The sequence below is a fragment of the Lepisosteus platostomus genome, chromosome 5 (assembly GCF_059453375.1).
Source record: "Lepisosteus platostomus isolate fLepPlt1 chromosome 5, fLepPlt1.hap1, whole genome shotgun sequence".
NCBI classification, from domain to species: domain Eukaryota; kingdom Metazoa; phylum Chordata; class Actinopteri; order Semionotiformes; family Lepisosteidae; genus Lepisosteus; species Lepisosteus platostomus.
The window spans coordinates 65,539,488-65,610,475 of NC_142615.1; the positions used below are offsets into that span (position 1 = coordinate 65,539,488).

At 46.4% G+C, this 70,988-nt stretch overlaps 10 non-coding genes and 5 pseudogenes across 10 annotated transcripts; 2 read left to right on the plus strand and 13 right to left on the minus strand.

Annotated features, from left to right (window-relative positions):
* Positions 1–12,166: 12,166 nt before the first annotated feature.
* Positions 12,167–12,238, minus strand: trnad-guc (transfer RNA aspartic acid (anticodon GUC)). Its single transcript has one exon. It is a non-coding gene; the product is annotated as a tRNA-Asp (tRNA).
* Positions 12,239–29,981: 17,743 nt separating this feature from the next.
* On the minus strand, positions 29,982–30,100 carry LOC148671438 (5S ribosomal RNA). Its single transcript, XR_015938551.1, has one exon. It is a non-coding gene; the product is annotated as a 5S ribosomal RNA (ribosomal RNA).
* A 537-nt stretch (positions 30,101–30,637) lies between these two features.
* LOC148671439 (5S ribosomal RNA) lies at positions 30,638–30,756 on the minus strand. The gene has a single exon (XR_015938327.1). It is a non-coding gene; the product is annotated as a 5S ribosomal RNA (ribosomal RNA).
* A 537-nt stretch (positions 30,757–31,293) lies between these two features.
* LOC148671440 (5S ribosomal RNA) lies at positions 31,294–31,412 on the minus strand (annotated as a pseudogene).
* A 537-nt stretch (positions 31,413–31,949) lies between these two features.
* Positions 31,950–32,068, minus strand: LOC148671441 (5S ribosomal RNA; annotated as a pseudogene).
* Positions 32,069–32,605: 537 nt separating this feature from the next.
* On the minus strand, positions 32,606–32,725 carry LOC148671442 (5S ribosomal RNA; annotated as a pseudogene).
* A 537-nt stretch (positions 32,726–33,262) lies between these two features.
* On the minus strand, positions 33,263–33,381 carry LOC148671443 (5S ribosomal RNA). Its single transcript, XR_015938346.1, has one exon. It is a non-coding gene; the product is annotated as a 5S ribosomal RNA (ribosomal RNA).
* A 536-nt stretch (positions 33,382–33,917) lies between these two features.
* LOC148671444 (5S ribosomal RNA) lies at positions 33,918–34,036 on the minus strand. The gene has a single exon (XR_015937951.1). It is a non-coding gene; the product is annotated as a 5S ribosomal RNA (ribosomal RNA).
* A 537-nt stretch (positions 34,037–34,573) lies between these two features.
* LOC148671445 (5S ribosomal RNA) lies at positions 34,574–34,692 on the minus strand (annotated as a pseudogene).
* A 537-nt stretch (positions 34,693–35,229) lies between these two features.
* Positions 35,230–35,348, minus strand: LOC148671446 (5S ribosomal RNA; annotated as a pseudogene).
* A 537-nt stretch (positions 35,349–35,885) lies between these two features.
* LOC148671447 (5S ribosomal RNA) lies at positions 35,886–36,004 on the minus strand. Its single transcript, XR_015937952.1, has one exon. It is a non-coding gene; the product is annotated as a 5S ribosomal RNA (ribosomal RNA).
* A 1,505-nt stretch (positions 36,005–37,509) lies between these two features.
* On the plus strand, positions 37,510–37,674 carry LOC148671448 (U1 spliceosomal RNA). The gene has a single exon (XR_015937466.1). It is a non-coding gene; the product is annotated as a U1 spliceosomal RNA (small nuclear RNA).
* A 623-nt stretch (positions 37,675–38,297) lies between these two features.
* Positions 38,298–38,416, minus strand: LOC148671449 (5S ribosomal RNA). The gene has a single exon (XR_015938852.1). It is a non-coding gene; the product is annotated as a 5S ribosomal RNA (ribosomal RNA).
* A 2,335-nt stretch (positions 38,417–40,751) lies between these two features.
* LOC148671450 (U1 spliceosomal RNA) lies at positions 40,752–40,922 on the minus strand. The gene has a single exon (XR_015937432.1). It is a non-coding gene; the product is annotated as a U1 spliceosomal RNA (small nuclear RNA).
* Positions 40,923–50,472: 9,550 nt separating this feature from the next.
* Positions 50,473–50,544, plus strand: trnat-cgu (transfer RNA threonine (anticodon CGU)). The gene has a single exon. It is a non-coding gene; the product is annotated as a tRNA-Thr (tRNA).
* Positions 50,545–70,988: the final 20,444 nt, after the last annotated feature.

Here is a 70,988-nt window from a genome sequence, read left to right on the forward strand (position 1 = left end):
GGACAGACTCTGCCCCACTTGCCTCGTCAGACATCTCAGCCTCTCTGCTTGCCCTCCGCACTGGGGAGCCCCAGGCAGGCCTGGCGGGGCCGGGCGGGCGATGGGGGGCAGGACGGGCGGGGGCAGGGGTAGGGGCACCGCCCCGGGCAGCAGGGGGGGCTCGCGGGGCATGGTGGGGATGAAGGGGGGGCGTCGGGGCGGGGCGGGCAGGGGCCTGAGGGGGCCGGAGGGGGGGGCCGGGGGCGGGGAGCGGAGGGGGCTCTTGGGCGAGGGGGGGGGGGCACCGAGCCGAACGAGCTGGGCGAGCCCGAGCGGGACGAGCCGGGCGACCCCGGGAGCTCCAGCTGCAGCTCGGCCGCCCTCTCCAGCTTCTGGACGAGCTCGGGGAAACACGAAGACACCACGGGATTCTGTCCAGCGGGGAGAGAGGGAGACACAACGCAGGGGGGATGAGGAGCAGAGACTACGCCTGGACAGGTGAGTGTGTACAGTGTGTCCAGTAAGAGTCTGGACAGGTGAGTGTGTACAGTGTGTCCAGTAAGAGTCTGGACAGGTGAGTGTGTCCAGTGTGTCCAGTGAGAGTGTGGACAGGTGAGTGTGTACAGTGTGTCCAGTGAGAGTCTGGACAGGTGAGTGTGGACAGTGTGTCCAATAAGAGCCCAGACAGGTGAGTGTGGACAGTGTGTCCAGTGAGAGTCTGGACAGGTGGGTGTGTACAGTGTGTCCAATAAGAGCCCAGACAGGTGAGTGTGGACAGTGTGTCCAGTGAGAGTCTGGACAGGTGGTTGTGTACAGTGTGTCCAGTAAGAGTCTGGACAGGTGGGTGTGTACAGTGTGTCCAGTAAGAGTCCGGACAGGCGAGTGTGTCCAGTGTGTCCAGTAAGAGTCCGGACAGGCGAGTGTGTCCAGTGTGTCCAGAAAGAGTGTGGACAGGTGTGTCCAACAGTAAGAAGCTGTCTTACCCTGTAACCTAGCTCAGGGGTGTTAGGGGGTGCTCTGTCTCCTCCCCAGATCTCACCTTCAGCTCTGGTGAAATGACGGACCACAAGGAGATGCTGGAAACGAGGACACAAGACAGAGGTTAGGTCCACAGAGCTCACTCAATCACTACAGCAAGCAGAGACCTCTCGGCCATCACGACTGTGGGGGTCAGAGTGGGGAGCTGTAGGGTATCGGGAGTTTAGGGGCCAGAGTGGGGAGCTGTAGGGTATCGGGAGTTTAGGGGTCAGAGTGGGGAGCTGTAGGGTATCGGGAGTTTAGGGGTCAGAGTGGGGAGCTGTAGGGTATCGGGAGTTTAGGGGTCAGAGTGGGGAGCTGTAGGGTATCGGGAGTTTAGGGGTCAGAGTGGGGAGCTGTAGGGTATCGGGGGTTTAGGGGTCAGTGTGGGGAGCTGTAGGGTATCGGGAGTTTAGGGGTCAGTGGGGGGAGCTGTAGGGTATCGGGAGTTTAGGGGTCAGTGTGGGGAGCTGTAGGGTATCGGGAGTTTAGGGGTCAGTGGGGGGAGCTGTAGGGTATCGGGAGTTTAGGGGTCAGTGTGGGGAGCTGTAGGGTATCGGGAGTTAAGGGGTCAGTGGGGGGAGGTGTAGGGTATCGGGAGTTTAGGGGTCAGTGGGGGGAGCTGTAGGGTAGATGTGGGGCACCGGGCCCACCACAGGGCGGCCGGTCCAGTCTCGCGGAAGGCGACCGGGTCAGACTTACGGAAAAACACCGGGACTTGGGCCGGGACCTCTCCCGCTGCCAGTCCGGGTTCGGCCTGACCGGTGTGACCTGTGAAGACGCCAAACAGCCCATCTCCGAGACAGCTCTGACCAAATAGCCCAGCCCAGTCGTGTCGAGACTAGGGGCCTTGGGCAGTCTGTACAGTGTGTCCAGTGAGAGTGTGGACAGGTGAGTCTCTACAGTGTGTCCAGTGAGAGTGTGGACAGGTGAGTCTTACCAGTGTGTCCAGTAAGAGTCTGGACAGGTGAGTCTCTACAATGTGTCCAGTGAGAGTCTGGACAGGTGAGTCTGACCAGTGTGTCCAGTAAGAGTCTGGACAGGTGAGTGTGTACAGTGTGTCCAGTGAGAGTCTGGACAGGTGAGTCTCTACAGTGTGTCCAGTGAGAGTCCGGACAGGTGAGTCTCTACAGTGTGTCCAGTGAGAGTGTGGACAGGTGAGTGTGTACAGTGTGTCCAGAGAGAGTCTGGACAGGTGAGTCTCTACAGTGTGTCCAGGAAGAGTCTGGACAGGTGAGTGTGTACAGTGTGTCCAGTAAGAGTCTGGACAGGTGAGTCTCTACAGTGTGTCCAGTGAGAGTCTGGACAGGTGAGTGTGTACAGTGTGTCCAGTAAGAGTCTGGACAGGTGAGTCTCTACAGTGTGTCCAGTGAGAGTCCGGACAGGTGAGTCTCTACAGTGTGTCCAGGAAGAGTGTAGGACGTCCAGAGGCAATCTGTGCTCTCAGAAGGCCATAATGGACCTGCAGCTTGGTTTTCCTCGGACCCGCGACCCTGTCTCTTGAGCCGAGGTGTGTCCTCAGTCAAGATCACCACTGGAAGTGTCTCTCCTCGTCTGGAGGTGTTACCTTGAGACCTGGTCTGTCAAGCGCTTTGCGCTGCTATGTGTGTGAAAGGTGCTCTATCAGTGAAGTTTATTATTATTATTATAATACAGCGAGCGCTGCTGGGGGCGGAGAGGCCAGTCGGAGGAGGGCTGGACGCTGGACGCTGGACGGCGGGCGGGAGGGGTGGACTTACGACGCCTCGCCGGGCCCGGGTCCTGCTGCGACCGCGCACGGCCGTGCAGCATCTCTGTCGGTCCATCGCCCTGCCGAGACAAGCAGAGTCACAGAGGGGAGGGGAGGGGGCGGAGCCACACAGCTGGGCGGCTTGTTCCCCACCCCCGCCCCCCTCTGTGTATAGTAGAGCCTCCTGTCCTGACTGGAGGAGCTCACCCAGCTGTGTCTGGAGAGAAGCCAGGGTATCGGCTTCAACCACAGGGCTGGGCAGCTTGTTCCCCACCCCCACCACTCTCTGTGTAGAGGTGCACCTCCTCTCAATATCTTTTTACAGCACGATCACACCCATAAGAGTGGAGTAACGGGAAAAAAAAACAACTTATTTCTCAACTTATTTTGTTATTTCTCGACAGCGGCATTTTTAACTGACTTACCGATTTCACGGGGATACTTCAGAGTGAATCTGAAGCTGAAACTATTATTTGATTGAAGTCGAAGTAACCCACGAATCTTTTTTGGAAGAAACACGTGTTTAGAAAGCGCTATATAGTCCTTTCCTCCTCCTCTCTCTTCACTCCTCTGAGCTCCCGGGGCTCCGGCGCCGCCCCCCGCTAGAATCCGCCGCTCTGTGACGTCAGGCGGCTCATTGTGACGCCCCCGTGACGTCGCCCCCGACGCGCTCACGGCTCAGCCGCGAAAAAAAAATGGCCGACATTTTTCGCGGTTGTTTTTTTTTTAGGTGGACATTTTATTTTTCCAACTCTCGGCGGCCAGCCGGGTGTCCCTGTACGACCCCGGTAGTTGCCACCTCGGACAGGCAGGGGAAACGGGTCCAGCTGTTTCCGGCCCAAAGGTTACAAAAGCTGCACTTGAATTTAAAGACAAAATCACGTCGAGGGCGCATTCAGCACCCCCACGTCCAACACGGGTTTCCGTGGGGTGGGGTTCAGTGAAATTAGTACCCCCCCTACCCCCAAGTCAAAGAAAGACCAACCTCCACACCCCTCTAGCGGCCAAGGGCGGAAATTTCGGGCCACGCCACGTCCAAAAAACACGGGTTCCCCCCCGTCCTGCGGGGAAAAGAGACGGCATTTTCTTTTCCGAGCGCTGCGTGGGACCTCACGACCCCCCCCAAAAAAAACGGGCTTCGGAGACGAGGAAAACCAGGCACGTCGACCTCTCTACAACACCACCCGGCCGTTTCTGTTTCAGACCGTGGGAAAAAAATAAATACAATTTCGCCCCTCACCCACTGCCGTGCAAAAAAACACAACTTCACGCTACAGAAACGGCCTGTGTGAGGGGGGGCACGGGAAAAAAATAAAACCTGCGTGTTTTCGGCAGAGTAAGCTCAGCGGGAAAACTCCCTGAATCTCGGGGTTGCTTCTTGAACCCCGAAAACGACCTTTTTTCTCTCTCTCGTTTTCTTGGTGTCTGGGACGTTCACGAACTCCGCCGCGTCGGTGCGATTCCCAGCGGGACTTGAACATAACCCCCCCGTGGAGCCACAGCGCCCCCGTGTGGCCGAGAGGACCACCACCCGCAGGGCTGAGCTTTTACTGCCATGTCCCGCTTTCACTCTGGCGATGAAGGAGGGAATCAAGGAGGAGAATTAATATTGTGATCCACCAGTCCATCACAGGACACACACACACTCACACCTCCTGGACAGGACAGCAGTCCATCACAGGACACACACACACTCACACACCCCGGACAGGACACCAGTCCATCACAGGATGTTCAGTGCCTCTCTCTAATAAATTACAAACTTAACATTAAACTCCGTTCAAAACGGGAGAAATCACCAGGACACCATACACCTTGCTCCGGACGATGGGAGAAGACCTGTACCTTCACGAGTCCGGGTTGTGAAAACTTCTTCTGGCAGTTCAAAACGTTTCGAAGAGACTACAGCGCTACCCTGTTTTCCATTTCTATCGTGCATTATTATACAGTCATAAGTATCTGTACTGATCACAGAGTCCCCCTCTCACTGCCAGGACTGAAGCCCAGTGCAGCACGAATAATAATAATAATTAATAAGTCTGGACTCTCCACTCAGAGCTCTTCCCAGGTCAGGGGGATCCAGTGGGGAGGAGAGCAGAGGGATGGAGCCAGTTCAGAGAGGGGGGTGATTAGGAGGCCATGATGGGTCAAGACCAGGGGGGGAATCAGGCCAGGATACTGGGGTAACACCCCTACTCTTCTCCAGAAACACCCCGGGATTGTTAATGAGCACAGAGAGTCAGGACCTTGGTTTGACGTCTCATCCGAAGGATGGCGCCTGTTTACAGTCCAGTGTCCCCTGTCACTACACTGGGGCATCAGGACCCACACAGACCGCAGGTTGAGAGCGCCCCCTGCTGGCCCCACTCACACCTCTCCCAGCAGCAACTTTGGGGGGGGGGGGGAGGGAAAAAACCAAAAGCTAAACAGATTTATTTTTAAATTTTTTTATTGATGCTTAACAAAAGAACAAAAATTACAAGATTCAGTCCAGACTGGGGTCTGGGGTACCTCAGCTTCAGTCCAGTCCAGTTTGGGGCCCCTCAGCTTTAGTCCAGTCTGGGGCCCCTCAGCTTCAGTCCAGTCCAGAATGGGGCCCCTCAGCTTCAATCCAGTCCAGTCTGGGGCCCCTCAGCTCCAGTCCAACCTGGTGTCCCTCAGCTCCAGTGCAGTCCAGACTGGGGTCCCTCAGCTTTGGTCTAGCACAGACTGGGGTCCCTCAGCTTCGGTCCAGCACAGTCTGGTGTCCCTCAGCTTTGGCCCAGCACAGACTGGGGTCCCTCAGCTTCGGTCCAGCACAGTCTGGGGTCCCTCAGCTCCAGTCCAGTCCAGTCTGGTGTCTCTCAGCTCCGGTCCAGTCCACTCTGGGGCCCCTCAGCTCCGGTCCAGTCCAGTCTGGTGTCCCTAGGCTCCAGTCCAGTCCAGTCTGGTGTCCCTCAGCTCCTGTCCAGTCCAGTCTGGGGCCCCTCAGCTTCAGTGCAGTCCAGTCTGGCGTCCCTCAGCTCCAGTCCAGTCCAGTCCAGTCCAGTCCAGATCTTAGCTGGCACAGAACCAGGAAAGGAACCTGGAAAGAATATTGTTATTGCAGGTGTGAGGGACACAGACACAGACATCACCATGACATCAAACAGCAAGAGGAGACTCCTCCTTGAATCACAGACACGACCGGGCGGCGCCCCCCTGTCTGCTCACCTGCACCTCCTCTTCCTCTTCTTGTCCTTCCCGGCAGCCTGCTCCTCCTCTCCCTCGCTCTTCCTCTCCTGACCCACGGTCTCCGCCGCCTCCATCGGCTCGTCCTGATCATCTCTCTCCACTGACACGCAGCTCAGGGAGTTTAAAAAGACGCACCAGCGCTTCTGAAGCAGAGACAGGAGTGTCACGTTAAGAGTCGGACTGGACACTCCAGTACATGAACACTGCACTGAGAGAGAGGGGGGTTCATACAGACACACTGACTGGACACTGACTGGACACTGGACAGGAGTAAAGAGAGGATCAGAGCATTACCCACCTTATTTTTCTTCTGTCTCACAGGAGGTGGTGATTGGACCTCCTCCAGCTGGAGTCCGAGGAGGGAGAGAGGGGGCAGGAGAGGGACAGCACAGGGAGAGAAAGAGAGAGACAGGTGAGTCAAGTGTCCCAAGAGTACAGAGACTCTGCTGAGATCACACTCGCAGTGAGTGACACCGACACTAACCAGCCTCAGGACAGCAGTGCTAGAGCACCACAACCCAGACTCAACCACATCACAGCACAGATCAAACAGCAATATCTCACACACTGGGACACACACAAACACAAAATAAACTGGAATGCTACAGAACCTTAAACAGACAATACACACTAGCTGAATATTTGACCAAAATAAAAATTAACAAACAGAAACAGACCCTGACGAAGTACAGGCTCAGTGACCACAACCTGGCCATAGAAACTGGGCGACACAGGCAGACCTGGCTGCCCAGAGAGGACAGGCTGTGCTCCCACTGCCAGCGGGGAGAAATAGAGACAGAGGTGCACTTCCTACTGCACTGTGACAGATACTCTGGGATTAGAGAAACATTCTTCCCGAAATTCAGAAATCTAATCCCAGAGTTCCCACACCTTCCAGAATCACAACGGGTCCCAATCCTACTGGAAGAGGGAGGAGGGAACTCAGTTGATCTGGCAGCCCAGTATGTGATCTCCTGTCACAGCCTGAGGAACAGTGAGTCTGTCTCCCAATAATGCTCCAGCCGCCTACAGTATATGTCAATATTTTATAATATGCCTTTGTTGTAAATGTCTGTAACATGTCTGCTTTACGCAGAGAGTGGCGAGGGTTGGATGTCAAGGCCTGACGATACCGCATTACGCAGAGAGTGGAGGGGTGGGATGTCAGGGCCTGACGACACTGCTTTATGCAGAGAATGGAGGGGTGGGTGTCAGGGCCATACGACACTTCTTTATTCAGAGAGTGGAGGGGGTGGGATGTCAGGGCTAGATGACACTGCTTTACACAGAGAGTGGAGAGGTGGGTGTCAAGGCTATACGACAGTGCTTTCCGCAGAGAGTGGTGGGGGTGTGATGTCAGGGCCATACAACAGTGCTTTACACAGAGAGTGGTGGGGGTGAGATGTCAGGGCCATATGACACTGCTTTACACAGAGAGTGGTGGGGCTAGGATGTCAGGGCCATATGACACTGCTTTACACAGAGAGTGGTGGGGGTGGGATGTCAGGGCTTGACGACACTGCTTTATGCAGAGAGTGGAGGGGTGGGATGTCAGGGCTATACGACAGTGCTTTCGGCAGAGAGTGGAGGGGTGGGATGTCAGGGCTATACGACAGTGCTTTCGGCAGAGAGTGGTGGGGGTGTGATGTCAGGGCCATATGACACTGCTTTACACAGAGAGTGGTGGGGCTAGGATGTCAGGGCCATATGACACTGCTTTACACAGAGAGTGGAGGGGTGATATGTCAGGGCCTGACGATACTACTTTACACAGTTAGTGGTGGGGGTGGGATGTCAGGGCCATATGACACTTCTTTACGCAGAGAGTGGTAGGGCTTGACGACACTGCTTTATGCAAGAAATGGAGGGGTGGGTGTCAAGGCTATACGACAGTGCTTTCCGCAGAGAGTGGTGGGGGTGTGATGTCAGGGCCATAAAACAGTGCTTTACACAGAGAGTGGTGGGGGTGAGATGTCAGGGCCATATGACACTGGTTTACACAGAGAGTGGCGGGGGTGGGATATCAGGGCCTGACAACACTGCTTAACGCAGAGTGTGGAGGGGTGGGTGTCAGGGTTATACGGCAGTGCTTTACGCAGAGAGTGGTGGGGGTGTGATGTCAGGGCCATACGACAGTGCTTTACACAGAGAGTGGCGGGGGAGGGATGTCAGGGCTTGACAACACTGCTTTATGTAGAGAGTGGAGGGGAGGGTTTCAGGGCCATAAGACACTGCTTTATGCAGAGAGTGGAGGGATTGGTGTCAGGGCCATATGACACTACTTTACACAGAGAGTGGCGGGAGTGGGATGTCAGGCCCTGACGATACTACTTTACGTAGACAGTGGCGGGGGTGGGATGTCAGGGCCTGACGACACTGCTTTATTCAAAGAGTGGAGGGGTGGGTGTCAGGGCTATACGACAGTGCTTAATGCAGAGAGTGGAGGGTTTGGTGTCAGGGCTATACAACAGTGCTTTCCGCAGAGAGTGGTGGGGGTGTGATGTCAGGGTCATACGACACTTCTTTACGCAGGGAGTGGCAGGGGTGGGATGTCAGGGCCTGACGATACTTATTTACGCAGAGAGTGGCAGGGGTGGGATGTCAGGGCCTGAAGATACTGCTTTTCGGAGAGAGCGGAGGAGGGGGGATACGACCTCTCAGTGGGGCCAGCAGGGGGCACTCACCCTGCGGTCTGTGTGGGTCTTAATGCCCCAGTGTAGTGACGGGGGACACGATCTGGCCCACCAGCGACGAGCAGGTTACCAGATCTAGACAAAGGGGGCAACTCTTAGTCGTATGAGCTTAGTCACACATCGCAGCGATTAAAAAAACAAAACAAACATATTATGTCTGTTACTAACGACTTTTTTTTCCTACATTGAAAGTCTCTTTCCCGGGTGATTTTCTAGCGCGACTGGGGCTCTTCATTTCTCCTCGGTGTCTCATCGCGGGCGGATTTGAAACAGACCACAGAAGGTGGTCACACACTATATTATTATTGAGAGACAGGCTCACTGTACCTCAGGCTGGGACAGTAGATCACACTGTATTATTATTATTAATATTATTGAGAGTCTGGCTCACTGTTCCCCAGGCTGGGACAGGAGATCCCACACTGTATTATTATTATTGAGAGACAGGCTTACTCTCTGTTCCTCAAGCTGAGACAGGACATCACATACTGTATTATTATTGATTGACAGGCTCACTGTTCCTCAGGCTGGGACAGGAGATCACACACTGTATTATTATTATTGAGAGACAAGCTCACTGTCTGTTCCTCAGGCTGGGACAGAGGATCACACACTGTATTATTATTATTTAGAGACAGGCTCACTGTCTGTTCCTCAGAGTTGGACAGGAGATCCCACACTGAATTATTATTATAGAGAGACAGGCTCACTGTATGTTCCCCAGGCTGGGTCAGGAGCTCACACAGTATTATTATAATTATTGAGAGACAGTCTCACTGTCTGTTCCTCAGTCTGGGACAGGAGATCACACACTGTATTATTATTATTGAGAGACAGGCTCACTGTCTGTTCCCCAGGCTGGGACAGGAGATAACACTGTATTATTATTGAGAGACAAACTCACTGTCTGTTCCTCAAGCTGGGACAGTAGATCACACTGTATTATTATTATTGAGAGTCTGGCTCACTGTTCCCCAGGCTGGGACAGGAGATCCCACACTGTATTATTATTATTTAGAGACAGACTCACTGTCTTTTCCTCGGTCTGGGACAGATGGTCACACACTGTATTATTATTGAGACAGGCTCACTGTTTGTTCCTCAATCTGGGACAGTAGATCACATTGTATTATTATTATTAATATTATTGAGAGTCTGGCACTCTGTTCCCCAGGCTGGGACAGGAGATCCCACACTGTATTATTATTATTTTGAGACAGGCTCACTGTTTGTTCCTCAGGCTGGGACAGGAGATCACACACTGTATTATTATTATTGAGAGAGAGGCTCACTGTCTGTTCATCAGACTGGGACAGGAGATCCCACACTGAATTATTATTATTGAGAGACAGGCTTACTCTCTGTTCCTCAGGCTGGGACAGAGGATCACAAACTGTATTATTATTGAGAGATAGGCTCACTGTCTGTTCCTCAGGCTGGGACAGGAGATCACACGCTGTATTATTATTATTGAGACACAGGCTCACTGTCTGTTTCTCAGGCTGGGACAGGAGATCACACACTGTATTATTATTATTGACAGATAGGCTCACTGTGTCTTCGCTTGGGCTTGAATAGGAGATCACACACTGGATTATTATTATTGAGAGACAGGCTCACTGTCTGTTCCTCAGGAAGATCTAAAGGTCCCTGGTTCGATCCCGGGTTTCGGCATCTTGTTTCATCGCGCCCTTTGTTCCTCTCTCCAGCGCCCCCTGCCTAAAGTGACGCGTCCCTTTCTCAGCCCGAAACGAAAGCGAGACACCAGCAGCGGTCCCTGCAGGTTTCTGTAGTGTAGCGGCTATCACGTTCGCCTAACACGTGAAAGATCCCCGGTTCGAGACCGGGTTGAAGCAGCCTTGTTTTGCACGCTCCTGTACTTCACAGAGGTCTTGACCGACCGGTCATTTGTTCCCAATGTATTTCCGGTGCCTTCGTGCACTCTTGTACCAAACGCACGTTCCTTCTGTACGCGGAGCCGATCATTTGCAATTGGGCTGTGCCCACAGACCAGGACGAGCTCTGTCGGCTCAAAAGCAGCGCAAGACCTGCAAGAACAACAGAAAGATTAGCATCCAGCGGGGGCCTCTTAGTGAGCCCAAGAGCTCATCAAGAATCGGCTCCAGCAACAGGGCTGGACGCATTGTTCCATTCTCCGACCACTCTCGGTGTAAACAAGTCCCTCCTGGTCTCTGCTTGAAATGCACTTTCCTGCGTTTGCTTTGGTGTAACTGGCTTCCCCTGCATGGGCGAATGTGAAGAAGATCCTTAGTAAGTCATTGAAGAAAACCGAGAAGAGGTCGGAGTGGCCTCTGTCGTTCATCAACGATCCAGTCAGGCAGTACTCCTCTGTAAAGCGCCGTTCGTTCACATCGATTGGCTTTTTTTTGCCTTCATTCGTGCGAGTAGTAAAAGCAGACGCCCCTATTCTGCCGTGAGCCGGATTCGAACCGAGGTTGTTGCGGCCACAACGCAAAGTACTGACCACTATACGATCACAGCGAGTTACCAAGACACACGCGGCAGGGTGGAAAGGGCTGTGCTCTCTTCGTGTGACATAATTCGGAAAAGTCCTGACGTTTCATTTCAACTGAGCCCCAGTATACATCGACCCTTCGACACTCTGAGTGACAACTCTCTTGCGTGTTTTCTCATATTTATGTAGTTTACTTGCATGATGCCGGGAACTGCATGGTTGTTCGCTGCCATATAGTCTAGCGGTTAGGGTTCCTGGTTTTCACCCAGGCGGTTCGACTCGGTTTTGCCTCCTGCTTTCCAAAAGATCAGCACCATGTACGAAAGAGCCGCATTAAAACTACTCGAACGTGCAAAACGTGCGAGAAGAGGGGGCGCTTGTTTCCAACCGAAACTTCTCGCGTGTGAGACGAGCTGATCATCGCTGTGGGAGGGTTACTCTGGTAGACAGGGCTGACCTTCGGCAATAGGATTTATACTCTCCAAGATGATATTTGCACTTTCTGGAGAGGCGATTTTCTCCACTTCAGTAGCCCGATTTCGTCGATTGCGTGGAGAGGGCTGTAGAATGTGGCGCCGCCTTTCCTGCTCCGTCCATGACAGGCGTGCTGGTCTCTGGAGAGAGAGCACGGTCCATCAGCGCACTCCAATAAAGGCACTGGAAGCAGCTGAATCGCATTGGCGAAGCTCAGCGCTGGGCCGCTGGGCACGTCTTACCACCGTTTCTGTTATGTAGTGGTTATCACGTTCGCCTCACACGCGAAAGGTCCCCGGTTCGAAAGCGGGCGGAAACAGACATCCTTTGTCGCCAGGCACAAAAGGGGATTGGGGATTCGCCTAGCGCTGTGATCGAACAGACCCACTCACCTCTTAGTGTGGCGGGATCTGCACAGTGCATGTCGCAGCGCTTCCTGCTTTCACTTCAATGTGCTTCCTGATGTCGAGTCGTGTGCCGTGCGGAGGCTCTGAAAGCGAGAGCAATGAAAAGGTGCACGACGCTGTGAAAGAAAACAGAGAAGTGAAAGGCAGTCCTTTCTCTAAGGAGGTGAAAGAAAAGCTACTCCTCGTCGGGGAATCGAACCCCGGTCTCCCGCGTGACAGGCGGGGATACTTGCCACTATACTAACGAGGAAGACATCGCTCTCTCCGACCCCCGGCATCGTGTCCCGACCCAGCGTGCTGGAAGCCGACGCGTGCTGTGATCCCTTTACGGAGCAGAAATGACAACCGAGGAGCCGAGAGATCATTTCAGCATTTCGCGTCTGAACGGAAAACACAAACGACCAACTCGGAATGACTTGCCTTTGAGGCTTTTCAAAGCGTTCTTTGTGCACGATGACTGCGCCGCTTAGCAGATACAAATGGGTTGTACAACTTTGAACTAGCAAATGGAAGAGGGCTGAAGTAAGAGACAAGATGTAAAAAGGGTTAACTTAAGTCAGTTTTGCCTGAAAATTAGACTTCTAAGCAACAGGGGTTTATGGCAGGAAAGGGGGTTAACTGATAAGGATTCCAGATGCGAGGGGGCATAATCTTAAACTGACCATTTGGCCAGGGTCTCTTAACTGGCCAAATACCATGACCCCCCCCTTACCATAACACCGAATGACGTCTGAAGCAGCAAGGAAGGACTATATAACCTAAAAGTTTGTACCGGCACATCGAACAATACTTCGGTTTTGTTGTTTCTTGCGGGAAACAAGACTTCGGCTTTATTGTTCCTTGCATGCAATACACTCATCTGTTTTACGTCATCTCGGGATCCAGAACCTTATTCTTTCTGTTACAACGAATTTGGCTTAGTCGGCGGATGCTCCAGAAGGCGCAGAACTTCCCATCGGTAGGAGAGACGGTCAGCGCTCACATTACTAAGAGGTAAGGACTCCTCTTTTTTTTAAAAAAAAGTCCCGACTCTCTCTGATCGATAGGGAAATCTCTGCTCCCTGCGAGAATCCCCCGAGATGACAGAGTAAACGTGAGTTCCTGAATTCCTCTGGCCCGGGGAAGACACCGGTGTATGTAATAGGTGGTTTGCTGTAAGCCCAGAATTTGGTCTGGCAGGCGGTCCGCGGTATTGTGTACAGGCGTTCGAAGCTGGTGTAGGCGTCCCACACTGACAGATTGAAGAAACTGAGTCTCTTTAGTCTGAAGGGAGTGTCTCACACTGACAGGCCGGAGGAACTGAGTCTCTTTAGTCTGAAGGGAGTGTCTCACACTGACAGATTGAAGAAACTGAGTCTCTTTAGTCTGAAGGGAGTGAACCCAGGTGCCCTGTGCTGAGCCAGGATCAGGGTGGAGTGGCGATTGCCATGATCTGGCGAGCACAAAACTTCATCAGCTGCCCTTTGCCACAGGAGGTAAGAGGATGTCCAGTGATTACGTGCTTCCCTGTCCGTCGTGGCAGTGAACAGGTCCTGGTTACAGGATCTCTAAAAAAGGAAATAAAGACTGAAATCAGATCTGACCCACCATGCTGCCACGGCGACGGTGCACTGCCCAGTGAAAGTGGCAGCCTGTCCCTGGACTGTGGGTGGAAACTGGAGCACCCGGAGGAAACCCCCACAGACAAGGGAGAGAACATGCAAACTCCACACAGACAGCACCCACACCCCAGGTCCAGAACTGTGAAGCATGCCCGACGATGCGGAAGGGCTTTTACAAATGAGTGTGTAACTCACACTGGTGCCCAGGATGGCCTGCTACCGGAACGCAACCTAATTTTCTTAATGCAGTTTGTTCGAAGCGGTTCGCAGGAGCTGGAGGTGAGGACTGAGCTGGGGTCCAGGGTGCGAGAGTGACTGCTGATGTCGTGTGTGTGTGTGTGTGTTTGTGTGTGTTTGTGTGTGTGTGTCTGTGTGTGTCTGGATCATTGTGAGCGCCGTCAGGTTTGTGTATTTGTTTAAACAAGAGGATGTGTCTGTGCGGGTCTGACTCTGTGTGAGGGTGCAGCTCTAACTGTGCGCGCGCTGGCCTGTCTATCTCTCTACACTGCATGAAGGGCTAAATCTGCCTCCGAGAACCCGACTTTTCAGAAGAAAAGTCTATGAAAAGGCACGGCCTGGCCCTCTTCTCTTGCTCTCGACGTACAACACACTGGGGGATGAAGCTGGTGTCTTCAGCTGTAACCCTAGCTATTTATGCAAACAGCTCTTTTATGAAAAGCAGCTCTAGGCCTAGACAAGAGGAACAGATAAAACAAATCTTGGATTTATGGCTTATTCAAAGCAGACTGAGCGCTGCTATACTGTATGTAGGAGCCAGAGATGAAGAATGAGCTATTTAAGGAAATCAGGAGTGTGAGAGAGGGACTGTGTGTTTTTCCTCCCAAAAGAGAAGGCTTGTGGTTCTTTTGCTTTTCTGCACAGGCTGCCAACGTGAGTACGTGTTGGGTTCTTGGTTTGAATGCTCGAGTTGTCAGGCTGGCGTTTTTTGTTCCTGTTGGAGCCCATAATTGTGAACAAGGCGCTTGAGGACGTCTCTGTGCGGGTGTGCGTTTGTAATGACGTGTGTGTGCCTCTCTGTTTCAGTATAAAAAATGCATTTAAGAAATTCAGCCTTTTCATGTTCCTAATATTCTTTCCTTCTCGACAATAATAACTAAGGTGGCTGCTGGAAGAGGTGTTAATGGGGCCAGCAGGGGGTGCTCACCCTGCGGTCTGTGTGGGTCCTAATGCCCCAGTATAGTGATGGGGACACTGGACTGTAAACTGGCGCCGTCCTTCGGATGAGACGTAAAACCGAGGTCCTGACTCTCTGTGGTCATTAAAAATCCCAGGGTGTTTCTCGAAAAGAGTAGGGGTTTTACCCCAGTGTCCTGGCCAAATTTCCCATTGACCCTTACCAATCATGGCCTCCTAATAACCCCCATTTATGAATTGGCTTCATTACTCTGCTCTCCTCCCCACTGATAGCTGGTGTGTGGGGAGCGTTCTGGCGCACTATGGCTGCCGTCGCATCATCCAGGTGGATGCTGCACATTGGTGGTGGTGGAGGGGAGTCCCCATGTCCTGCAAAGCGTTTTGAGTGGAGTGTCCAGAAAAGCACTATATAAGTGTAAGCAATTATTATTCATTATAATGTAATAAGTCCATTATTTCTCACCCCTCCATTGCAAGGCATACACAACACAAACACCAGGAACAATTTTCTCAGAAGCCAGTTAACCTCCCAGAAGAAATAAAAGGTGTTAAAAGTAAGTATCTCCTTTAGGTGAGGACAGACTGGATCAAACAAAAACAACATTTGAAGTGAATTGCAAATGTATTGAGTTGTGATGCAACTGTAACTTGAACCTAACATGACTGGGGCGTGCATTTTTGAAATTGCATTTTCACAGCTGAAATACAAAATGAAGCTGATCGCAGTCCAAACTCAAGGTATTGTTGTAAAACTAAATATTCAACATGTTTCTACCTGTCCCTTTTCAGCTCACTCAGAAGTCCACAGCCTGCAGCCTGGTGCCTCTCTGTCTCTCCCCTTCCACACTGCTGGTCCAGTGGAGGTGCTGTTTGATCCTGCAGGATCTGTCCAGTCTTGTATAGTCTTACTGAGCAGCGCAGGGCTCCCTGGCCCCAGGTACGAACAGTGAGTGTCAGTGCAGAACAGCTCTCTGACACTCCGCTCCCTCACTCCAGCTGATCAGGGCAACTACACAGTGAGGGACCTTAAGGGAAGCAGTATCAGCACTGTGATCGTCACTGTGGGTGGTAAGCAGGTCTACAGTAGGGTCACTAGAGGGCTCTATATTCTTGACAGAGTGTGTTCTTCTATCATCCTCTGTCCTGATTGTCTTTCAGCTCACAGAGACACTGTCACCCTGCAGCCTGAAGCCTCTCTGTCTGTCCCTCTGTTCACTGGAGAGCCAGTTGAGGTGCTGTTTGATCCTGCAGGAGGTGGAAACTGGACCTCAGTGTGTTCTGTCCAGAGCAGCACAGCCAGCTGTGTCCCCCAGTACAGTTTTTTTTTATTTTTGATGATTAGCCATATGTTGATTACAATATTGTACATAATGTATAATTTGAACTCGATATTTTTCAGGAGTGAATGATTGTATATTTTCAGAATAAATTTCGAAACCAAATTATTGTCCCTCGATCTCTGTCTCTCTCTCTCTCCTTCCTCTCTCTCTCTCGGTTTGTTTGTCTCTCAATCTCAATCTTTCTCTTTGCCCGCTGTCTTTCTGTGCCTTCATCTTTGTCTCTCTCTCTCCTTCCTTTCTGTCTGTCTCTCTGTCTGTCCTGCGTTGTCCCAGCTGGGCCTGTCTCCCCGGCTCTCTGCCTTCAGCTCTGTTCGCCGATGTTCCGCCAGCCCGTCTCTCTCTCAGCCTGTCTCTTGACTTGCAGGAGGAGGAGGAGGTGGAGACAGCTCCTCCGGCAGGAGAGAGGAAGGAGGTCAGTGCTGGTCCCACCCTGCCTCCTGTCCTGTCTGTGGTGGAGTTTCGCCGTCTTGTCTGTCCCTGGGTCTCAGTGTCTCTCTCTCGTTCAGCCCTGTCTGTCAGTGTCTCTCTCCTCCTCCTCTCTGTCCTCAGTGTGTCTCTCTCCTCCTCCTCTCTGTCCTGTGGTGTCCAGGCAGTGTGTCTCTCTCCTCCTCCTCTCTGTCCTGTGGTGTCCAGGCAGTGTGTCTCTCTACTCCTCCTCCTCTCTGTCCTGTGGTGTCCAGGGGTTAGTATTAGTGGGCTACACCCAGGCTCACTCCCTGCGAGTGTGATCTCAGCAGAGTCTCTGTGCTCTTGGGACACTTGACTCACCTGTCTCTCTCTTTCTCTCCCTGTGCTGTCCCTCTCCTACCCCCTCTCTCCCTCCTCGGACTCCAGCTGGAGGAGGTCCAATCACCACCTCCTGTGAGACAGAAGAAAAAGAAGGTGGGTAATGCTCTGATCCTCTCTTTACTCTTGTCCAGTGTCCAGTCAGTGTCCAGTCAGTGTATCTGTATGAACCCCTCTCTCTCAGTGCAGTGTTCATGTCCTGGAGTGTCCAGTCCGACTCTTAACGTGACACTCCTGTCTCTGCTTCAGAAGCGCTGGTGCGTCTTTTTAAACTCCCTGAGCTGCGTGTCGGTGGAGACAGATGATCAGGACGAGCCGATGGAGGCGGTGGAGACTGTAGGTCAGGAGAGGAAGAGCGAGGGAGAGGAGGAGCAGGCTGCCGGGAAGGACAAGAAGAAGAAGAGGAGGTGCAGGTGAGCAGACAGGGGGGCGCCGCCCGGTCGTGTCTGTGATTCAAGGAAGAGTCACCTCTTGCTGTTTGATGCCATGGTGACGTCTGTGTCTGTGTCCCTCACACCTGCAATAACAATATTCTTTCCAGGTTCCTTTCCTGGTTCTGTGCCAGCTAAGATCGGAGTCGCCTTCCCCACCAAGGACTGGACTGGACTGGACTGGAGCTGAGGGACACCAGACTGTGCTGGACCGAAGCTGAGAGACCCCAGACTGCACTAGACCGGAGCTGAGGGACACCAGACTGGACTGGACTGGAGCTGAGGGACAGCAGTCTGGACTGAAGCTGAGGGACCCCAGTCTGTGCTGGACCGAAGCTGAGGGGCCCCAGACTGGACTGGACTGGAGCTGAGGGACACCAGACTGGACTGGACTGAAGCTGAGGGGCCCCATACTGGACTGAAGCTGAGGGGACCCATTCTGTACTGGACTGAAGCTGAGGGGCCCCAAACTGGACTGAAGCTGCAGGGCCCCAAACTGGACTGGACTGAAGCTGAGGGACCCCAGACCCCAGTCTGGACTGAAGCTAAGGGACCCCAGACTGGACTGTGGAAAACTTTCACATTATCCCCACCTGAGTCCTCAGATCGTCTGCATGACCTTGTATTATTAAGTATTATTTTAAGGTCCTGTGATGATCGTAAGATGGAGGGGGGGTCACTAAATAAACCCTTGACATTAATCTGTATTGTAATTTTTGTTCTTTTGTTAAGCATCAATAAAAAAATTAAAAAAAAATTTGTTTAGCTTTTGGTTCCCCCCCCCCACCGAAACGAACGAACAGAGTCTGTCCTTCTCTTTCATCCCGGAGAGTTTGTGGTTGACGGATTGAGGCCGAGAGCCCTCGTCGTCGGCGTGCCACCAGTTGGCGGGGATATAGCAGGGGGAGCATCGTGTCCAATACTCCTTGAAACGAGACAGATTTCAAGCCACCTCCGTCTGAAGAGAAGGAAGTCGACCACGAAGTCCAGGGTGTCCTAGGAAGCTCTTTAGCCATCGTTTGCCCAGCAGCCATCTCACCCTGCAGCTCCCAGCTGGCAGCCCCCTCCCCACTGGAGCCCAGCAGGTGGGAGCCTGGTCAGTACCTGGAGGGGAGACTCCTGGGAAAAACTGAGGTTGCTGCTGGGAGAGGTGTTAGTAGGGCCAGCAGGGGGCGCTCACCCTTCGGTCTGTGTGGGTCCTGATGCCCCAGTATAGTGACGGGGACACTGGACTGTAAACAGGCGCTGTCCTTCGGATGAGACGTCAAACCGAGGTCCTGACTCTCTGTGCTCATTTACAATCCCGGGGTGTTTCTGGAGAAGAGAAGGGGTGTTACCCCAGTGTCCTGGCCTGATTCCCCCCCTGGTCTTTACCCATCATGGCCTCCTTATCACCCCCCCTCTCTGAACTGGCTCCATCCCTCTGCTCTCCTCCCCACTGAGAGCTGCTGTGTGCTGAGCGGACTGGAGCATCATCCAGGTGGGGGCTGCACACTGGGGGGGCTGGAGGGGATCCCCCTGACCTGGGAAGAGCTCTGAGGGGAGGGTCCAGACTTATTAATTATTATTATTATTCGTGCTGCACTGGGCTCCTGTCCTGGCAGTGAGAGGGGGACTCTGTGATCAGTACAGATACTTATGACTGTATAATAATACACGATACAAATGGAAAACAGGGTAGCGCTGTAGTCCCTTCGAAACGTTTTGAACTGCCAGAAGAAGTTTTCACAACCCGGACTCGTGAAGGTACAGGTCTTCTCCCATCGTCCGGAGCAAGGTGTAGCATGTCCTGGTGATTTCTCCCGTTTCGAATGGAGTTTAACCTACCACCACCCAAAACGACACACACTTCTGTGACGATTGGGAGACCCAGGTTCGACCAGCCCCTGCGGTGGAGGAAACGACCCGCTGGAGAGAATACGCAGACTCCACACAGAAGGGTCACCTCGGCATTTATTCCAACAGCAAAACAACACCAGAGAGAAACGGTCTCCGAAAGATAAGCGCACACCGGGAAAAACACGATGGGGTCATTACAAATGGGAATAGGAGTTCTTTTTTTTAATGTCGCGTTTCTACTTTATTAGAGAGAGGCACTGAACTTTGGGGAACGTGACATCCACCCAGTATTACTAGTAGGTTGATAAATATAAATGTTTTTTTCCCCCCGTATTATACCTCGCGAAATATAACGATGGCCAACTCGAAATATAATATGTGTGTGTGTCCTGTGATGGACTGGTGTCCTGTCCAGGGTGTGTGAGTGTGTGTGTCTGTGTGTCCTGTGATGGACAGATGGTACCCAGCCTGGACACCCATGAGACACTGGCTGTGATGGACTGGTATCCTGTGAAGGACTGGTGTCCTGTCCAGGGTGTGTGTGTGTCCTGTGATGGACTGGTGTCCTGTCCAGGGTGTGTGTGTGTACTGTGATGGACTGGTGTCCTGTCTAGGGTGTGTGTGTGTCCTGTGATGGACTGGTGGATCACAATATTAATTCTCCTCCTTGATTCCCTCCTTCATCGCCAGAGTGAAAGCGGGACACGGCAGTAAAAGCTCAGCCCTGCGGGTGGTGGTCCTCTCGGCCACACGGGGGCGCTGTGGCTCCACGGGGGGGGGGGGGGTTATGTTCAAGTCCCGCTGGGAATCCCACCGACGCGGTGGAGTTTGTGAACGTCCCAGACACCAAGAAAACGAGAGAGAGATAAAAGGTCGTTTTCGGGGTTCAAGAAGCAACCCCGAGATTCAGGGAGTTTCCCCGCTGAGCTTACTCTGCCAAAAACACGCAGGTTTTATTTTTTTCCCGTGCCCCCCCTCACACAGGCCGTTTCTGTAGCGTGAAGTTGTGTTTTTTTGCGCGGCGGTCGGTGAGAGGCGAAATTTTATTTATTTTTTTCCCACGGTTTGAAACAGAAACAGCCGGGTGGTGTTGTAGAGAGGTCGACGTGCCTGGTTTTCCTCGTCTGCGAAGCCCGTTTTTTTTGGGGGGGGGGGGGGGTCGTGAGGTCCCACGCAGCGCTCGGAAAAGAAAATGGCGTTTCTTTTCCCCGCAGGACGGGGGGGGGGGGGGAACCCGTGTTTTTTGGAAATTTACGCCCTTGGGCGCTAGAGGGGAGTGGATGTTGGTCTTTCTTTGATTTTGGGGTCGGGGGGGGTGCTAATTTCACTGAACCAAACCCCACGGAAACCCGTGTTGGACGTGGGGGTGCTGAATGCGCCCTCGACGTGATTTTGTCTTTAAATTCAAGTGCAGCTTTTGTAACCTTTGGGCCGGAAACAGCTGGACCCGTTTCCCCTGCCTGTCCGAGGTGGCGACTACCGGGGTCGTACAGGGACACCCGGCTGGCCGCTGAGAGTTGGAAAAATAAAATGTCCACCCAAAAAAAAAACAACAACCGTGAAAAATGTCGGCCATTTTTGTTTCGCGGCCGAGCCGTGAGCGCGTCGGGGGCGACGTCACGGAGGCGTCACAATGAGCCGCCTGACGTCACAGAGCGGCGGATTCTAGCGGGGGGCGGCGCCGGAGCCCCATGAGCTCAGAGGAGTGAAGAGAGAAGAGGAGGAAAGCGCTATATAGTCCTTTCTAAACACGTGTTTCTTCCAATAAAGTTACTTCGACTTCAATCATTAGTTTAAGCTTCAGAATCGCTCTTCAGTATCCCCGTGAAATCGGTAAGTCAGTCAAAAGTGCCGCTGGCGAGAAATAACAAAATAAGTGGAGAAATAAATTGTTTTTTTACCGTTACTCCACTCTTATGGGTGTGATCGTGCTGTAAAAAGATATTGAGAGGAGGTGCACCTCTACATAGAGAGTGGCGGGGGTGTGGAACAAGCTGCCCAGCCCTGTGGTTGAAGCCGATACCCTGGCTTCTCTCCAGACACAGCTGGGTGAGCTCCTCCAGTCAGGACAGGAGGCTCTACTATACACAGAGGGGGGCGGGGGTGGGGAACAAGCCGCCCAGCTGTGTGGCTCCGCCCCCTCCCCTCCCCTCTGTGACTCTGCTTGTCTCGGCAGGACGATGCACCGACAGAGATGCCGCATGGCCGTGCGCGGTCGCAGCAGGACGAGGGCCTGGCGAGGCGTCGTAAGTCCACCCCTCCCGCCCGCCGTCCAGCGTCCAGCATCCAGCCCTCCTCCAACTGACCTCTCCGCCCCCAGTAGCGCTCGCTGTATTATAATAACAATAATAATAATAAACTTCACTGATAGGGCACCTTTCACACACATAGCAGCGCAAAGCGCTTGACAGACCAGGTCTCACGGTAACACCTCCAGACGAGGAGAGACACTTCCAGTGGTGATCTTGACTGAGGACACGCCCTCGGCTCAAGAGACAGGGTCACGTGTCCAGTATGGCCTTCTGAGAGCACAGATTGCCTCTGGATGACCCAGACTCTTCCTGGACACACTGTACACACTCACCTGTCCAGACTCTCACTAGACACACTGTAGAGACTCACCTGTCCAGACTCTTACTGGACACACTGTACACACTCACCTGTCCAGACTCTTACTGGACACACTGGTCAGACTCACCTGTCCAGACTCTCACTGGACACATTGTAGAGACTCACCTGTCCAGACTCTTACTGGACACACTGGTCAGACTCACCTGTCCAGACTCTCACTGGACACACTGTACACACTCACCTGTCCACACTCTCACTGGACACACTGTAGAGACTGCCCAAGGCCCCTAGTCTCGACACGACTGGGCTGGGCTATTTGGTCAGAGCTGTCTCGGAAATGGGCTGTTTGGCGTCTTCACAGGTCACACCGGTCAGGCCGAACCCGGACTGGCAGCGGGAGAGGTACCGGCCCAAGTCCCGGTGCTTTTCCGTAAGTCTGACCCGGTCGCCTTCCGCGAGACTGGACCGGCCGCCCTGTGGTGGGCCCGGTGCCCCACATCTACCCTACAGCTCCCCCCACTGACCCCTAAACTCCCGATACCCTACAGCTCCCCTCACTGACCCCTAAACTCCCGATACCCTACAGCTCCCCCACTGACCCCTAAACTCCCAATACCCTACAGCTCCCCCCACTGACCCCTAAACTCCCGATACCCTACAGCTCCCCCCACTGACCCCTAAACTCCCGATACCCTACAGCTCCACACTCTGACCCCTAAACTCCCGATACCCTACAGCTCCCCTCACTGACCCCTAAACTCCCGATACCCTACAGCTCCCCACACTGACCCCTAAACTCCCGATACCCTACAGCTCCACACTCTGACCCCTAAACTCCCGATACCCTACAGCTCCCCCCACTGACCCCTAAACTCCTGATACCCTACAGCTCCCCCACTGACCCCTAAACTCCCGATACCCTACAGCTCCCCCCACTGACCCCTAAACTCCCGATACCCTACAGCTCCCCACTCTGACCCCTAAACTCCCGATACCCTACAGCTCCCCACACTGACCCCTAAACTCCCGATACCCTACAGCTCCCCCCACTGACCCCTAAACTCCCGATACCCTACAGCTCCCCACACTGACCCCTAAACTCCCGATACCCTACAGCTCCGCACTCTGACCCCTAAACTCCCGATACCCTACAGCTCCCCACTCTGACCCCCACAGTCCTGATGGCCGAGAGGTCTCTGCTTGCTGTAGTGATTGAGTGAGCTCTGTGGACCTAACCTCTGTCTTGTGTCCTCGTTTCCAGCATCTCCTAGTGGTCCGTCATTTCACCAGAGCTGAAGGTGAGATCTGGGGAGGAGACAGAGCACCCCCTAACACCCCTGAGCTAGGTTACAGGGTAAGACAGCTTCTTACTGTTGGACACACCTGTCCACACTCTTTCTGGACACACTGGACACACTCGCCTGTCCGGACTCTTACTGGACACACTGGACACACTCGCCTGTCCGGACTCTTACTGGACACACTGTACACACCCACCCGTCCAGACTCTTACTGGACACACTGTACACAACCACCTGTCCAGACTCTCACTGGACACACTGTCCACACTCACCTGTCTGGGCTCTTATTGGACACACTGTACACACCCACCTGTCCAGACTCTCACTGGACACACTGTACACACTCACCTGTCCACACTCTCACTGGACACACTGGACACACTCACCTGTCCAGACTCTTACTGGACACACTGTACACACTCACCTGTCCAGACTCTTACTGGACACACTGTACACACTCACCTGTCCAGTGCGGAGGGCAAGGAGAGAGGCTGAGATGTCTGACGAGGCAAGTGGGGCAGAGTCTGTCCGTCTGTCTGTCCATCTGTCCTTCTGTCCGTCTATCCTTCAGTCCATCTGTCCCTCTGTCCATCTGTCCATCTGTCCCTCTGTCCTTCTGTTCTTTTCTCTGTCCATCTGTCTTTCTGTCCTTTTCTCTGCCTTTCTGTCCATCAGTCCATCTGTCCTTTTCTCTGTCTTTTTGTCCGTCTGTACTTCTCTCTTTCTGTCTTTCTGTCCTTCTGTCTGAGTCTCTCCATGTCTCCCTGCTCTCTGTCTGTCCTGCGTTGTCCCAGCTGGGCCTGTCTCCCTGTGTCTCTCCGAGTGTCTCCCTGCTCTCTGTCTGTCCTGCGTTGTCCCAGCTGGGCCTGTCTCCCTGTGTCTCTCCGTGTGTCTCCCTGCTCTCTGTCTGTCCTGCGTTGTCCCAGCTGGGCCTGTCTCCCTGTGTCTCTCCGTGTGTCTCCCTGCTCTCTGTCTGTCCTGCGTTGTCCCAGCTGGGTCTCTCTCCCTGTGTCTCTCCGTGTGTCTCCCTGTCTGTCTCTCTGTCTGTCCTGCGTTGTCCCAGCTGGGCCTGTCTCCTCTGCTCTCTGCCTTCAGCTCTGTTCGCCGATGTCCCGCCAGCCCGTCACTCTCTCAGCCTGTCTCTTGACTTGCAGGAGGAAGAGGAGGTGGAGACAGCTCTTCCGGCAGGAGAGAGTAAGGAGGTCAGTGCTGGTCCCACCCTGCCCCCTGTCCTGTCTGTGGTGGAGTTTTGCCGTCTTGTCTGTCCCTGGGTCTCAGTGTCTCTCTCTCTTTCAGCCCTGTCTGTCAGTGTCTCTCTCGGCCTGCTGTCTGCCTGTCCCTGCCTCTCTGTCTCTCTCTCTTTCAGCCCTGTCTGTCAGTGTCTCTCTCCTCCTCCTCTCTGTCCTCAGTGTGTCTCTCTCCTCCTCTCTGTCCTGTGGTGTCCAGGCGGTGTGTCTTTCTCCTCCTCCTCCTGTCTGTCATGTGGTGTCCAGTGGGTCAGTATTAGTGGGCTACACCCAGGCTCACTCACTGCGAGTGTGATCTCAGCAGAGTCTCTGTGCTCTTGGGACACTTGACTCACCTGTCTCTCTCTTTCTCTCCCTGTGCTGTCCCTCTCCTGCCCCCTCTCTCCCTCCACGGACTCCAGCTGGAGGAGGTCCAATCACCACCTCCTGTGAGACAGAAGAAAAAGAAGGTGGGTAATGCTCTGATCCTCTCTTTACTCCTGTCCAGTGTCCAGTCAGTGTGTCTGTATGAACCCTTCTCTCTCTCAGTGCAGTGTTCATGTACTGGAGTGTCCAGTCAGTGTGTCTGTATGAACCCCTCTCTCTCTCAGTGCAGTGTTCATGTCCTGGAGTGTCCAGTCAGTGTGTCTGTATGAACCCCTCTCTCTCTCAGTGCAGTGTTCATGTCCTGGAGTGTCCAGTCAGTGTGTCTGTATGAACCCCTCTCTCTCTCAGTGCAGTGTTCATGTCCTGGAGTGTCTAGTCAGTGTGTCTGTATCAACCCCTCTCTCTCTCAGTGCAGTGTTCATGTACTGGAGTGTCCAGTCAGTGTGTCTGTATGAACCCCTCTCTCTCTCAGTGCAGTGTTCATGTCCTGGAGTGTCTAGTCAGTGTGTCTGTATCAACCCCTCTCTCTCTCAGTGCAGTGTTCATGTACTGGAGTGTCCAGTCCGACTCTTAACGTGACTCTCCTGTCTCTGCTTCAGAAGCGCCGATGCGTCTTTTTAAAGTCCCTGAGCTGCGTGTCAGTGGAGACAGAAGATCAGGACGAGCCGATGGAGGCGGCGGAGACCGTAGCTCAGGAGAGGAAGAGCGAGGGAGAGGAGGAGCAGGCTGCCGGGAAGGACAAGAAGAGGAAGAGGAGGTGCAGGTGAGCAGACAGGGGGGCGCCGCCCGGTCGTGTCTGTGATTCAAGGAGGAGTCTCCTCTTGCTGTTTGATGTCATGGTGACGTCTGTGTCTGTGTCCCTCACACCTGCAATAACAATATCTTTCCAGGTTCCTTTCCTGGTTCTGTGCCTGCTAAGATCTGGACTGGACTGGACTGGACTGAATTGGACTGGACCGGAGCTGAGAGACACCAGACTGGACCGAAGCTGAAGGGTCCCAGACTGTGCTGGACCGAAGCTGAGGGACCCCAGTCTATGCTGGACCGAAGCTGAGGGACCCCAGTCTGTGCTGGGCCGAAGCTGAGGGACCCAAGACTGTGCTGGTCTGAAGCTGAGGGACCCCAGACTGGACAGCACTGGAGCTGAGGGACACCAGACTGGACTGGACTGGAGCTGAGGGGCCCCAGACTGGACTAGACTGGAGCTGAGAGGCCCCAGACTGGACTGGACCAAAGCTGAGGGACCTCAGGCTGTGCTGTACCGAAGCTGAGGGACACCAGACTGTGCCGGACCGAAGCTTAGGGACCCCAGTCTGGACCGAAGCTGAGGGACCCCAGTCTGTGCTGGACCGAAGCTGAGGGACCTCAGACTGGACCGAAGCTGAGGGACCCCAGTCTGTGCTGGACCGAAGCTGAGGGACCCCAGACTGTGCTGGACCGATGCTGAAGGACCCCAGTCTGGACTGAAGCTGAGGGACCCCAGACTGCACTGGACTGAAGCTGAGGGGCCCCAGACTGTACTGAAGCTGGGGGGCCCCAGACTGGTCTGAACTGAAGCTGAGGGGCCCCAGACTGGACTGATGACCTTTTGTTAAGCATCAATAAATTTGAAAAAAAATCTGTTTAGCTTTTGGTTTTTTCCCTCCCCCCCCCCCCAAGGTTGCTGCTGGGAGAGGTGTGAGTGGGGCCAGCAGGGGGCGCTCTCACCCTGCAGTCTGTGTGGGTCCTGATACCCCAGTATAGTGACGGGGGACACTGGACTGTAAACAGGCGCCGTCCTTCGGATGAGACGTAAAACCGAGGTCCTGACTCTCTGTGCTCGTTAACAATCCCGGGGTGTTTCTGGAGAAGAGTAGGGGTGTTACCCCAGTGTCCTGGCCTGATTCCCCCCCTGGTCTTGACCCATCATGGCCTCCTTATCACCCCCCTCTCTGAACTGGCTCCATCCCTCTGCTCTCCTCCCCACTAAGAGCTGCTGTGTGCTGAGCGGACTGGAGCATCATCCAGGTAGGGGCTGCACACTGGGGGGGCTGGAGGGGATCCCCCTGACCTGGGAGGAGCTCTGAGTGGAGAGTCCAGACTTATTAATTATTATTATTATTCGTGCTGCACTGGTCTTCAGTCCTGGCAGTGAGAGGGGGACTCATACTCATACTCATACTTATGACTGTCTAATAATACACGATACAAATGGAAAGCAGGGTAGCGCTGTAGTCCCTTCGAAACGTTTTGAACTGCCAGAAGAAGTTTTCACAACCCGGACTCGTGAAGGTACAGGTCTTCTCCCTTTGTCCGGAGTAAGGTGAGAGGTCACCCCCTCGGGGCGCAGTATCCCCGATGCACCCCCCCACCACCACCCAAAACGACACACACTTCTGTGACGATTGGGAGACCCCGGTTCGACCAGCCCCTGCGGTGGAGGAAACGACCCGCTGGAGAGAACACGCAGACTCCACACAGAAGGGTCACCTCGGCATTTATTCCAACAGCAAAACAACACCAGAGAGAAACGGTCTCCGAAAGATAAGCGCACACCGGGAAAAACACGATGGGGTCATTACAAATGGGAATAGGAGTTCTTTTTTTTAATGTCGCGTTTCTACTTTATTAGAGAGAGGCACTGAACTTTGGGGAACGTGACATCCACCCAGTATTACTAGTAGGTTGATAAATATAAATGTTCTTTTTCCCCCCGTATGATACCTCGCGAAATATAACGATGGCCAACTCCTTAAGTTGAAATTTAAACCCTTCTCACGCTACAAGACAGTCCGTCAACATCGCCGCGGCCCGAAGTACGTCACAGCCGGGGGAAGCCCCTATCACGTGAGAGGGGTGCGGCGGGCGACGAGCCCCAGGGGGCGAAGAGAAGTTGATTTGCGTGGGGTGTGGAAACACTACACGACCGGGCAAGCGAGCCGTTTTTTTTTTTGTTTTGTTTTTTCCAGAACATCAGAACAACCGCAGAGATGACCATCGATCCACCTCCAGACGTTTCCTTTTTTGTCCTCTTTGGCCCCCAAAATAAAAAAAAAACTGGGATCCATCGTGGCGTTGCCAAATTAAAACGTCAACCACTTTTCGGGCTTTCGTGCTGTCCATGATGAAACCGTCATGGTTGTGTAAGCATACGTTACGTCACAGACAGGCGGCGCTCGGACGTGAGGAGTGTCGTTATGTTTTTGAAATGGCATGTCAGACAAGATCTCTGACAAGATCTCCGAAAAACCCAAACCTGTAAGATTCAATTTCAATTCAGTTTTTTTATATAGCGCCTTTCACAACAAGAATGCCCCAAGGCCCCGAACAAAGGAGTTGTTCCACACCCCCGCCACCCTCTGTGTACAGAAGAGCCTCCTGTCCTGACTCCAGTAGGAAATGTCACCTGGAGGCAACACACCGGCTTCTTTTAACAGATCACCTCGGGAATCGGGAACAACGGAGCTGTGTGCGGACGTCTGTACGGAGGGGTTCAGCGCGGGGGGGCTCCGGGCTCGGGTCTGGACCCGGGGGGACTGTCTGTGTGGAGTCTGCATGTTCTCCCTGTGTTCTTCGGGTCCAAAGACAGGCTTTTGGGCTAATTGGCTTCTGGGAAAACTGGCCCTGGTGTGTGTGTGTTCTGTGATGGAGTGCTGTCCTGTCCAGGGTGTGTGAGTGAGTGTGTGTTTGTCATGTGATGGACTGGTTCCTGTCCAGGTTGTGTGAGTGTGTGTGTCTGAGTGTCCTGTGAGGGACTGGTGTCCTATCCAGGTTGTGTGTGTGTGTCCTGTGAGGGACTGGTGTCCTGTCCAGGGTGTGTGAGTGTGTGTGTGTCCTGTGATGGACTGGTGTCCTATCTAGGGTGTGTGTATGTCCTGTGATGGACTGGTGTCCTGTCCAGGGTGTGTGAGTGAGTGTGTGTGTCTGTGTGTCCTGTGATGGACAGATGGTACCAAGCCTGGACACCCATGAGACACTGGCTTCCTCAGAAGACTCTCACGGAGGGCACACTGTTCCTAACCCGGGTCCAGAAGAAACTACCGTGATCTATAATTCCTGCGCCTCGGAAGGGTTTATGATGTCTATGTCCGGCGCCCGCGCCCGTGGACCGGCGGTTTGGCGTCGCGCTCCGCAGCTCGAGCTTCGGTGCGAGGCAGGGCGGGAGGGAGTCGATGTGGCCTCGGCGCCATCTTTGCTGGTGAGTCAATTGTGACCGTTGCGGTACAACAAACCATCAATCAAGCTTTTCCCACCCCGTCCAGTATTTCTGTCGCGGCCCACGTCCCTTACAATCGACAAACTATAAAAAAACAGTAGCCCTTCGCAACATTACACGCCATTTTTTTTATTTCAAACGTCCGCTAGATACGCAGGTGGCTCGATACCTGTCTTATCCTCGCCGGAGTCTTTATACCGGCAAGTGAATTTTATTTGGGGTCCCTAAGAATTGTGACAGAAATGTCAGTGAACCACAATAAAAAACGAAACTTTTTTTTTAAAGGCGGTGAATGGATTTTCTGAGTAACCGTGTAGCGACTAACGTAAGGAAAAAAAAGTTGTCTTTCCCTACGAAGACGTTTTGGTACAGGACTTTCTTTAAATATCAGTTGTGCATAGCGTTTTACAAAAAGTTGATGATGATCTTGGAGATAATTGCAAAGGAAAATTGAGATAACTACCAAAACATTACGTGTGAAACGACAGGACAGAACTTTGAACCCACAAAGAAACAAAGGTATGAAATATTGCCTCGTCATGGGGGGTTGATAATTGTAGTAAGTGTTCCTAATTTTCGTAAAGAAATGTATATTATGTGACTCACACGTGAGATTTAGTGTATATACGTTTCATATTGTGCATATATACGGGGGTGGGGTTTTTGCCTTTTTATCATATTTTGGATGTGAATCCGTGGTATTTTTGCTGAGACAAGTTGCCTTTCTTATACGCGGAGGAATCTGCTCGTGAGATGTCCGCTTGGTCCATTTCTGAGCTCAGTATAAGGTGTAGAAAGCATGACTGTCATCATAACCCGCATCTGACCCAGGTGTGGAATAATGTTGTGACTATTGCTTCAGCAATAACATGCTGATTGCATGTTTCTAGATGGGTATAACAGAGATCTCAACTACTGAGGGGCCTTATTAAAGTCTCCACAGTCGAAGCGCTATGTCTCTTTTCAGCTGGCGATAAACCTTTCCTCGATCCTTTGCGGACTTGTAAAACTGTTCCTGATCAGAATAAAAAACGCTCACGCTAATACACAAGCACCCGTGTCTCGCCAAAGCTGACAAATAAACAGACGGACAAGCCGCACTGCACGTGTGAACAAGGGAATGAGCGAGCGAGCGGGGATAGGGCGCCTCCTGCGCTTAAAAGCTTACAGCACCTGGTATTCCCAGGCGGTCTCCCATCCAAGTACTAACCAGGCCCATCCCTGTTTAGCTTCCGAAATCGGACGAGATCAGGCGTGCTCAAGGGGGTGTGGCCGTAAGCGAGAGCAAGGCTCGCTGGCACCCTTCTTATTGAGAGGACAGCTCCGTCACCTCTTTTACGACGCTGCTTTTTTTCCCTTGCGTTTTTCTCTTCTTCCCACGTTCTCTCTCTTCACTGCCTTCGTCCCCGCTCTATTTCACTTCAGCCTTTCACTCTTGCTTCCTTCCAATGAGGACGGAGCTGCGGAAGAAAGGGCGCTATAGAGGATCGCTGTGGAGAGCTGCTGCTGTGCTTTGACATCTGAGCTCTGTGGAAAACGATCTCAATACAATTCTGAAAAACGCGACTCTCCGAACGCCAGCCGAACAAGTCTCCACAGCCGAAGCGCTGTGTCTCTTTTCAGCTGGCGATAAACCTTTCCTCGATCCTTTGCGGACTTGTTAAACTGTTCATGATCAGAATAAAAAACGCTCACGCTAATACACAAGCACCCGTGTCTCGCCAAAGCTGACAAATAAACAGAAGGACAAGCCGCACTGCACGTGTGAACAGGGGAATGAGCGAGCGAGCGGGGATAGGGCGCCTCCTGCGCTTAAAAGCTTACAGCACCTGGTATTCCCAGGCGGTCTCCCATCCAAGTACTAACCAGGCCCATCCCTGTTTAGCTTCCGAGATCAGACGAGATCAGGCGTGCTCAAGGGGGTGTGGCCATAAGCAAGAGCAAGGCTCGCTGGCACCCTTCTTATTGAGAGGACAGCTCCGTCACCTCTTTTACGACGCTGCTTTTTTTCCCTTGCGTTTTTCTCTTCTTCCCACGTTCTCTCTCTTCACTGCCTTCGTCCCCGCTCTATTTCACTTCAGCCTTTCACTCTTGCTTCCTTCCAATGAGGATGGAGCTGCGGGAGAAAGGGCGCTATAGAGGATCGCTGTGGAGAGCTGCTGCTGTGCTTTGACATCTGAGCTCTGTGGAAAACGATCTCAATACAATTCTGAAAAACGCGACTCTCCGAACGCCAGGCGAACAAGTCTCCACAGCCGAAGCGCTGTGTCTCTTTTCAGCTGGCGATAAACCTTTCCTCGATCCTTTGCGGACTTGTTAAACTGTTCATGATCAGAATAAAAAACGCTCACGCTAATACACAAGCACCCGTGTCTCGCCAAAGCTGACAAATAAACAGACGGACAAGCCGCACTGCACGTGTGAACAGGGGAATGAGCGAGCGAGCGGGGATAGGGCGCCTCCTGCGCTTAAAAGCTTACAGCACCTGGTATTCCCAGGCGGTCTCCCATCCAAGTACTAACCAGGCCCATCCCTGTTTAGCTTCCACGATCAGACGAGATCAGGCGTGCTCAAGGGGGTGTGGCCATAAGCAAGAGCAAGGCTCGCTGGCACCCTTCTTATTGAGAGGACAGCTCCGTCACCTCTTTTACGACGCTGCTTTTTTTCCCTTGCGTTTTTCTCTTCTTCCCACGTTCTCTCTCTTCACTGCCTTCGTCCCCGCTCTATTTCACTTCAGCCTTTCACTCTTCCTTCCTTCCAATGAGGACGGAGCTGCGGGAGAAAGGGCGCTATAGAGGATCGCTGTGGAGAGCTGCTGCTGTGCTTTGACATCTGAGCTCTGTGGAAAACGATCTCAATACAATTCTGAAAAACGCGACTCTCCGAACGCCAGCCGAACAAGTCTCCACAGCCGAAGCGCTGTGTCTCTTTTCAGCTGGTGATAAACCTTTCCTCGATCCTTTGCGGACTTGTAAAACTGTTCCTGATCAGAATAAAAAACGCTCACGCTAATACACAAGCACCCGTGTCTCGCCAAAGCTGACAAATAAACAGACGGACAAGCCGCACTGCACGTGTGAACAGGGGAATGAGCGAGCGAGCGGGGATAGGGCGCCTCCTGCGCTTAAAAGCTTACAGCACCTGGTATTCCCAGGCGGTCTCCCATCCAAGAACTAACCAGGCCCATCCCTGTTTAGCTTCCGAGATCAGACGAGATCAGGCGTGCTCAAGGAGGTGTGGCCGTAAGCGAGAGCAAGGCTCGCTGGCACCCTTCTTATTGAGAGGACAGCTCTGTCACCTCTTTTACGACGCTGCTTTTTTTCCCTTGCGTTTTTCTCTTCTTCCCACGTTCTCTCTCTTCACTGCCTTCGTCCCCGCTCTATTTCACTTCAGCCTTTCACTCTTGCTTCCTTCCAATGAGGACGGAGCTGCGGGAGAAAGGGCGCTATAGAGGATCGCTGTGGAGAGCTGCTGCTGTGCTTTGACATCTGAGCTCTGTGGAAAACGATCTCAATACAATTCTGAAAAACGCGACTCTCCGAACGCCAGCCGAACAAGTCTCCACAGCCGAAGCGCTGTGTCTCTTTTCAGCTGGCGATAAACCTTTCCTCGATCCTTTGCGGACTTGTAAAACTGTTCCTGATCAGAATAAAAAACGCTCACGCTAATACACAAGCACCCGTGTCTCGCCAAAGCTGACAAATAAACAGACGGACAAGCCGCACTTCACGTGTGAACAGGGGAATGAGCGAGCGAGCGGGGATAGGGCGCCTCCTGCGCTTAAAAGCTTACAGCGCCTGGTATTCCCAGGCGGTCTCCCATCCAAGTACTAACCAGGCCCATCCCTGTTTAGCTTCCGAGATCAGACGAGATCAGGCGTGCTCAAGGGGGGTGTGGCCGTAAACGAGAGCAAGTCTCGCTGGCACCCTTCTTATTGAGAGGACAGCTCCGTCACCTCTTTTACGACGCTGCTTTTTTTCCCTTGCGTTTTTCTCTTCTTCCCACGTTCTCTCTCTTCACTGCCTTCGTCCCCGCTCTATTTCACTTCAGCCTTTCACTCTTGCTTCCTTCCAATGAGGACGGAGCTGCGGGAGAAAGGGCGCTATAGAGGATCGCTGTGGAGAGCTGCTGCTGTGCTTTGACATCTGAGCTCTGTGGAAAACGATCTCAATACAATTCTGAAAAACGCGACTCTCCGAACGCCAGCCGAACAAGTCTCCACAGCCGAAGCGCTGTGTCTCTTTTCATTTGGCGATAAACCTTTCCTCGATCCTTTGCGGACTTGTAAAACTGTTCATGATCAGAATAAAAAACGCTCACGCTAATACACAAGCACCCGTGTCTCGCCAAAGCTGACAAATAAACAGAAGGACAAGCTGCACTGCACGTGTGAACAGGGGAATGAGCGAGGGAGCGGGGATTGGGCGCCTCCTGTGCTTAAAAGCTTACAGCACCTGGTATTCCCAGGCGGTCTCCCATCCAAGTACTAACCAGGCCCATCCCTGTTTAGCTTCCGAGATCAAACGAGATCAGGAGTGCTCAAGGGGGTGTGGCCGTAAGCGAGAGCAAGGCTCGCTGGCACCCTTCTTATTGAGAGGACAGCTCCTTCACCTCTTTTACGACGCTGCTTTTTTTCCCTTGCGTTTTTCTCTTCTTCCCACGTTCTCTCTCTTCACTGCCTTCGTCCCCGCTCTATTTCACTTCAGCCTTTCACTCTTGCTTCCTTCCAATGAGGACGGAGCTGCGGGAGAAAGGGCGCTATAGAGGATCGCTGTGGAGAGCTGCTGCTGTGCTTTGACATCTGAGCTCTGTGGAAAACGATCTCAATACAATTCTGAAAAACGCGACTCTCCGAACGCCAGCCGAACAAGTCTCCACAGCCGAAGCGCTGTGTCTCTTTTCAGCTGGCGATAAACCTTTCCTCGATCCTTTGCGGACTTGTTAAACTGTTCCTGATCAGAATAAAAAACACTCACGCTAATACACAAGCACCCGTGTCTCGCCAAAGCTGACAAATAAACAGACGGACAAGCCGCACTGCACGTGTGAACAGGGGAATGAGCGAGCGAGCGGGGATAGGCGCCTCCTGCGCTTAAGAGCTTACAGCACCTGGTATTCCCAGGCGGTCTCCCATCCAAGTACTAACCAGGCCCATCCCTGTTTAGCTTCCGAGATCAGACGAGATCAGGCGTGCTCAAGGGGGTGTGGCCGTAAGCGAGAGCAAGGCTCGCTGGCACCCTTCTTATTGAGAGGACAGCTCCGTCACCTCTTTTACGACGCTGCTTTTTTTCCCTTGCGTTTTTCTCTTCTTCCCACGTTCTCTCTCTTCACTGCCTTCGTCCCCGCTCTATTTCACTTCAGCCTTTCACTCTTGCTTCCTTCCAATGAGGATGGAGCTGCGGGAGAAAGGGCGCTATAGAGGATCGCTGTGGAGAGCTGCTGCTGTGGTTTGAGATCTGAGCTCTGTGGAAAACGATCTCAATACAATTCTGAAAAACGCGACTCTCCGAACGCCAGCCGAACAAGTCTCCACAGCCGAAGCGCTGTGTCTCTTTTCAGCTGGCGATAAACCTTTCCTCGATCCTTTGCGGACTTGTAAAACTGTTCCTGATCAGAATAAAAAACGCTCACGCTAATACACAAGCACCCGTGTCTCGCCAAAGCTGACAAATAAACAGACGGACAAGCCGCACTGCACGTGTGAACAGGGGAATGAGCGAGCGAGCGGGGATAGGGCGCCTCCTGCGCTTAAAAGCTTACAGCACCTGGTATTCCCAGGCGGTCTCCCATCCAAGTACTAACCAGGCCCATCCCTGTTTAGCTTTCGAGATCAGACGAGATCCGGCGTGCTCAAGGGGGTGTGGCCGTAAGCGAGAGCAAGGCTCGCTGGCACCCTTCTTATTGAGAGGACAGCTCCGTCACCTCTTTTACGACGCTGCTTTTTTTCCCTTGCGTTTTTCTCTTCTTCCCACGTTCTCTCTCTTCACTGCCTTCGTCCCCGCTCTATTTCACTTCAGCCTTTCACTCTTGCTTCCTTCCAATGAGGACGGAGCAGCGGGAGAAAGGGCGCTATAGAGGATCGCTGTGGAGAGCTGCTGCTGTGCTTTGACATCTGAGCTCTGTGGAAAACGATCTCAATACAATTCTGAAAAACGCGACTCTCCGAACGCCAGCCGAACAAGTCTCCGCAGCCGAAGCGCTGTGTCTCTTTTCAGCTGGCGATAAACCTTTCCTCGATCCTTTGCAGACTTGTAAAACTGTTCCTGATCAGAATAAAAAACGCTCACGCTAATACACAAGCACCCGTGTCTCGCCAAAGCTGACAAATAAACAGACGGACAAGCCGCACTGCACGTGTGAACAGGGGAATGAGCGAGCGAGCGGGGATAGGGCGCCTCCTGCGCTTAAAAGCTTATAGCACCTGGTATTCCCAGGCGGTCTCCCATCCAAGTACGAACCAAGCCCATCCCTGTTTAGCTTCCGAGATCAGACGAGATCAGGCGTGCTCAAGGGGGTGTGGCCGTAAGCGAGAGCAAGGCTCGCTGGCACCCTTCTTATTGAGTGGACAGCTCCGTCACCTCTTTTACGACGCTGCTTTTTTTCCCTTGCGTTTTTCTCTTCTTCCCACGTTCTCTCTCTTCACTGCCTTCGTCCCCGCTCTATTTCACTTCAGCCTTTCACTCTTGCTTCCTTCCAATGAGGTCGGAGCTGCGGGAGAAAGGGCGCTATAGAGGATCGCTGTGGAGAGCTGCTGCTGTGCTTTGACATCTGAGCTCTGTGGAAAACGATCTCAATACAATTCTGAAAAACGCGACTCTCCGAACGCCAGCCGAACAAGTCTCCACAGCCGAAGCGCTGTGTCTCTTTTCAGCTGGCGATAAACCTTTCCTCGATCCTTTGCGGACTTGTAAAACTGTTCCTGATCAGAATAAAAAACGCTCACGCTAATACACAAGCACCCGTGTCTCGCCAAAGCTGACAAATAAACAGACGGACAAGCCGCACTGCACGTGTGAACAGGGGAATGAGCGAGCGAGCGGGGATAGGGCGCCTCCTGCGCTTAAAAGCTTACAGCACCTGGTATTCCCAGGCGGTCTCCCATCCAAGTACTAACCAGGCCCATCCCTGTTTAGCTTCCGAGATCAGACGAGATCAGGCGTGCTCAAGGGGGTGTGGCCGTAAGCGAGAGCAAGGCTCGCTGGCACCCTTCTTATTGAGAGGACAGCTCCGTCACCTCTTTTACGACGCTGCTTTTTTTCCCTTGCGTTTTTCTCTTCTTCCCACGTTCTCTCTCTTCACTGCCTTCGTCCCCGCTCTATTTCACTTCAGCCTTTCACTCTTGCTTCCTTCCAATGAGGACGGAGCTGCGGGAGAAAGGGCGCTATAGAGGATCGCTGTGGAGAGCTGCTGCTGTGGTTTGAGATCTGAGCTCTGTGGAAAACGATCTCAATACAATTCTGAAAAACGCGACTCTCCGAACGCCAGCCGAACAAGTCTCCACAGCCGAAGCGCTGTGTCTCTTTTCAGCTGGCGATAAACCTTTCCTCGATCCTTTGCGGACTTGTAAAACTGTTCCTGATCAGAATAAAAAACGCTCACGCTAATACACAAGCACCCGTGTCTCGCCAAAGCTGACACATAAACAGACGGACAAGCCGCACTGCACGTGTGAACAGGGGAATGAACAAGCGAGCGGGGATAGGGCGCCTCCTGCGCTTAAAAGCTTTCTGAATTCTGAGTACGTACGGGATCCTCGGCCTTGCGCTTATAACAAAGTCCAAGTCCCTTTGCAGACAACAGCAGTTTTCACATGATTGTCTCTGAGGATGTGCGACAATGGCCAAGGAGAGCCCCGATCTGAGCTTGCTCTCACTTTTTGACCAAGACACAGATGTGTGCTGATTGGTTGAGAGTTTGGCGGGCATTGGAGACCCACGTGGTATTACCACACCCTGCCAGTCCCTGATTGGTTGATCAAGGTGAGATATGAGTCACTTACTCTTGACACTTAGGAATGCAGTCCAGATGTCCATTTGGCACTCCCTAGACAGATAGGCGCCAATGGATGACCATTGATCATGATAGCCAGGCTTAGCTAAGTGCATCCCCATCTGGGAGCTGTCCCTTATCAAAAGAAAACATCTTAAATCAGCCTGCATGAATACTTTCTCTGTGGCTGCACCACAGAGATGGAAGGTGAGATGGGGCCTCATTTAGGACAGCATACCACCGCTTAATTCTGTCTTATTAACAAGCATTGCCACTACAACGGCATCTCTCCTGTCAAACTTCCTCCTGACTTGTTTGACAGGATCTGGGCCGTGGTGAACAGTGGGAAAGACGCCCTGTGGAGAGTGAGGAACATGGGGCTGTTCAAAGGCATCGAGGTCCCAGTCAAGGCAGCAGGTAGCCTGGCCCTGTTCATCACCCAAGAGAACTATTACCTCAGAGATCTGTGGAGAGAAAGGAGGGAGGAAGCAGAAAATCTGTGGGAAATAGAGAGCATAGGTCAATATCTCAAGAAACTGTGAAAAACATTATCATGTTTAAGTAAAGAATGTGATTTACACCAGAAAAAAAGAAATTGTTGCTATGTAACTGGTACCGTGTCAAAATGTAATGAGATGTGATCATATATACTGTTTTAAGTATGTATATTAATGTAAAGCTTTCTAATTTGTGATGTCCTGTATTTTTTTGTGAAAAGAAAATAAAGTTCTTAAAAAATCGATTCACCCAGGGCGAGGCTCAGCCATTGCACTCCGGCTGTGCTGACCCCTGCGAATTCCCCAAATGTGGGAATCTCGACTGCATTATTTCTGGTAGTGGGGGACTGCGTTCGCGCTCTCCCCTGATGTGCTTGGTCCAATATCGGATACGGAAGAGTTACGACACCACGTGCTGCGATAGGATCCCAGTTCGAAAGGAGTCGATGCCACTGCTGGTTCCCGGTTTCTTTTAGTTAGAGGTCCGGAGAAGCATTTCAAGCTGGTTACACTACTCCTTCCGGACATTCATTCCCTTTTCAAAGTCAGTCGTTTTGCTGTAGTCTGCATTATTTAGGCTGATTATCGAGGTTAGCCTTTATTTGGTCATGGGGGCCTCGGTACTGTATGCTAATTCTCAAGACAGTTTCACCCGTTTTCTGATTGCTAGGTTCTGTACCAGTGCAGACATGTCAAACAGTGAATGGCTGTACCTCTATTGTAGCCGTGTTCAATGAACGAAATCAGTAATAAATGAATATATGTATAGTTATACGAAAAACAAGTGGTTTATCAACTCATCTTCATCTGCAGATTTAGAGGCAGCTTCGATATTCGTTTTACAAACGGGTTTTTTTTTATATGGGTCACACACATGCCATAGCAACAAAACATCTCTAGAGATGAGGCTATAGATCACCTTTCCATCCTCCAGGTTTTCCTCCCAAAGCCTACGGCACCAACGGCGACCCCTGCTGGCCGAGAGAGCAAAAGCTTGCAGCACCTGGTATTCCCAGGAAGTCTCCCATCCAAGTATTAACCAGGCCCAACCCTGCTTAGCTTCCAAGATCAGATGAGATTGGGCACATTCAGGGTGGTGTGGCCACAAGCAAAAACCATGGCGCCTAACTTGCTACTTGAAGCTGTGTGTGGCTGGGGCTCTGTGCCCCCCGAGTTGGACTGAAGGATCGTTCGTGTGCAACTCTTTGGAAAGGAGCCTCTTTCCAAATTGCATTGCGTACCTGGATGTTGGCGAATGTGTTCCCTTGTGTTGGCTTGTCCTGCACTGGAGGAGAACAAACAAACTGCACGGAGGAGCACAAGGCAAGTCTTCACAAGACAAAAACCTCCAGTGCACAGCACTCTGAAAACATTTCTGGGCTGTCGCGTGTTTATTTCAGCACATAAAGCACACCAGTCCAACACGTCGGCCGGGCGCGCGGCGCCTCCGCCCTCTTGTGGCTTGCGGCGTCAGAGCAAGAGGCTCCTTCTCGCTGCCTTTCCGCTGTGTTGCAGAGCCCCGAGAGGGAACCTGGAGCGCACACTTTGTGGGGGGCGCTCTGCCCCCGGTCTCTTGCGCGAGTACTAAATCTCACGGCGCCAGCCAGCGGCCAGGAGACAAATACAATATCGCGGGACAGGGGGGCCTCGTCATTGATTGTTACATATGAGACGGGGATTAGGAGGAGACCCCGACTGATTGGTAAAGGGGAACACTAAAAGACCGACAAATGACTCGTTCCCACCGGAGCTGAATGTACCTGCATGTGTCGTGTCGTCTACTTCCCCCGCCCCGCTGTGTTTGCTGTATTGTCTTTGAAGCCGGCCCCCGAGACGAGACGGGCTGTTCCTGTGCCCCAATTAACACTTTACAGGTGCCATTCCCCGGCATTGTGGCCATTGTCGGTGGTCACACGCGATAAGATGAGGTGGAGAAGAGCGGGGCATGCCCAGCGCGAGACATTCAAGGAGGGGGCTGTGCGAGGTGAGGTGCGACACGCCGGAGCCCCGACGCTGCTAATGCGGAGCACTTGTTGAACTGGCATTGAAAGGACGTGTGCGCACGGAGCGAGCCTTCCCTGCGGCGGAGCGTGGAAACTTTCTCCCCGCGCTACAGGAGTTGTGTGCGCTGCAGCGGTGCCGAGAGAACAGCACAGAAGACAGCAGGCTCTGGAGAGCGGGTAAGAGATGGAGCCTTGTGGGCAGGCGAGCAGGCCCGTTTTTTGGAAATTGCTGAAAAGGCTCCGGTGTTTGTTCGGTGTATGGCAGGTGCACGACGCGAGCTTGCGTAGCGATCTGCCGGTCTGGTGTTATGCAAATGAGGCCAAATTGCGTCCCGGGAAATGCTGCGAATGTGCATTGGTGACTGCAGATGTGTAGGAAACGGCGCGCTCGTTTTCTCGTTTTGCCCACCCAAATTGAGCACGGATACAATAGAGGTACAGCCATTCACTGTTTGACATGTGTGCACTGGAGGTTTTTGTCTTGTGAAGACTTGCCTTGTGCTCCTCCGAGCAGTTTGTTTGTTCTCCTCCAGTGCGGGACAAGCCAACACAAGGGAGCACATTCGCCAACATCCAGGTACGCAATGCAATTTGGAAAGCAGCTCCTTTCCAAAGAGTTGCACACGAACGATACTTCAGTCAAGCTCGGGGGGCACGGAACCCCAGCCACACACAGCTTCAAGTAGCGAGTCAGGTGCTATTACTTTCGCCTGCGGCCACACCACCCTGAACGCGTCTGATCTCTGAAGCCAAGTAGGGTCAGGCCTGGTTAGTGCTTGCATGGGAGACTGCCTGGGAATACCAGGTGCTGCAAGCTTTTGCTCTCTCTCGGCCAGCAGGGGTCACCGTTGGTGCCTTAGGCTTTGGGAAGAAAACCTGGAGGATGGAAAGGTGATCTATAGCCTCATTTCTAGAGATGTTTTGTTGCTATGGCATGAGTGTGACCCATATAAAAAAAAACCCATTTGTAAAACGAATATCGAATCTGCCTCTAAATCTGCAAATGAAGATGAGTCGATAAACCCCTTGTTTTTCGTATAACTATACATATATTCATTTATTACTGATTTCATTAATTGAGCAGGGATACAATAGAGGTACAGCCATTCACTGTTTGACATGTCTGCTCTGGTACAGAACCTAGCAATCAGAAAACGGGTGAAACTGTCTTGAGAATTAGCATACAGTACCGAGGCCCCCATGACCAAATAAAGGCTAACCTCGATAATCAGCCTAAATAATGCAGACTACAGCAAAACGACTGACTTTGAAAAGGGAATGAATGTCTGGAAGGAGTAGTGCAACGAGCTTGAAATGCTTCTCCGGACCTCTAACTAAAAGAAACCGAGAACCAGCAGTGGAATCGACTCCCTTCGAACTGGGATCGTATCGCAGCTCATGGTGTCGTAACTCTTCCGTATCCGATATTGGACCAAGCACATCAGGGGAGAGCGCGAACGCAGTCCCCCACTACCAGAAATTATGCAGTCGAGATTCCCACATTTGGGGAATTCGCAGGGGTCAGCACAGCCGGAGTGCAATGGCCGAGCCTCGCCCTGGGTGAACCGATTTCGATTTTTATGAACTTTATTTTCTTTTCACAAAAAAAATACAGGACATCACAAATTAGAAAGCTTTACATTAATATACATACTTAAAACAGTATATATGATCACATCTCATTACATTTTGACACGGTACCAGTTAAATAGCAACAATTTCTTTTTTTCTGGTTCAAATCACATTCTTTACTTAAACATGATAATGTTTTTCACAGTTTCTTGAGATATTGACCTATGCTCTCTATTTCCCACAGATTTTCTGCTTCGTAGCTTCGTAGCAATATCTGGGACAGACTTCCCCCCTGAGGGTAGCGGCCTGTACATTATTTCCCTTCTGAGTCTTTCCTGCTTCCCACCCCATAGAAATTGAAACATCAATCTCCTCAGCGCCGCCGCAACACGGTGTTGGATTGGGAAGGTAGAAGCCAGAAAATTCAAGACAGGCAAGAGCTCGGCTTTGATGACCAGCACCTTCCCTGTCATGGTGAGGTCTCGGTCCTTCCATTGCATCAGTTTTTTGTTTAAGATTGGCAAATTGTTCTGCCAATTTACTGTTCCTATCTCTTCTCCAAAATACACCCCCAGGACCTTAATTCTCTTCTCTTGCAGCCTGAGATCATGTCCTTCTTTTGGCTCCCTCCAGTTCTGATAAAAAATCTCACTCTTAGATTTGTTAATTTTTGCAGAGGAAGCCAAAGAGAACTGATCACAACACTGCAGTGCTCTGCTAATTGAGGCATTGTCAGAGAGGAGGAGGGTGACGTCATCCATGTATAGAGACGTCTTTACCTCCGTTTCTTTCACAGCGCCGTGCACCTTTTCATTGCTCTCGCTTTCAGAGCCTCCGCACGGCACACGAAAAAAAATCAATATCAGGACGCGCATTGAAGTGAAAGCAGGAAACATGCACTGTGCAGATCCCTCCACATTAAGAGGTGAGTGGGTCTGTTTGATGCACAAAGAATGCTTTGAAAAGCGTCAAAAGCAAGTCATTCCAAGTTGGTCGTTTGTGTTTTCCATTCACATGCGAAATGCTGAAATGATCTCTCGGCTCCTCGGTTTTCATTTCTGCTCCATAAAGGAATCACAGCACGCGTCGGCTTCCAGCATGGTGGGTCGGGATATGATGCCGGGGGTCGGAGAGAGCGATGTCTTCCTCGTTAGTATAGTGGTGATTATCCCCACCTGTCACGCGGGAGACCGGGGTACATCAGGACGCGCATTGAAGTGAAAGCAGGAAGCGCTGCGACATGCACTGTGCACACTAAGAGGTGAGTGGGTCTGTTCATTGGTGTATTGGAGTAATTTTTTTTACAGCAGCTGCATCCGGAAAATTGTGCTTTTTACTTTTTATTTGTACAACAAAAATACATACAATACAAACAAGAGCACATATAACGTATCAAGAAAATCGCCAGGGGTTCATGCTATAATACAATTACATTTTATGAAACACGATTGCACAAGGTAAATAAGAAAAGGTCCACACACCCAGTGGGCAGTGATTCGTCGAATATACTATATATCACATCTTTGAAAAAATAAAACATTTCCCTGGGTCAGAGATTAAATAAAACTTCACTTCGCACCAAACAAATTTATATTTCTAAATATCACAACATGATCGAATTTAAGTCATTTTAATAACAATGAATAGTCACCTATGCATTGCAATATAAACATTTATATTGATTTAAATCGCGTTTAAATCGCCTTTATTTAAAACCCATAAATAAAGCTGATAGTGTTTAGACTTTTAATTATTTAAAACTGTATTATAGCAGCACAATGCACAATGCAACGTAAATCGCTATCTTTGTCTTCTGCGTAATAATGTTCACCTCTCTGTCCAGCAAATTAACAATAGTAATAATAATGAACTTTATTGTATATGGCGCCTTTAAAGGTGGCTCCTCAAAGCGCTTTACAGGATAAAAACAATAACAACATTACTGTTAGGCTGGGCAAACGATTTTTTTTTTAAAGAAATACAAAATGAGATATAATGATGTGTTCCGGCTTAGACATTAACGAAGAGCATAACAAAGGTCATAAAAGTCATAAACTATATTAATTTTGGAACATCAACATATTATGTAAACTGTATGTTGCTGTTATTGGTATTTTAAAGAAAAAAATACTGTAAAATCCTGGGTTCAGTACAATGATTCAGGCATTCATGTGAAGGACAACAGAGCTTTCACTGGCTCAAAAAGACAAAAAGAAGAACGGACACAGCGCGAGCCTGCATTCTCTCCTCAGCCGTCCACACCACACTTTTCCCTGGGTCAGATTTTAAATAAAACTTCACTTGCACCAAACAAATTACCACACACTGAACACTGAACATGTTAACCCAAATATGTCTCACAATACTTTTATGGTACATTACTTTGCTAAAATGTATTTAAAAATAAAAACGATTACAAACGCCAGCAGAGAGAGAGACACACACACAGTTCTTCATTGTCAAAAAGTAATTGTTTTTTACTTTTTCAGCACCCAGACAAACGCAAACGCGTTATTAATGAAATGTTTTTATTCATTCTTAATCAAACTCACAAGTTGTCATCTGCTGTTGAAGCTCTGTGAGACTAGACTCACACATGGCTAGACTTGACTCGGCTCTGGCTTTCCCATCTATACCGATGCACTGCAAGTACAACCCCCCTCTCTGCGGGAGTGCTGGCTGTGACGAATTAAACCTGTTTCACAGGTATTTTCAAAGTAGAAGGGGGCGAGATTTCCAGCAAAAGACACCTCCCCCCCTTCAAAACCCAGTAAGTACAGTACTTACTAGTTAAGAAAGCTAGGCTCCTCAATGAAATCGCTTTAACATGCTAATGCATTGGTGTATTGGAGTAAGTAAAAAGACAAGGGACATTCTTCCTCCCCCTACATTCTCAGAGTAGAATAGAATTTTCCTTTGACAAAACAAGGCTCGCCAGATAATGTGAATCGAAACCTGTTTTTCTAGCTTTTAAAGTCGTGCAATGTGTAAGCAGGAACACATCATTATTTCTTACATATGAAAAATACATAATATAGCTCCCAAACAAACACAAACGTGTTTTTAATAAAATGCTTTTGTTCACTCATAATCTGACAATTTCAGGAAGACTAAGGAAGGACTAAGGAAATTGTCATCTGTTGTTGAAGCTCTGTGAGCTCGGTGACTTTGAGACCACTTGTTATCCCAGGTTGTTTGAATCGCCACAATTCAGATAGAGAAAAAAGAGCTGACTGACAAGATTTAAGATGTGGCTGTCAATGTTGGATTAAAAAAAACACGTTGCCCGATGTTAGTTGCATTGATTGAAAAATAATTTTAGTTCGAGAGACTGGATAAGTAATTCAAGTGTTTTTTTTTAACTTCCTGAAAAACAAGTAATAAAACTAAATTCAATTTAAAGGTCTTTATTAACATGACAGATGGGTGCAATCAGTGTTGGGTATTTACTTTGTAATCTGTATTGCTTGGTGATGCCACTTTTAAAGGTGATATATAAAATCAAGGCTTTAACTTGCTTTAACTCTGTGTCCGTCCTATCTGAGACCGAAAGTATTACAATATGTATCTTTATAGCAGGTGGTGTACAGCTTTTTAGTATAGATTACACTTTTCTAAAATGTATTTAAAAAATAAAAACGATTACAATCTAATCTTTCCACGTTTGATCCCAAGATCCCAAGAAAAATAAATCTAAATGGGGAGAAAGCTATGCTGAAAGTTTATTAAGATACTTAGAAGACTACACAGCCCAATTTATGTTGCATTTGTCTGATTGTGAGGCGAAACAGCCCTACACAGCCCTGTCGCAGTACACAAATATAATCATATCGTTATTAATTTCTTTAGATACGCAATTCCATATTATATTAGCAGAAAAGCTTAAAACTGCCACTATTTCACATGTTAGTTAAAGACTTCGATGCTTAAAATGTTTAGGGAGAAATCGAATTTTCTTTAAAGTACTGATTCCTGGAATCTGACTGGCTGACAGCCTTCTGAAGTAGTTCCATAATATCTGGTATACGGAAAAGAAAGTGCTGAGAAAAAAAGCCTGGATTCTCATGTATCTGATACAAGTATCTTTTAATACAGTCTTTGATGTGCTCTTGAGGATCCTTGTGATATTTTGAGCCCTGGTTGAATGATAAGTGTTGCAGTTTAAATAATTTTCGTAGTTAGAAATTATGAAACGCTCTGTTAAAAGCAAGGGAGTTTTTATGTCCGTTGCAGTAAAAGAAAATGCCTGACAAAGTAGGGCTTGGACAGATTCCAAGTGCTTGTACAAATGTGCTTAAGAAATTATCCACGAAATGCTGTGGTGTTTGTCAAAGAAAAAACTAAAAGTATTTTCGTTTAAAATGATGGTTAGAAAGAATGTGGACCAGCATAATACTTTGAGTTTACAGCTTGTCCAAAGTCATTCATTATTAATACTATTAGTAATATCTTCGGTAAAGGCTTTGATGCATAAATATTTCTGATAAAGGTAGGTTGTGTACTTTTGTCCAACTTTTGTCCAAGCTCAAATGCTGTACATGAGAGGTTCCAGCATGACCTCAAATGACGCGATACACTGCGTGATACTGCATGATACTGCGTTTTAATGTGACACGCCCACCGGGGTATACCACGAAATACCCCACCCATTTTGAATGGCTGCATCTGTGTATACGTCGCTGCGACGTATTATCAACATCTAATTGCAACCGTAAAATCGACAACATTAATAAACGCATATATAACGTCGAAAACACATCTAACACAGTGCCTGAGGCTTTTTACTGTATATATCGTGGGTGCTGCAACTAGGAGTATACAGCCATCTGCACAGTGTACGAAGTAAATTATTTACGTAGTAATTAATTAATTTACTATATTTATTACTGTATTTTCTATATTTATTACTATATGTACTATATTTATTTTACACGTGTAAATAAATTAATGTTTGGCCATTGACAAAGTACAACTATTTTTTTATTACAAGTTAAGTAAATCCTTTTGCCCAAAACTGAAGGGGCGACACTCCTCCCTCCCCCCGTGACACCAGGCCTGTCCCCATCCTATTCCATAATGTCATTATATATAATACCTTACAACAGTGACCGTTTCCTTACTAACTGCATGCGTTAAAATTGCACATCAGCTCATAGCAGGGGGCACATAGCTGCGATGTATTATCAATGTTAAATTTCAACCATAATATCGACAACATTAATAAACACATACGTTGTGGTATATTTTCCGGTTATATACCACAATGCATTGCTAGTATTCGTTGGTCACCATTTTGGACACGTTTTTCAATCGTAGAAGAAATCCGCAAATATCTCAGCAATCCTCTTTTGACGAGTAAGTATAAATAATAATAATAATACTATCTGAATACATACAGATCTTACTTAATATTATTTTGATTAAAACAGTACGTTAATAAGCAAAAAATGGCACATAAAAATAGTGTGAAGGGGAAGATGACACAAAATCGTTTTGCCGTTTCTCTAATTATTCTTATTCTATGTTGTACTTTCAAACTTTGGGTACTCTTTAATTAGGACAGACTTTATTGCTCAACTGCTATGATGCAAGCCAAATTTTATACGTTTATTATAGCTTTGAGCTTAGTTAACCTTAATGGTTCATTTTTGAGATTATACTAAAGAAGATATTAATCATCATTTATTTGGGTAGTAATATTATATAATTTTCTCCTAGCTACGGTGCTGAAGTCCCACCCTACCTTTAAAGAAATAAAGGAACACACAATGTGTTACTTGAAGAATGCATATGCAAGGCAGGGGGCCAGGAGATCTGGACACTGAAAATAATAGGTTTCTGGTTCTAACTGTTAGGACAATTAGACAGGGTTTGCAAATGGTGGACAAAAATCGTCTTAACTTTCATTGTAATATTTTTTTTCTTGGAAATATAGAAGTTGTACATTTTAAAATCTGTATTGTAATGTATAATAGGCCTCTACCCATATACGTATAATAGTCCTCTAAAATTATCCGTATAATAGACTTCTAACCATATACGTATAATAGACCTCTAAAGTTATCCGTATAATAGACCTCTAACCATATACGTATAATAGTCCTCTAAAGTTATCCTGAACTCCAATCATATATGTATAATAGTGCTCTAAATTTATCCGTATAATAGAACTCCAACCATTTATGTATAATGAACACCTTATCATAGACGTATAACAATAGACATATATTAGAATTTCATTCTAGACGAATTGCGGACCACATTTAGACGTCTAAGGTATGCGTTTAATAGACGTATATTATACGTCTTTTGCCCACTGGGCCGTCGTCCATGTGACTGGATATAAAAATAACTGATTCATTTTTAACCGGTCTCTGGAAGCTTAGATGTGACTATTTTTCCTTCCTTATTTCTTCATTCCCATGAATTTACTCTGTATTAGAGGAAACGCGAAAGTGGGAAACTGCAGACATTCTTCGTGAGTGGTGGATTGTGGTCAGTGAGCATCTGCACATCTCTAAGTCAGTTCCACAAGCTGTTCTGTTGGGGATGTAGCTCAATGGTAGAGTGCATGCTTTGCATGTATGAGGTCCTGTGTTCAATCCTTGGCATCTCCAAGTGTTTCATATTACTGTGCTCACATCGCAATCTTCTGTTGTGTGAGAACTCCTTGTCTGTGTTTATAGACAGCTAGGTTTACACAATTAAATTTAGACACACTCGAAGTGCTACAGTGTTCTCTCCTGTTTTAAATGTAACTCCAAAACATTTCGTTCTGTTCTTCACACTTGTCATGGCTTTTGCAGAAAACACCCTTTGAATTTCTTGAGAGATCATTCAGCGAGTGAGTCCTTCCTCTGGACTCCGCACTAAGCTGAAAGCTGCACAAACTCCTCATTGCATGTCCTGTACTCTTACAAGCGCTCTCGTGTAGATGTGGAGCACAGTTATAAGGACACTTTGAACTTTTTCCGTTTGAAACGGAAAATGCAAATGATCATGAAAAGTATTGATCGTATAAAATATCCATGGTACAACTCGAGAAAGAACTGAAGGACTACACAACAACTTTTGATGATTACAAGTTACTTTAAGAAATACAACCATCCGCACATGGGCTTGGATCCTGAACGCTTAAGTTGAAAGAGCAAAAGCGAAGGATGACCTGTAAACTCTCTTCATTGTCTTAAAGTTTATAAAATAAAACAATATCTTACTTTCTTAATAATTTCTTACTGTTTATAGACGATTTATTGAATTTTTGCAAAATCTCATTTACAAACTTTTTTCTGTTAAATTGTTATTCACATACTCGAATGTAGATAAACGTTATTGTCTTCCGGGTGTGTGCCCATTTCTCAAAAAAAATATTTGTTAGTCTGTTGGGAGGCTGCACAAGGTGTTTAGAGATAGAACATCTAAAAGGCTTTCTAAGCTTAACATCAAGGCAGTTTTCTCAACAGAAATGCTCTTTGGCACTTTCAGCTTTACTTTGGGAACATTGCCGAGATCACTTCTGAGCCAATGCACGTGATAGTGTGCCGGCAAGTACATTTAATATTGGCTGTGTTAGCGAGCTGCTTTTCCCTTTGAAACTTTTACTTCTTCATGCTGAATCATTGGCAGGGGTAAAGCTAATTAAATCTTTTCGCATAGCGCTCCATCAGAAAATACTTTCTCCTTGGTCAAAACGGGCACAGAAAGTTTTATAAGGGCAGCCTGTTTTGCACCGTCTAAATAACCGACAGTATGCGAATAAGCTTTTTAATAACAGTATTTACAATATAACCCATGTTCAAAAATGCTTTTAGCTTCTTTTAGTCTAAGAAACAGGGGTGTTTTAGCGGATTGTGGTCTTCAATTAGTAAACGCTGAAGTGTTTCCCCGCTTGTGAACAGATCTGGCTCCATTTAAACAGAATCCTGCTCAGCTCCTGCTTTCACTGCAACTTTTGAATTGAGCCCAAAGCGATAAGCAAGCTGAATTATCAAAGCTCATTAGGTACTAGAGATCATGGTATGTTATCAGGTAAATGCAGTCCCATGTATCCTCCGTAATTTCGAGTAAATACCAAAACACACCATCCACGACCCACAGCGGGAATAAGCAGGACTTGGTTGTTCAGAGCGTGAGGCAACTATCGCCAAGAGGGGGGTTTGATCCTCGCTCTCGCTACTATTTGAAATGCCAAAGACGCGTAATAGAGATTTTTGCAGATGTTTTTTTATGCTCCACTATACATTACAATAATGAAAACAAATCAATTAGAAATATGCAATACAACGTCGGTTCCCGAAAATAAAATCTGTTTTACACAGACATCATTGCTTTTGAGATAATCCAGATTGTGAAGACAACTGCGCCCTAGCTCTGGAAAATATTACTCAAAGGTTGGAAAGTACAACACGTTTGTACGTTTGACGTTTACAACATGTAACATGGCACTTCTCCAGCAAAGCAACTCAGGTTGGTGAACTACTGGTGTATTCAATACACCTCCATTCATCCATCACTTGTCAGGATGGTTGAGTGTTCTAAAGCACCATTCAAAGCGCTTTACAGGTAATGGGGACTCCCCTCCACCACCACCAAAGCACAATGATCAAAGACTTGTGTTTTTCTAGCTCTCACGGGTATTCATGTCTCCAGATCGAGGTGTGGGTTCAAATCCCACTCCTACCAGTTGCTTGTCAGGATGGTTGAGTGTTCTAACGCACCCTGATTAAGGACTTCTGTTTTTCTAGCTCTCATGGGTATTCTTGTCTCTAGATCGAGGTTTTGGTTCAAATCCCACTCCTACCAGCTACTCTTTTTCCCTGTTACATTTTCCCATCTTGATGTGCTTGCTGACAATGACAGGAGGAGGAAAATGGAGAAACTGCTTAGCAGACACATGATGGGCAGGAAGATTCATGAACTATTAGATGTGATTAGCAGAAAGTCAACTATAAATAGACTTTGTGCATTAAGAACTGTTTGTGTTGCCTGTAATCTAGGTAAGATTTTCGGTAAGGTATGCATTCAAATGTGAAAGACTATAATAATATAAAACCAGGAGAAGACTTATTAAAACATACTGTTTTCCTTGCGGTTTCTAATGTATTTTATTAAATGGGGGCTTTGTGAAATCAACTTTTAGCCTCTTGGAATGCAGTCACTCTCCCCGGTCTAAATACCATTATGTAAAATTAGGAAGCAGCAGTATTTTGATAAAGTGCGGTGTTCCTTTATCACAGTAACACAACAGTAAACAGTAAACGCTCAGGTGTTTATAATTACTCGGGAGCAGATCACCCTCAATCTAGAAAAAACCTTTCACAGCGATATTTGAATCGAGCCCCATAGCGTTAAGAAAGCTAAATTACACAAAGCTCATATGACATTGGGAGTCACTGTACCCTATCACGTCCTGCTTGCACTGTCCTACTAAAAGATTAGAGGGATCAGAAAGGACACAAACAACCCATGAATCAACGATTTTGAACTTAAGGGTCGCAAGCTCTACCGACTGCGCCTCTTGTTCCTCTATTACAACAGTAAAATTACTAGGGTTGATTCAACATATAGTAAGCTGACCCAGTTCCCAGCGACGGCACGGTGGCCAAGTGGTAAGGCGTCGGTCTCGTAAACCGAAGATCGCGGGTCCGAATCCCGTCTGTGCCTCTTTCATTCACCGTCACGTTCCTTTATCTAAGTCTACAAGTAACATGGAAACGTCTCCTCTTGTTACTCTTTCTGTGGAAGCGCACAGTTTCCTGTTAAAGCCAGAACGTATTGCGGAAGTCTAATATATGAAATTTGTTAAGAACTTGATTGTCTTTTCACAGAGAAAAACGAGAAAACCTTTTTTTCAGAAGTGGGATTCGAACAAAAAACCCGAGGGGAAACTGTGACCTGAACGCAACGCCTTAGACCCCCAGCCAACTCGCCTGTGGCTTTTATATTGAATTATATGTAATTTATTTATTTATTTCTACTCGTTGATAAGAAAAAAAGTGAAATCATGTAATTAGGGAAATCTCTTTTTTTTTCATGTAGAAAACTAGCACAAGCAAATGTAAAGTTCAGAGCAGCGCTCAATAAAAACGATCAGAAACCGAAAGCGCGAATTATGCAGATCAGTACATTCCCATACCAGTTGTTCTGCAGAAGAAATAAGAATAGCCGAACTCAAAGACGTTGTATTGCATATTTCTAATTGGTTTATTTTCCTGATTGCAATGTATTGTGAAGCATAAAAGCCAGCTGCATCAATCTCTATTACGCGTCATTTCTAAAGGCGTTTCAAATAGCAGCCAGTGCAGTATTAATGCTTTTGGAGCATGTATTACATTGTAAATAATCTTATTTAAATAAGTTTAAATTTGCACACTGTTATTTAGACAGCGCAAACCTGTCTGACCTCATACAACTTTCTGTGCCCGCTGAGTAGATCTTAAAGCAGCTGCAGCCAAAGTACCCGTAATGGCAACACAGTGCTTTGAGTTCGGCTTTTCTTATTTCTTCTGCAGAACCACCGGCATCGGAATATACTGATCCGCATAAGAAGCGCTTTCGGCTTTGATGGTTTTTATTGAGCGCTGCTCTTAACTTTACATTTGCTCAGGCTAGTTTTCCCCATGAAAAAAATACATTTCCCAAATTACACGATTTCACTTTTTTTCCTATCAACAAGTAGAAATAAATAAAACATATAATGCAATATAAGAGCCACAGACAGGCTGCCTGGTGGTCTAAGGCGTTGCATTGAGGTCGCAGTTTCCCCTGGAGACGTTTGTTCAAATCTTACTTCCGACAAAGAGCCTCTCTCGTTAGAGTAGAAACGACAGAATCTCTAAGTAGAAAACATTTCCACAACATCTCGCATTTCACGTGTTTAATGTTATTTGTCTTAGTGGCTGTTTCGGTGAATGATGGCTCTCTTTTCTTGCAGGGTGACGGCAAACTTCTTCAGAGAGGGAGTCTCCCACGCACGGCTTTTCTTTATCAGGACCGAAGGTAACAGAGACAGACTTCAAACTCAAATGAATTACTTCTTGAGCATTTATGACCGGTAAAAAGCTGAGAGCAGAAGAAAACGTCATTGGAAATGAAGAAATGTCTGCTGACAGTAATCAGAGCTCACGCTCAACTGCGGACAACCGCTCCTTGTTAGTACAGTGTTGAGTACCCCCGCTTGTCGCGCGGAAGACCGGGGTAAGTTTCGGTGACAGGGTGCTGGTTTAATTTTTTAACAACCTGACTTCAGTTAAAAACTGTGTACTATTTACTAAGTTTCAGACTACTTATTGCGGTAGAATATGGAGATCATATCTAGCTCTGAGCTCAACTGCAACAAGAAGTCGTGCTTAACAAAGTCAGAGCCCAGCTGAACGTGTAGTGCCCAGGACTCAGGAGCATTGTTGTGGTTCTAATTAGCACGAACTGCAGGGGCTCTGAATCAGAGCATTTCAATTTATCTGTTCAGTAAATTAAAATGCAAGACACCTTAAAATGGGATTATTACTTTGTCTCTGTCCCGTTTGTATATAATCGAATGTTTAAAAGATACCAGTAAGGACACACAACTACTAATGGGATACTTATTGGAAATAATCCCAAAACAAGCACGTGCGGCAGCTGGTAAACCCCTGTAATAATATTTGCAGTGACAAAACACTTTGAAGATTTGCAATCTATTTAAATATGGATTTACTAAATTTCAGTTCTCCGGCATAACTGAACTCTCACTGTCGCATACTAAAGGCTTTACATGCATTAGCTGTGATACAGATTCTAATAAACACAGAATGAAACTTAGTTTTGTTCCTCATGGTGATCCTCTTGTAGATCCAAATGAAATGTTTAATATGATCCCCCAAGAAAAAAAAGGAGTCCATTTCCGAATAATTGATACCCCATCAAACATTTTTTAATATCCCTGCAAGTTTATACAGAGAATGCTGGTTCGCGGCTTAAATTCAAATTAAAAAAAAGGAAACGAGCTGGAAACTATGTCAATCTGGGATTTAAATCACCCAGAACATTTCACTACATCGGGCAGTATGTGACAGAGAGCAGCTCCTGACATCCTGACATCCCTTTGATAGATCAGTTAGTAAAGTGGAGGACTGTAGTGGGTAATAGCAGGGAATCCTTAGGTTGCTGGTTCAATTCCGGCTCAAAGGATGGCACCTTTTGTGTACTTTGTTTAATCAAAGAGTTAAAATAGTGAATCTGTTTCATTCATGCGTTGAACAAAAGCTCAATAAACGACGAAGCAGAGGCTCCTGTTCTGAATTCACCTCACGTCTGATTGTCTTGTTTTGGTCAAGATCTGATCTTTGAATTAAGGGACTACACTGTCTGCTTTTTAATTAAAAAATACATACAAATGTCAAGTTTTTTGTAGATATAAAGGTGTTCTCTGTTTTCAAAGGATAGCTACTTAATTGGCTTTATGATTTGGTATTGATTTTGTATTGTTGTATTATTAAGTTTGTGCTTTCTGTGTTTTTATCGTATTGTGAACTACTTTTTTAAACAAATGCTTACAAAGGCAGACACGGCACACATCTGTTTATACCAGTGGTGAATTGTACATTTTTATTAAGTACAATCTACTGTGCACTTTTGGGAGTATAACAGGTTCGATATAAAGTGGCAAAAATATAAAAGGGAAAAATACCCCAGACTGCGTGTAAAGGCTTCGTTGTGACTGTTGTTTTATTTTTAGATAAAGATGGCGTACTGTGCACAAAATGTTGCAGAAACACAATCTGATATTTTAATAACTATTATTTTAATAATTTGATAAGTATGAGGTCCCGGATCCAAATCTTCAGTCCTGATATTTTTAAAAATGATATCTTCCCTTCCTCTCGTGGAAGTCACACGATGTGAACAATTGTTTTTTTTTTCACGTTGCGATCCAAAGAGCCTCAGATGCACAGTCTAACAGTAACCAAACCAGGATGGATTCTGCTGGGAGCCGGACTGAGCTCATTCTCACTCCCTGTGCTGAAAACAGAATTATCTCTTCTCCGAACATCGTCTACAGCTGCTAGATACTGTTCTGTGTCCTACTGCTCCAGCAATTCCTTTGACCAAAGACAGATCACTTGTGCGCTTTTAACCTTCTTGCAGCTACAGGCGAGACTGAAGCTGGAGATGTGAAGGCACCCGCTGGTGCATGTTCTCCAAATTTCACAATCGCGACAGACTTCTCTTTTTTAAAAAAAGTAGATATAGCCCTGAAAAAAGCATTAGCTTTATCAGTTTTTACATTATTCAAACATGATATTTTTATTGCATTTTACATAATAATAATAATTATAATTATTATTGTTTAAACTTATATAGCGCTTTTCTGGACACTCCACTCAAAGCCCTTTACAGGTAATGGGGACTCCCCTCCACCACCACCAATGTGTAGCCCCACCTGGAAGATGCGACGGCAGCCATAGTGCGCCAGAACGCTCACCACACATCAGCTATTAGTGGGGAGGAGAGCAGAGGGATGAAGTCAGTTCAGAGATGGGGATTATTAGGAGGCCATGACTGGTAAGGGTCAATGGGAAATTTGGCCAGGATGCCGGGGTTACACCCCTACTCTTTCAAGAGACGACCTGGGATTTTTAATGACCACAGAGTCAGGACCTCGGTTTTACGTCTCAGCCGAAGGACGGCACCTGTTTACAGTTTAGTGTCCCCGTCATAATACTGGGGCATTAGAACCAACACAGACCCGCCCAGTGACAGAAACCAGACAGTATCGTGTGTCGGGCTCGGCTGCGAGCAGGACAATGACGTCACGGGGACAAAGTAGAGAAAATCAAAACGGTTCTATAAAAGACCTGTGTCAGCTGTCGGTTCGCAGTCTGGACTCTAAATCCACCGATCCGATTTCAAATCTCTCTAACACCTGAGCTACGGCTTCTTTCGAGTAGTTATTCAGGAGAACATTATGTTAATCATATAGATGAAGCGTTTAATATATTCAGGTGGGTAGCTACGTCAGCATTCGTATCTGCAAAGGAACAAGTAATACTGTAGGTTTATTCCACGCTGAAAAGAGAAGAGAGAAAACAAACCTGAAGAAGGTTTCACAGCTATGTTTTCTCTCTTCTCTTTTCAGCATGGAATAAACCTATTCCCAGTGGGCAGTGATTCGTCGAATATACGTACATATATATATCGTCGAATATACGTATATTCATGGCGAAATACGGCTATACGTATATATACGTCGCCGCGACGTATAATCAATGTCGAATTGCAACTGTAAAATCGACGACATTAATAAACGCATATATAATGTTGAAAACACATCTAACACAGTGCCTGAGGCTTTTTACTGTATATATCGTGTGTGCCGAAACTAGGAGTATACGGCACTCTGCACAGTGTACGAAGTAAATTATTTTCGCAGTAATTAATTAATTTATTATATTTATTACTATATTTAGTATACACGTGTAAATAAATTAATTACTGCGAAAATAATTTACTTCGTACACTGTGCAGAGTGCCGTATACTCCTAGTTTTAAAACTGACAAAAATGTAAAAAACACGTTTCTCACTTAGAAATTTAAGATGGGGGTGGGGTATTACTAGTAGCGGCACTGAACTCACCATGGTGCAATTCATTTACGTGACGGGCTAGTGGTTTAATGGATAACGCGTCTTATTTTGGTTTACAAGATTATCGATTCGACTTCTTCCGGGGTTGTGTGATTTAAATCAGGCTCCTCAGAAATAGATGTCCGGTATGTAAATGAACTGCACCTGAAAGCAAACGTTGGGTCTGGGTTCCTTTCTTTCCTGCATGAAATAGCAAATCATTACAAAAAAAGACACCAACTAATGTCCAATAGCGTTAGTCATTTAAGTAAACATGAATATACTGTAAGGTCTTGGTACATAGGAGTGGATTTCAACCACAATTAAAAAAGGGCGAATTATAATTACAGGCTTCAGACACGTTTTCATACCAAACACTCCCTAACTTTCAGGTTTGCTTGAACCTGTAACAAAAACATGGTCTGAAACTTCCATTCTCTGATGTTACTGTCTCTAAAGTCGGACATGATGTTACGCAGATGGGCAGTTTTCTCTCGTCGTGTTCAAGATTATTCGCTGCATAAGCTCCTTATTGCGTGTTCTGTACTGCTCTGTTATTTTGTTCAGATTACCTAAGTGGTGTACAGATAAAACCCAACCGCGTGGTGTAATTTCCGGGTTCGGCACCAGCAGCACCTGCAAACACATCAGCTGACCTCAACATGACTTGAACTCACAACTTTCTGATCTGAAGTTAGACATGCTACCATTGCGCCACGAGGTCACACATTAATTCCCCCAAAGAGAAAAATCAGCGTCCCTGAAAAATATTTTTTTCATTCTCTTCCGTGAGGAGCGCCGCTCTTCAAAAGAGGGTCTCTTCTTCCCAGACCACAGATTATTCTTTCCGCCCGTCTCTCTCACAGAGAGCAGACACACCGTCTCCACTGATGTGTTTACTACATCTATAGATCTGACCCCCTACAGCCCCTTTATACAGCCCCGATATTCGATATTCCCCGATAAAGAACAAAAAATATTCCTGGATAGGATATTTACCACCAGCCTCGTGAACATCTCATCTTGACCTCTTCCAGGAGGAGCACAATTAACACAGAATCCTCTCTCCATTTAGCAAATAACACAAAACACTGTTTACCTGTCAAGACAAAAAACCAGGCTGCTCCAGGTGAGGCTTAAACTCACAACCTCGGCATGACTCCACTGATGATGTCATTTTACATGGCCTGAACCAGGAAAGAGTTTGGAAGTCAAGAAGTTATGGTGTTGTTTTAATACTTGCCTACTCATTTAATTTTTCGGTCAAATCTTTTATTTGCGAGTTCTTTCAATTGATGTTAATCCTTGTCCCGATGCACGATTCTGGGCCATGGTGCATCTTGAATAATGTTCTTATAGGCTTCAGTTTGGAAAAGTGCGCTCTTCAGAAGCTACCGAAACCGGTAATTGTTATGTAACACTTAATGCAAAAGCAACGTTCGGGTTTGAAAAAGAATATTACTTGCTATGAATACAAACACTGTTACAGGAGGCGTGATATGGCTATTTTAACTTAGATCATCAATTCATCTTACATTTCTTCTCCATCTATATCAACAGTGTAATCGCTACTGAGCGCTAAAGGCAGGTCCTGGCAATACAATCTTCTTTAGAAAACATTTTAAAAACTATTTCCACTACCATCTGTAAAGTAAAAGATACCGATTGCACACAACTAATAAAATATTTTTTTCCAGGGACGTTGTAGCTAGATGCAAATTACAATCGAAAATGCATCAGCTTTAAAATTTTCTTTTGGATCCAGAGGACGATCAGCATGAGCCATCAAAGAGCCTGTAGCTACAAGAAGGTTAAAAGCACACAAGTGATCTGTCTTTGGTCAAAGGAATTGCTGGAGCAGTAGGACGCAGAGCAATATCTAGCAGCTGTAGACGATGTTCGGAGAAGAGATAATTCTGTTTTCAGCACAGGGAGTGAGAATGAGCTCAGTCCGGCCTCCAGCAGAATCCATTCTGGTTTGGTTTCTGTCAGACTGTGTGTCTGAGGCTCTTTGGATCGCAACGTGAAAAAAAAAGAACAAAAAACATTTGCTCACATCTTGTGATTTCCAAGAGAGGAAGAGAAGATATCACTTTAAAAAAAATCAGAACTGAAGATTTGGATCCTGGACCTCATACTTGTCAAATGATTAAAATAATAATTATGAAAATATCAGGTTGTGTTTCTGCAACATATCGTGCACAGTACGCCATTTTTTTCTAAAAATACAGTAGATTGTACTTAATAAAAATGTACAATTCACCGCTGGTATAAACAGATGTGTGCTGTGTTTGCCTTTGTAAGCATTTGTTTAAAAAAGTAGTTCACAATACGAAAGAAAACACAGAAAGCACAAACTTAATAATATAACGATACAAAATCAATACCAAATCATAAAGCCAATTAAGTACCTATCCTTTGAAAACAGTGACATTTGTATCTACTTTTGAATTACAAATCAGACAGAGTAGTCCCTTAATTCAAAGATCAGATCTTGGCCTAAACAAGACAATCAGATGTTAGCTGAATTCGGAACAAGAGCCTCTGCTTCATCGTTTATTGAGCTTTTGATCAACGTCTGAGTGAAAAAGATTTGCTATTTTAACTCTTTGATTAAAGTTCACAAAAAGCACCTTCCTTCCAGCTGGAGTCAAAACAGCGACTTAAGGATTCCTTACTGTTCCCACTACAGTTTTCCGCTCTACCAACTGAGCTGTCAAACGGATCTAAAGAACTCCACTCTGGCACATACTACCCAAAGTAGTGAAATATTCTGGGTGATTAAATTCCAGTTCGACATCAAGTTTCCAACTTGTTTCCTTAGTCTTGGTTACCTTGAATTTAAGCCACAAACCAGGATTCTACTTTATAAACTTCCGGGGATGTTACAAAATGTTTGATGGGGCATCAATCATTACAGGCGGAAATTCACTCCTTTTTTTTTCTTGAGGCATCATATTAAACATTTCATTTGGATCGAGAAGAGGATCACCATGAGAAACAGAACAAACTGTTTGATTCCGTCTTTATTGGGGAGCTGTATCACAGCTAATGCATGTAAAGCCTTCAGTATGCGATAGTGAGAGTTCAGTTATGCCAGGGAGTGGGAGTGAAGAGAACTGAACTGAAATTTAGTAAATTCATATTTAAATAGAGTGCAAATCATCAAAGTGTTCTGTCACTTAAAACTTATTACAACACTACCAGGAGTGGGGATTGAACCCACATGGACACTGTGCCCTGTCACAGAAACGTACCCTGGTCTCCCGCGCAACAAGCAGGGGTACTCAGCACTATACTAACGAGGAGCGCTTGTCTGGTGCTCTGTTTACGGTCAGCAGTCATTTCCTCTTTTCCAAAGACATTTTCGCCTGCTCTCAGTAATTAATGTCGGTTTGAAGTCTGTTCCTTTTGTCTCCGCTCTTGACGAAGAGCAGCCTTACGTAGGAGACTCCCTTTCTCAAGAAGTTTGCCATCACCCTGCAAGAGAGAAGAGCCATCAACCACCGAGGCAACCACTAAGACACTTAACATTAAACACATGAAATGTGAGATGTTTTCTACTTAGGGATGTTATCGTTTCTACTCTAACTTCTTTGTCAGAAGTGGGATTTGAACAAACATCTCTAGGGGAAACTACAACCTGAACGCAACGCCTTGGACCACCAGCCATCCTGCATGTGGCTCTTAAATGGAACGATATGTTTTATTTATTTCTACTTGATGATAAGGGAAAAAAAAGTTAAATGTAATTAAGGAAATGTCTTTTTTCATGGGGAAAACAAGCCTGAGCAAATGTAAAGTTTAGAGCAGCGCTCAATAAAAACTATCTGAAACAGGTAGAGCTTCTTATGCGGATCAGTATATTCCGATACCAGTGGTTCTGCAGAAGAAATAAGAAAAGCTGAACTCCAAGCACTGTGTTGCCATTACTGCTACTCTGGCTGAAGCTGCTTTAAGATCTACTCAGCGGGCACAGAATGTTGTATGAGGTCAGACTGGTTTGCAATGTCTAAATAACAGTATGCGAATTTAAGCTTATTTAAATAAGAGTATTTAGAACATAATACATGCTCCAAAAGCGTTAATCCTTCACTGGCTGCTATTTGAAACGCCTTCATAAATGACACGTAATAGAGATTTATGCAGCTAGATTTTATGCTTCACCATACATTGCAGTCAGGAAAATAAATCAATTTTCTTTAACACCTCTGGATAAAGTTCTTCTGTGGAGCAGGTTTCAGACCTCTGCATACAGCGCCCTTGATGTCATTTTATTTTTACAGCAGCAACCATCCTGAAAGTTTTTTTAAAATATTTCTTATTTGAACAACAAAAATACATATAATACAAAAAAGAGCACATATGACGTATCAACAACATCGTCAGGGGCACGTGCTATAATCCAATTACACTTTCTGAAAAATCTACTGTCCATGCAAATGTACATGCTAATCTACAGGGTTCTTTTCTGCACTGAGCTGCTCATTTGAAATCCAGAAGGCAACACAGACGCGCTCCTATACCAAGAGTCTTATCTGGACCACCTGGATAAAAAAACAGGAAACCTAAGCACTAATCTATACTGACAGCTTTTGAAAAGGAGCTCTGTAATATGCACAAATACAAAGACAAGGTATAAATACTCCATAGGTTTAAAATTCAGGAATATGAATGGTCAATTGTTTACAATTGGAGTTTTTATGTTTCGTATGATTTAGCGACTTTTTTACAACATGTAAAAAAAACAGCACACCTAAATGACAAAGCCTTAGAGCTACAGAGAAAAACAAATTGCATTTAAAGTAATTTTAAAGGCACAAGATAACATTGCACTATAAACGCAAATGTTTGTCTTAGCAAATTTCATGCAGTTTATTTCTGACACAAGACATAACAAGCTTGTGTATTTATGACAAAAAAGCAGGGAAACAATTTTCATTGACCTTGAAACTAAAATTGTTAAAAAGTAAGTTAAATGCACATATAGTAAATATATTTTCTCATATAACGGTGTGTTTTTTTGTCTAAGAATCCTTCATGAATGGTTTAACAGACACTTTGCATGATTAAAACAAATATTTACGATTTTTTACGTTTTATACAATAAAGTTTTATTGTGAACATGAGCCCTGTTTATCGATATCACCAATACAGTTCTGGATTTTATTCTGCCTTCCTACGCACATATGAATTTTCTTTCACACAACAGCTCGCATGTGTGGTAGCGTATTTGCGCCAGTGAGAAAAAGAATGATGTTGGCTTTTAAATGATGAACCGTTTGCGTTTATACAAAATGACAAAACGTTGTCGCAGACATTGGGACATACTCTGTTTAAACACCCGTCGTTTTCTCTAATATTGGCTCCTGTGCTTCGGTCCATTTGAGAGAGGAGAAGACACTGAAAAAGTCCTGTGAAAGTCGATTTTGCACCTGCGCCAGTGCTGTAGTGGTATCATACAGACGCCCATCCAAATCCATCACACGCTGGAAGCTCTGGAAGGCAACGTAAAATATTGCTCTGTCCGTTGGTGGATTAGGTATGCACGTTTTTTTTTTCAATGTAAAATGCAATGTAAAAAGATCAAATTACATTCAAAATCGATTAATGTAAAAACCGATAAAGCTAATGTTTTTATCTAGTTATATATTTCTATATCTAGTTCTTCAAAGGTCTTTTTTTAAAAAAAAAAAATGTTTATCGCGATTGTGAAAGTTAGAGAAGGTGTACCAGCGGTTGCCTTCATATCGCCAGCTTCGGTATCGTCTGTAGCTGCGAGAAAGTTAAAAGCGCACAAGTGATCTGTCTTTCGTCAAAATATTTGCTGGAGCAGCAGGACGCAGAATACCATCCAGCAGCTGTAGATGGTGCTCGGGGAAGATCCGATTCTCTTTTCAGCACAGGGAGTGAGAATGAGCTCAGTCCGACTCCCAACAGAATCCATTCTGGTTCGGTTACTGTCAGACTGTGCGTCTCAGGCTCTTTGGATCACAACGTGAAAAAAAAAAACAAAAAAAATTGCTCACATCATGTGATTTCCACTAGAGGAAGAGAAGATATCACCTTTAAAAAAATTAGAACTTAATATTTGGATCCGAGAGCACTTGGTGGTGGTAGAGGGGAGACCCCATTACCTGTAAAGCGCTTTGAGTGGAGTGTCCAGAAAAGCGCTATATAAGTGTAAGAAATTATTATTATTATTATTATTATAAATTATTAAAATATCAGATTGTGTTTCTGTAACATTTCGTGCACAGTACGCCATATTTAACAAGAGAACAATAGTCTCAACGAGGCCTTTACACACAGTCTGGGGTATTTTCTCCCTTTATATTTTTGCCACTTTATATCGAACCTACAGTATTATACTCCCAAAAGTGCACAGTAGATTTTACTTAAAAAAATGCACAATCCAGCGCTGGTATAAACAGATGTGTGCCATGTTTGCCTTTGTCAGCATTTGTTTCAAAAATAAGTTCACGATACGTTAAAAACACAAAAAGCACAAACTTAATAACACAACGATACAAAATCAAAACCAAATCATAAAGCCAATTAAGTACCTATCCTTTGAAAACAGAGAACACCTTTATATCTACAAAAAAACCGTGACATTTGTATCTACATTTGAATTACAAAGCAGACCAAGTAGTCGCTGAATTCAAAGTTCAGATCTTGGCCAAAACAAGAAAATCAGACGTGAGCCGTTTGCTGAGCTTTTGATCAACGTCTGAGTGAAAAAGCCACTCTCTGGCACATACTGCCCAATGTAGCGTAATGTTTCGGGTGATCTAAATCCCAGTTCGACATCAAGTTTCCAACTCGTTTCCTTAGTCTTGTTTACCCACGAACCAGGATTCTACTGTATGAACTTCCGGGAATATTACAAAATGTTTGATGGGGCATCAATCATTCCAGGCGGAAATTGACTCTTTTTTTTTCTCGAGGGATCATATTAAACATTTCATTCATATCGAGAGGAGGATCACCATGAGACACAAAACAAACAGTTTAATTCTGTCTTTTTTAGAAAGTAGCGTTTGTGATACATTAATAATATTTTCGTGGAAATATAGAAGTTGTAAATTTTTAAATTTATATTTGAATCGAAATGTGGTTTTGAGTCAAATATTAGCGTGTTCATGTAATTAGTTTGTGTTTGTCATTACTATATATATATTGCCATGTTACTAGAATTTGTAACTAAAGTTTACTAGTTGTGTTTTTTTTATGATGATTAGCCATTTGCTGATTACAATTTAAAAGGTATGGGTTTAATAGTCGTATATTCTACATCTTTTGCCCACTGGGATGTGCCAGTTTTATTTGAACAAAGCTAGATACACATTTTCTAATGCAGCCTTCATTATAAGACAGTTTATTTCTCGAAAGCGTGATATGTAAAAAAGAGAAAAACGAAAATATATGGATGACAATATTTCAAAGATGAAGATATTACTTTTGAGAAATTGTCATTTTATGTATCAAGACGCTTTTCAACCACTGGTTTTAGACCTTTGCTATGCTTCCTGAATCATTTTCAGTGTTATAAACTGGGTGTGGAGGTAGCGATCACTTTGAAGAGCAGTTGACAGGCTGGAGCTGTTCAGACTACTCGTTATTTCTCAAATGCTTCCATCTTTTTTCTTTCACGCTAGGACGCGAGTGTGTACATGTGTTTGGTTTTCATTTCACTGATTCTCATTGAAGATTTGGGAATTAACGACGAAAGAATCAGTTGCCTTGGAAAGCAGAAGCTTTGGTTCACAACGATCTTGAAGACACGCCCATGTAGTGCAGCGTGTGATATTTGTACTATAAAAGACCAAGTGCTCAAAGTGACGTCTGCGTTTACCGTTTAGACTTTTCATCTCGGGCGCACTTTTAGAAAGCAAAGATAGAGCAGTTGTGTTGAATCACGCTGCAGCAACTGTCAGCAGAGTGGCGCAGAGGAAGCGTGCTGGGCCCATAATCCAGAGGTCGATGGATCGAAACCATCCTCTGCTATACACACCGTCAGTTTAATGAAGTGAATTAAAACTGATTTTTTTCTCTCGTGTGTGTGCAAACTTCACACTTACTGTATTCGTTAATCTTTACCAATAGCAGATGCCCAAATGTATCTTTGGTTGTTCTGAGATCCTTGATAGTTTCCTCAAATCCTTCCAATGAACATCCATATCAAAGCACAGTGTACGAAGTTAATTTATTATATTTATTACTATATTTATTATACACGTGTAAATTAATTACTTTTTCGCAGTAATTAATTTATTATATTTATTACTATATTTATTATACACGTGTAAATTAATTACTGCGAAAATAATTTACTTCGTACACTGTGCAGAGTGCCGTATACTCCTAGTTGCGGCACACACGATACATACTGTAAAAAGCCTCAGGCACTGTGTTAGATGTGTTTTCGACGTTATATATGCGTTTATTAATGTCGTCGATTTTACGGTTGCAATTCGACGTTGATTATACGTCGAGGCGACGTATATATACGTATAGCCGTATTTTCGCCGTGAATATACGTATATTCGACGAATCAATGCCCACAGCTTGGCATACAAGGGTTTTGCTGAGGGGGTCTTGCCACCTGCCTGAAAAAAAACAGTAAAATGTTTGAGTGCCTATAGAGTTTCTATTTTTATTTTCTTGACAAAAGTTGATACCATTTCCTGGACACCCCGTCCCCCATCAGTGCGCGGTGCCCGGGGAAAAATCTTTAGGGGGGCGTCTGAAATTCTGAGGGGGGGTGATATTTCGGTTGAAACGGAGCTGTATGGTGCAGCTACCCAAATGAAATCTCGCAGCTATGCCATGATAGAAGATTACGATTAGCAATCTGGTATTTGCGATGTAGTTCAGTTTCACATTTTTCGTCACTCTCACGGTTTGTATTGCCTGGAGCGAAAAGTACCATAAGCGTTCATTTTTGCAGCTACATGGACGTTCTGAATCGTTAAGAAAAAAATGTTGTAAAACCAACAGAAAGCACAGACTGCTATAACTAGTCCTAGTTATATAACGATTTTAAGTATAATGATAAACTACTGCAAGGAATCGGTCCACCTGAGCAAACAGGATCGTAATGTTGACACTCAATAACGACACTGATATGTGCAGTTCCTGGACGGATAGCCCTCCTGCCCATCAAACAGACTGAGTGACTGTTCGTGTCATTTAGTGTTGTCTGACCATTGACAAAGTACAACTATTTTTTTAGGGTGCAAATTAAGTTAGGTAAATCTTTTTGCCCAAAACTGAAGGGGCGACATTTCTCCCTCCCCCCGTGATGCCAGGCCTGTCCCCATCCTATTCCATAATGTCATTATATATAATACCATACAACAGTGACCGATCCTTACTAACTGTATGCGTTATAATTGCACATCAGCTCATAGCAGGGGGCACATAGCCGCGATGTATTATCAATGTTAAATTCCAACCATAATATCGACAGCATTAATAAACGCATACGTTGAGAAAATATCGAACCCAGCATATTTTCCGGTTATATACCACAATGCATTGCTAGTATTCGTTGGTCACCATTTTGGACACGTTTTTCAAACGTAGAAGTATATCCGCAAATATCTCAGCAATCCTCTTTTGACGAGTAAGTATGAACAATAATAATACTATCTGAATACATACAGATCTTTCTTAATATTATTTTGATTAAAATAGTACGTGAATAAGCAGAAAATGGCACATAAAAATAGTGTGAATGGGGAAGATGACACAAAATCGTTTTGCCATTTCTCTATTCTTATTCTATGTTGTACTTTCAAACTTTGGGTACTCTTTGATTAGGACAGACTTTATTGCTCAACTGCTATGATGCAAGCCAAATTTTATACATTTATTTCAGCTTTGAGCTTAGTAAACCGTTCATTTTTTAGATTATACTAAAGAAGATATTAATCATCATTTATTTGGGAAGTAATATTATATAATTTTCTCCTAGCTGCGGTGCTGAAGTCCCACCCTACATCAACGGAAAAAGAAATAAAGGAGCACGCAATGTGTTACGTGAAGAATGTATATGCAAGGCAGGGGGCCAGGAGATCTGGACACTGAAAATAATAGGTTTTTGGTTCTAACTGTTAGGACAATTAGACAGGGTTTGCAAATAGTGGACAAAAATCGTCTTAACTTCCATTGTAATATTTTTTTTTCTTGGAAATATAGAAGTTGTACATTTTAAAATGTATATTTGAATCAAAATGTGGTTTTGAGTTAGTGTGTTAATGTAATTAGTTTTGTGTTTGTCATTACTATACTGTATATTGCCATGTTGCCAGAATTTGTAGCTGAAGTTTAAGACTAGTTGTGTTTTTTATGATTATTGCCCATATGTTGATTGTTGATTGATTGTATACAATGTATAATTTGAAATACATATGTTTCAGGTGTGAATGTGTATTTTCAGAATACATTTCTAAACCTAATCATTGGCTTGGTTTACTTGTTTCTACACCTATAAAACCTATCTTTGATGTATAATAGACCTCTACCCATATACGTATAATAGACCTCTAATGTTATCCGTATAATAGACCTCTAACCATATACATATAATAGACCTCTAACCATATACGTATAATAGACGTCTAAAGTTATCCGTATAATAGACCTCTAACCATATACGTATAATAGACCTCTAAAGTTATACGTATAATAGACCTCTAACCATATACATATAATAGTCCTCTAAAGTTATCCGGAACTCCAACCATATATGTACAGTATAATAGTCCTCTAAATTTATCCGTATAATAGAACTCCAACCATTTATGTATAATGAACGTCTAAACATAGACGTATAATTGACGTATAACTTTAGACGTATATTAGAATTTCATTCTAGACGAATTGTAGACCACATTTAGACGTCTAAGGTATGCGTTTAATAGACGTATATTATACGTCTTTTGCCCACTGTGTTGGTTCACAACGATCTTGAAGACACGGCCATGTAGAGCACAGTGTGATATTTGTACTATAAAAGACCAAGTGCTCAAAGTGACGTCTGCGTTTACCTTTGAAACTTGCTTCAAAGTAAATCAAGACGTATGTCTGTCTCGCTGTGTGTGCTCTTATCTGTCCATCTCTCTCTCCTCTTCTCTCACTCTGTGCAGTCTGTGCAGAGTATCTGAAGGGGATGCAACACCACTTGGCAAAGAAGAAAAATTCTCAGAGGCAGAATAAAAAATCATTATTCTCTTCTCAGTCAGATTCACAGCTCAGACTCACACTCAGACAGAAGCTCAATGCTGTACTGCTCTCTATCCTCACAATCCAGAACCAGAAGATATTCAGACAATCAGTGCTGCTACATGAACAATATCAGACAGAACAGCCTGGACTCAAGTCACATTTCCCCCTTTTCCCCTTTCTCCCAGCCCTTTTAGAGACATAAAAGAGCTCCTGATTCTCCTCTCTGTGAACTGGGCTCAGGGGTCACTGATCTGGCAGCTGTGGGCTCTGTTCCAGGGCAGAAGCAAGAAACTTCAATAAACCCTTTCCAGGACTTCCAGCCCTTCAGTATTACTTTCTTTAATGTATATCAGCCTCCAAACATGTTTTTTAAGTGTTTTATAACACAAGTGAGTGTGGAATTATTTTTGTATTTATGTAATAAACACCAGTATTGACACTCTGATCAGTATATTGATTATTAGTAGCCAAAGGCCGATGGTCGTGACTAAAATAGTGACCAGTTGACCAGTCTGTAGCTCTGAGCAGTGGGACTCAGATCACACAGAAGATCTGTCTGTGTGTGATTCCACACCAGCCCTGGGATTCAGCTGCTCTCACAAGTGTCTCACAGACAGTCTTATAAATGTACAATTAGGTGAAGTCTAGTTACAATTATAAAGTTAAGTGAAATCATCAGACTACCTATAGAAGTGAGAGCTTGGTGGAAATAAAACCAGTATACACCTCCAGGATCAGGAGTCTGATCCTCCTGGCTCTTTTACTCTGAAGATTCGTGTAAAACCCTTAAAAGCGCTTATTTCAGGGACTCGTGCTCGTTCTCTACTGCTCCACACGGGTATGCTTTGTAACGCATTAATCTGTGAAGTAAACTATTTTTTTTCTGTTTAATGATTTTCATTCCTCGGTTTGTCGCTCTCCTTCTCCAACTGTTATAAATCGCCTCTCTTCACAGACCGGTTTAGTTTTTTGGAGATGTTATATTTGTATGAAAACCAGGAGTCTCCTCCAGCAGAGATGCACTATTTTTTAAAACTTTTTTTATTAAACGTATAGAATTTACAAATTTAACTACAACCAGAAGATTAAGAAACATGTACAAGAGAAAAAAACACAACAGAAAAAAAAACATATAACCACCAGAGGTAATGAAGTAAATTATGTGATCAAATTGTATTTTTACATATATCATGTTTTCCTTGCTTTATTATTTCTCAGTTATTTATAGAATTTAAATAGTGTTTCAACATGCATGCGTTTCCTGTATAAAATAAAAATCAGCACTCACTTTTTTACAAAACAAAAAAAAAACGCTTTTCTTTTTGCAACATTTCGAGTACCTCTGGCATTCATGAAAAAGACACACAAAAGCAGCAGAGACGCGCTCTGCTCTGTCAGAATAAGCGCTGTGATGTCACAGACACCAGCCAGAGCACCGGGATCAGAGAGAGAAAGAGCGTGGGAGGCGCACGGAGCGCACGGAGAAGAACCGTAGAAAAATCGATTAACTTCACCGATTGGTGAGTACTGATTCTTTTCTTGACCCTGTTTAAGTATCTAGAGAACAGTTAATAAAGACTGTATCGACCAATTACCATAGTGCGTTTAGGGTTAATAATGTTCAATCCGAAATTAAACAATGATTATTCATATTATTATTTAGGTAACTGTATCCTAGAGCTAGAAAATGATATTTCAAGTTCATAAATGTATGTAAGTAACAGTTTAAATGCATTTTTCCAGTGTTTATAAATCATAAGAATGGTAACCACGGCGACAGGCGCCTCGTCACTGCACGCGTCTAAGTGTCTCGCATTTGTCACAGAGAGCGGTGTGACGTCACGAGCAACGAGCAGCAACTAATACTAATATCAGTGTCTTCATGTTAATATTACTGAGATTACAACTGGTAGTTTTAATGCTAGTGTTCATGTGAGTATTAATGACAGTGGCACTACTGATTGTTTTAGTTTTAATGTTCATATTCATGTTAATATTAATTATAATTATAGTGTTACTGTTGTAGTATTAGTAGTATTTATATTTGTGTTATAGTGTATCTGTAGGTAAGTGTGTTTGTAGTATCTGTGCGTGTGTGGGTGCGTGTCTGGAAGTGTGTGGTGTCTGTGTGTGTGGGCTGTGTGTCTGTGAGTGTGTAGGTATGTGTCTGTGAGCTTGTTGTGTCTGTTAGTGTGTGAGCGTGTGGGGTCTCTGAGTGTTTGGTGTCTATAAGTGTGTGTCTATGAGTATGCATAGTGTCTATTTGTTTCTGTGAATGCATGGCTGAGAATGTGTGTGTATGGTTTGTGTCCGTGAGTGTGTGGTGTTTGTCAGTGTGTAGTTTTATATTTGTAAGTGTATGTGTGGGCATGTCTGTCAGTGTGTGTAGTGTCTATGTGAGTATTAATGATGATAGCATTACTGATAGTTTTAGTTTTAATGCTAGTATTTATGTAATATTAGTGATACTTATAGTGTTAGTGTCAGAGTATTAACACTCATCATCATCATGTTAGTTTTCATGAGAGTATTACTGTTATTATAAGTATTATTAGTCTAGTAGTAGTTTTTGTCAGTGTTAGTAACAATGATAGTGTAAGTTTTGGTGATTGTGTTACTGTTGTAATATTAGCAGTATCTGCATTAGTGTTAGTTATAGTGTGTCTGTACCTAAGAGTGTATGTAGGTGTCTTTGTGCGTATATAGTGTCTATTTGTGTATCTGTGAGTCTGTGAGTGTATATATGTGAGTGTGTGAGTGTCTTATTGTGTGTATAAATGTGTGATGTGTCTGTGAGTGTAAATGTGTGTGAGAGTGTAGGTGTACAGTATATCTGTTAGTGTGTGTGAATGTGTGTGTAGGTGGGCTTGGGTTCCACTGATGTGTCTGACAGAAGTGACCCATCAACAGGTGTTGAGTTCCAGAGCCGCTTGCAAATAAAAACACTTTCTAGAGTCCAGGCCAACTTCCAGAGAGCTGTGAGTTTTCTGTTTTTATCAGTATTAGTAATAATGACAGAAGTAATTCCCACGCAAATGATTATTAACCAAGACAGACATCAGAAAATATCGCCTTTGCAATGATGTCACTCCTCTTCTTCATGAATTTTCTTTAATGACAGGACATTTCTCTGTCTGAGTGCCTGCTGCAAATAGTGTGACTAGCCATTTCTCTCCAATATTTTCTAGTTCAGTTATTTATCGCATATGAAATATTATTCTCATTAAGAATATTTTACCTGCAAAGTCACAGTGAAACTACTACAGCGAATGAACGTTTTTTGGGTGGAAAACGTTCAAAAGACTTAATGCTCCAGGGAAGGCTTGAACACACAACCTCATTATAACTCCACTGTGCACAGCTACATGCATACCACACACTGACCAACTGTGCTACTGGACTTCTGTAAGGCAGGCTCCTACACCGATTGTAAAACTGGCACAAACGTAGGGCGAAACACGGGGTTTTCGCTGTGGATACATCTCCACATGGGTGAAAGGGACAGTAAAATAGTAAGGTAAATAAAAGATACTGAAATATACAGTATGTGCTCACTGTAATGTAGGAAGAGGTGGTCAGACAAGCAAAACAGCTTTGTGGATAAGGTGAAGTGACATTGTTTTGTGTCAGTTAGCCCACGAATTGTGCTTCATGTGCCTTAAGCTGTGCAATTTGTATGGTTGTTGAATGAGATTGGTTTCTTCACAAGCCCGGTCAATTGCCAGAGGAGAGCTTGCCGACACACTCCTTCATGAAGACTCTCTTTAAGATGATTACACCTTTCATTGTCAAGTCGCCTCCTTTGCATACAGTAGTAGCACCAACACTAAGAGAAAGGATGAGAAATGGCATTTATCAAATGATTGCAGTGTTTGTTTGAATGAGGATCCTTGTGTGCTGAACTGGCCTCTGGAGAAGTGTAGTGCAGTAAAGGAGAAGATTTGTGTCACTCAAGGCTGTAACGGAACAGAACAATACAATTACAATACTTTTATGAGAGTAAATAATACTGGTGCATCACAGTTCTTATAATGGTGAAAACAGGAGCAACTTCTCTACAGTTTTGACTGAAGTATTTAAACGGCAAGAAATAATATCACTATGCAATTAATTAATGCAATTGAGCTCCTCTAAATGTTCTAGTCTGATGAAACAATGTATAGAATTAGGTGACAATATCAGAATTCATTCAAATACACAAGATTAATTTTCAGCAGCAAAAATACGCTCGAAAATATTTTACAAGAAAGAAACCTTACATTCACCTAAA